Below are 71,614 nucleotides of genomic sequence, written 5' to 3'. Positions count from 1 at the left end.
GGAGAGCTCTCAGCGGTTGATATTACATGGGGCTGGGAGGTCTCTGGTGGTCCAGTGTCCTGAACTCAGCTCTCCCACCTCAGAGACTCAGGCCTGACACCAGGCCTGTCCAACCTGTCAGCCACATGGCTCAGAAGCAGAGGGAGAAAAACAGAAAGCAAAAAAAAGAATAATAATCAATTTTAAAAGTTATTAAAATAAAAAAAAAACTAATAATAATTTAAAAAGAAGAGAACAACCAAACGAGTAAACAAATCAACAAATGATAACAAGTGCTAAAATCTATACTAAGTTAAACATAAAAATCAGAAACAAATCAGTCGCAGACAGCACACCCCATGTCTACAGTTGCTCCTAAAGTCCACTGTGTCAATTTTAGGATGATTCATTGCATATTCAGGTATTCCACAGATGCAGGGTACATCAAGTTGATTGTGGGGATTTAATCTGCTGCTCCTGAGGCTGCACGGAGAAATTTCCCTTTCTCTTCTTTGTTTGCACAGCTCCTGGGTTTTAGCTTTGGTTTTGGCCCCGCCTCTGCATGTAGGTCGCCCTCAAGCATCTGTTCCTACCCAGACAGTACAGGGTTAAATCATCAGCTTATTAGTGGGCTCTGGCTCATTCATGGTGGGGGGGGGAGGCGGGTACAGCAGTTATAATTGGAATGCAGGGCAAGCATGCGGTGGCAGAGGCCAGCGTGACATTGCAACAGCCTGAGGCACACCGTGTGTTCTCCCAGGGAACTTGTCCCTGGATCATGGGACCTTGGCAGTGGAGGGCTGCACAGGCTCCTGCAGGGTGTGGATAGTGACCTGTGCTTGCACACAGGATTCTTGATGGCTGCAGCAGCAGCGTTAGCATTTCATGCCCATCTCTGTGATCTGAGCTGATAGTTGCAGCTCACGCCCATCTCTGGAGCTCATTTAGGTGGTGCTCTGAATCCCCTCTCCTCATGCACCCCCAAAACAATGATCTCTTGCCTCTTAGGCAGGTCGAGACTTTTTCCCAGACTCCGTCCCAGCTAGATGTGGTGCACTAGCCCCCTTCAGGCTGTGTTCACATAGGCAACCCCAGTCCTCTCCCTGGGATCTGACCTCCAAAGCCCAAGCCTTAGCTCCCAGCCCCACCTACCCCGGCAGGTGAGCAGACAAGCCTCGCAGTCTGGTGAGTGCCTGTCAGCTCCAATCCTCTGTGCAGGAATCTCTCCACTTTGCCCTCTGCACCCTTGTTGCTGCGCTCTCCTCTGTGGCTCTGAAGCTTCCCCCCAACCCACCCCCCCTTCTCTGCTAGTGAAGGGGCTCCCTAGTATGTGGAAACTTTTCCTCCTTCACAGTTCCCTCCCAGAGGTGCAGGTCCCATCCCTATCTTTTTGTCTCTGTTTATTCTTTTTTCTTTTGCCCTACCCAGGTATGTGGGGATTTTCTTGTCTTTTGGGAAGTCTGAGGTCTTCTGCCAGCATTCAGTATGTGTTCTGTAGAAGTTGTTCCACATGTAGATGTATTTTTGGTGTGTTTTTGTGGAGAAAGTGATTTCCACACCTTACTTCTCTACCATCTTGAAGGTCCTCCTGTGTCATATTTTAGATTCCACATATAAGTGATATCATAGGGTATTTGTCTTTCTCTTTCTGCCTTACTTCACTTAGTATGACAACCTCTAAATCCATTCATGTTACTGCAAATGGCATTATTTCATTCTTTTTAATGGCAGAGTAATATTCCATTGTATATAGGTACCACTTCTTCTTTATCCATTCATCTGTTGATGGACATTTAGATTGATTCCATGTCTTGGTTATTGTGAATAATGCTGCTATGAACACAGGGGTACATGCATCTTTTCAATGTGTGGTGTCCTTTGGATATTGCCCAGGAGTGGGATTGCTGAGTCATGTGGTAGTTCTATTTTTAGTTTTTTAAGGAAACTCCATACTGTTTCCATAGTGGCTGCACCAACTTACATCCCCACCAACAGTATAGGAGGGTTCCCTTTTCTCCACACCCTCTCCAGCATTTGCTATTTGTGGAATTTTTAATGGTTTTCCTTATGTGGCATATAAATTAATCTACAGACAATTTGCAAAGTTGAGATGATTTGGAAAAATCATTCCATGAAGAGCCATATCACTGAAATATAGTTCTAGCCTCTATACCTGGATTTTCCCCTATATAGTAGCTTTATATTATTTTCTGCTGATATTTAAAATGTACACAGACAAAAAGAAAATCCAGTTTAATCCTACTGCCAAAAGAAAGAAAAATGTCAGTTTTCAGTCTAATTGTTGCTCCTTTGAAGGTAACATGTCTTTTCCTCTAGCTGCCTTTAGGATTCTCTTTTGTTCTTACCAGTCTTTCTGTGATAGATTTAGACATACATTTATTTCTGCACTTATGTTACTTAAGTTTTATAGCACTTTTTGAAATTGTGACTTGATGTCTTTTGTCATTTGGGGAAAATTATCAGCCATGACTTTTCAAGCATATCTTCTTTACCATTTAATTCTCTTCTCTCTCTGGGACTCCAATTATAATTCTGTGCTCCATATTTTCACCATGCTCCACATGGCTCATATTCTTTTTCTGTATTTTGTATCTTTTTTTCTCTCCATGCTTCAGTCTCTTCATTTTCTACTGACCTGATTTCCAGCTTACTAATTCTGTTGTTTGTCCAGTTTGCTGTGAAACTCATCTGTTGGGTTCTTTAATATAGGTTGTTGTATTTTTATTTCTGTAATGTTCATATAATCTTCTTTGTAGTTTCCTGATAAAAATCTCCACTTTAGCTGATTCCTTGAACGTATAATTATAGAGTTCATGTCTAATAAGCCCAATACTTGAATTTTCTGTGTGTCTGTTTCTATTGTCTGATTTTCTATCTTTAAAGTGTTTGACTGGATTATAGCTAACATACAGTAAAGTGCACAAATCTTAAGAGCACATCCTTATGGGTGTTTACATGCGTATACCCTCATGTAATCCCCAGAACAAGATATAATCATTATTAACAATATATAAAGAGTTCTAACAAATCAATAAGAATAGAGAGAATCACCACCAAGGAGAAATGGACAAAGGATCTAAAAGATAATTCACAAAGAGACCACAAATACAAGAATATATCTGGAGATGTGCAGGCTTGTTTTTAGTCAAGGAAATGCAAAATTAAAATAGCAATAAAATGCTATTTTTTATACATTGCATTAAGTTACAAATTAATACATCATTGATCTATGATGGCAAAAATGGGACTTTCATATCCTAAGGACTTGGGAATGAAAATTGTTAATAAGCAGGTCTCTCTATGTGTTTCAGATTTATTTATTCTTTGATTCAGCAATCCCATGGTTAAGACTGTGTCATTCAGAAATTTTCATAAAAGCACACAAAGATATATTAGCTAAGTTTCTGTTCTTAGTGCTTTATGTGTATTAACTCATATAATTCTCCAAATGACATAGAGGTAATAGATATATCCCAGTCTGAATGATAGTTGAAGAAGGAAATTAAAGCTTAAAAAAAAAAAGGGATATAGTGCTTGTTTTGCCTCACATGCTACATAGAAGAGGCAAAATTTTTTTAAAAAAAGAATGACTGAATGAAGGAGACGAGGTATAAATCAGAATGTGTCGCCCAGGTGGGTCAAGGGTCATAACATGGAACCAGATGGCTAAAGCAACAGGTCTGTGATAGTCACATAAAATTTGTTACCTATGGGAGAAGATTCCACTACATTCACACCAAGTATCTTCAATCACCTTCCATCTCTGTGGGCTCCACAGTGCCAACTGCTATGGGGCTTGGGGAAGAACCACAAGACTTAATCTCAAAGAGTCTGGACATCATGTAGAAACACTGTCCACTCTGCTCCAGCCTCCCAAAGAAAGAGCCCTGCCCAGATATCTAGGAAGAATCTGGAGCACCATGTGGGAATTTCCGGTCAAGTGTTTCTCTCCACTGTTTGTCTCTGTTTTTTTTCGAGGCCCCTCTTTATCTGATTCCTCTCTGTATCCTCCACACCTATCAGTGTCTGGCACACAATGGACAGTCAGTGAATGGCTGTTGAATACATGAATTGTTGGACCCATGGATGGATAGATGAATAGGCAAGTAGATGGGTAGATGGCAGGGTCTACTATTAACCCTTTCCTTATTATATGTATATGAGAAGGTGTCACTAGATGATGTCTAAAGTTTACTGTTCTACAAATATTTCTATATTCTCATCTTGCTTATTTCCACCCTTTAAAATTCCAGTTTTGTGGAATTTATTTCTACTCTGTAAGCTTCACCAGTACAGAGAAAACTACAACTAAAACGGTGCCATTTACTTTAGCTGCTTTTTCTCTTCTCAAAACAGATCGTTTTTATCTATTGTTTTGTGTTTCTGAGAAAACAAGCACTAACAGCTTCGAGGATAAATATACTTATCAAGGAACATGATCTGTCCACTGTCATATTAATTTCTATCTGTAAGGCAAATCTATTCTGTTTATTTTTTTTTATTATTGCCATAGACAATGAAATCCTGATACATTTCAGATAGCCATCACAGCCAGCAATTCTCAACTATCGTACACAGCTGAATCAAGGCATCAAAATTGCACAGGAAGAGCCAGTGAGGCTTCCAGAAGCGCGGCTCAGACTGAAGAAGCAGCAGCTGCCTGGGGCATGCTCATTCATGGTGGAGGGCTGGAGGACCAGAGGCCAAGTCAAACTATGTGCACACATTCCAAGCCTCTGCTGGGATGTGGCTGAGGTCATGTCCACTTACATTCCATTGGCCAAAACAAATCTCACAGCCAGTCCAATACCCATAGGGCAGGGCAGCACACTGGGTTCACGCTGGGGAAGGGAAAAGTAAATATTTGTTGGATAATAGTACAAGCTCTCACAGGGGGTCATTCAAAACTTAACTCTCAAGGCCCCTGCTGCCTTCTCACAGCCCCCTGGAGCTCTTCCTGATTTTTTATGTTTTGGTGGTTTTTACCACCCAATGAGTAAAGATAATAAGAAAAAGCATCCTTATTTATTGAGTACTTAGTATTTCCCTGCCACTTTACATATGTATGTATTGTTTTTAATTCTCACTACAGATATGTCAGGTAGGAGTTGTTATGCCCACATTACATAGGAGAAAGCTACAGATCAAAGAGAGGAAGTATCTAATCCAATGTCACTAAGTCCATGCCAGAGATAGATGGCAAGCCCAGTTCCAGCAGCCCATCTAATTGCCCACGAGCCCTTTCCAGCTTCTTAGGGCACTCAGTTTTATTGATCGTCTTATCTGATTGATTGATTGACTGATGCCAATGAAGAACACAATGAAATAGTCCTACACACCAAACTGGAAAACTAAATTTAAAAGATTCAAAATACCAAGTGTTCAAGATGTAGAGTGTCAAGAACTCCACACACTGCTAGTGACAATGGAAATGGGCACTTTGGAAAGCCATCTTCCCAAGTATAGATGTGATCTATAGAGATATAGATGTAGATGATATAGATACAGATATAGGCATAGACATACACGTAGATATATAAGCAAACAATAGTAAAAAAAAATCTTGACTTGAGAGGACTAAAGAGGGAGAAATGTCCTTAAAGAAAGGCTGGATCCTGAAGAAGCAAGAAAATAAAGATAACATTTAACAAAAATTTACAGAATACAGGGAAATTGGCTGATAGGACTGTGAGTTTTGGAGCGCTGGTGGAAGGCTTTGGAGAATCACAAGGAATAGGCAACAGAGTCACATTAAGAGCTGGATGGGATGAAGACACTGGGAAGCTTGAACTTTGGGTGATGACTCAAGTAAAGCAGGAATGCACAATGGTATTCATCTGGATGGTCCATTGGGAGAAGGTGGGTTACCATTTCTACTTAGAGCCTCACTTGGAATTGCTTGGGGGGTGGGGAGGCTCAGGACCAGTCCTTCAAGGAGATCACAGAGATTGAGACCCACCCCCATGGCACTCCCCTCCCCAACAGTGAACCCCCCCCCGGTGACCCCTCCCCTTAAATCATGCAGAGGAGAAGCTGGGAGACTGAGCTGAGTTATGCCTCCTTGTGCATTTTACTGAAACAAGTTCAGAGACTCAGATTAACTGCTGCTAAATTTCATCTTGCTAAGTCAAGCCCATTTTCTCAGCCAGCTGAAGTTTTTTTGATATTTTAGGTTTTCCCAAGTGTTCTTCAAAAATTAAAATAATAATAATAATTCAAATACTGCTACAGAGGGCTTTTGTTTGAAAAGCAGCCCTCTCCCACCACATACTCCCCCACCCACAGGCCTGCTCTCAAAAGGCTCTTTCACCATCGCTAATAGGAGGTCTGCAGTGGGTGAGTTCATTTTCCTAGATAAAACATTAGTTATCTCAGTTTTTCACTCGCCAATTCAGACAATGCATATTGACTTTTCATGCCAGTTACTCTTTATTTACGCCCACCCCAGATCCATCCTCCCCTTACTCATGCCCAGAGGAAGGGCACTGCCTGTGAGGGCTTATCAGCAGAGTGTACATTTAGGTTCAGCCAGAGAAGGCACCCACATGAGGCAGGTGGAGTGAGGCCCTTAACCCAGTCCACGCTCAAAATTCTCTGTGAGCCCACGCCTTTCATCATTGTCCCTCCAGCGTCCTGAGAACAATGGTAGGTTAGCACTGTGGCACCACCCCCATTTCCTTTCCCCTCTTTCTCCAAAAATCGAATAGTTGTATCATTATGTTTGGTTTTCTCTTGGTTGATTGTCTTTGCAACTTTTAAGGAAATGTGTAGGGTGCACTCCTGTGTCATCAAATGCAATCCACACCCCCATGCCCTCTGTGTCAATCAAAAATACCAGCATCCTTCCCCTCTACCTCCATCACCGATTGACATGCACTTGCAAAATGTTATCAAAAACTGCAGTCTGTGCCCTGACCCCAATTGTTTTCTATGTTATTTTTTTCCTATAGGCTTACTCTGAACCTGAATACCAATGAACAATGCCTTCATGTGGAAGCCACAGAATCATTTCCACTGCAGAGCCCTATGGTGTGGGTGATCTATGCCTCCTGTGCTTGGGGTCCGACATCTTGGTCCCAGCATTTTTCAAAAGAGAATGTCCCCAGACTTGTGGCAAAATGAATGATTTTTTCTCATCTTCCATAAATGACCCCAAATGATGCCATATTTTAGTTGGCTTCATATTTGGACCATGACTTATTTGTACAGATTTTTGTTTGTTTCCCTGGGGTTTCAGCCAATATTTTTTTTTCCTTGTGGAGAAGCTATGTATGCATTTTCATGACATTTTAAGGTGTATCCAGCTATTCAGGCATCTTTTCTCCTACTGCGTTACCCCTCCTGAAGTTCGTGAACCCCCAGAAGGAAAGGAAAGCCTGGAACCTCCCTGCCCTCAAGCCACACCCACCATCGCCTGGATCCTAGGGCTCCTCTGTCGTGGCGTTCTCCTTTTTCTGGCAAATTTTATCTTCCAAGAACTTTCTTCTGTTTTTAAGAACTCAATGTTTTGAGTCTGTATGTATCCAGAGATGTCTTTATTCTTCTCTCATCGTCAATTGCTTTTTCAGCCAGGAGTAAGAGTAAAGGTTCAAGGACATCTCCACCCCCTGAACTTTGAAAGCACTGCTTTGTTGTCTTTTAGCATCCTGTACTATTGATGTGAGTTCTGATGCCTTTCTGATTTTACTCTTCTGTAGAAGGTGCCCCTATGGCTCACCCCACACCCACTGGTCTCTGAAAGCTTTTAAAAATGTTCTCTTCATCATTGTTGCTCTGAAATTATATAAAATAGAGATATATGCATTTTTTAAATTCAGCCCTTCCAGTCTGAAGGCCTATATTCCTTTTTTAGCTCTGGACTATTTCCTCTTTCTTTATCTCCTTCATGTAATTTACGTGTAATTTTCTCCCTTCCATCTTCCCTGTTCTGTCTTTGAGAAATTCACACTAGTTGGACCTCCTAAGTCATGGCTCATCTTTTCTCTCGTTTTGCCCTGAGTCTAGGAGAATTTCGTTAGCTTTAACTTTCAATTCTTTAACTAAATTTTCACTTCGGCCATTATACTGTTAATTTTTGAGAATTCTTGCTTATTATTTGTTTTTCCTTTTCATAGCACACTACTCTTATCTTATAGTTTTAATATTTTCCCAAGTCTCTGAACATATTAAGATTCTGCCTTGTTCCTTTGTTTTAAATTATTTTCTTATTTATTTCTGTTTCTTTAGCTGAGCTTAGATTTTTTCTTTTTTTCAACTTGGCCTTTTTCTTCCACGTTCTGGCTCTTATATATGACTTGGTTGTCATACACAGTTGTCTATCAACATTTAAAAATGAGAGACCAGGCTGATTATTCCAAAGGGTTGTTAAGAACTTCCTCTTCTATTGCTGAATCTATCTGCTTCCTGATCAGCTTTTCTTTGGGGAGGAAAAATCTGGCTGTAAGATCTGTGATTCTGAATTATGTGGTCTCTGTTTTAGGGTGTGTGGAAAAGGAGCTTCCTGACAGGCTATGGGTCCCCAAAATCCCAGAAAGAGGAGGGTTTGACTGAAAAAAAACTCCTTCCCACACTAGCAGCCTTGGTTCACTTACACGTTTTTTTTTTTTTTTTTTCGGTACGCGGGCCTCTCACTGCTGTGCCCTCTCCCGTTGCGGAGCACAGGTTCCGGACCCGCAGGCCCAGTGGCCATGGTTCACAGGCCCAGCCGCTCCTCGGCATGTGGGATCTTCCCAGACCGGGGCACGAACCCGCGTCCCCCTGCATCGGCAGGCAGACTCTCAACCACTGCACCACCAGGGAAGCCCTACACAGTTTCTTAATATTCCTAAATACAGCCACATGTTTTTTGTCCCTGGGACAAAGTTCTGTGGGGGTGATTGAGATCAGGAGGGGGAGGGGCTGCTCCTACCCCAAATAGACTTTCCACAAATCTCCGTGTCTCCACCCCACTTCTAACTCCCACCCTCCAGCCTGCTGACTCTGAGCCTAAACCTCTGTGTCTCTGGAAGACCTAGACATACCCTCTCCATCCTACCCACCCCACCATGGCCACCCCCCGCCAGCCTCCCCCTGAGCTTCTCTGGGCTGGAGCTTCCATCTCCCTATTTCCTCCCCTCAACATGCTTCACACCCCATCCAACTTCCTGGGATTCTTGAAATCTCATACATGCTGAAGGACCCCCTTAAAGCCTCTTCACTTTGGAAGCTAATTTCTTTTTTTTTTTTTTTTGGAGTATAGTTGGTTTACAGTGTTGTGTTAGTTTCTGCTGTGTAGCAAAGTGATTCAGTTATACCTATATATATATATATTCTTTTTCATATTCTTTTCACATTATAGTTTATTACAGGATATTTCATATAGTTCCCTGTGCTACACAGTAGGGCCTTGGTGTTTATCCATTCTATATAGAATAGTTTGCAAGGAAGCTAATTTCTTTTATTATTCCTTTCACATAATTGTAATGGGCTATCAAAAGTGAGAGAGTATAAAATATGCTAAATTGGTTGTCTTGAGCCATCCACCTGAAGAAACTTATAAAGGGGAGAAATAGATAAACCCATGTTTGCAGGGCCTTGCCATGACCATTCCCATCTGGAATTGGACCAATTATATCTAGCAGTGATCATGGCACATTTATGTCTATGTGTGTGTTTACTTCACATGATATTTAAATTTTTTTTCTACAGTCCTTTGTCTTTATTATCTTTTTTTTTTTTTTTTTTGCGGTACGCGGGCCTCTCACTGTTGCGGCCTCTCCCGTTGCGGAGCACAGGCTCCGGACGCGCAGGCTCAGCGGCCATGGCTCACGGGCCCAGCCGCTCTGCGGCATGTGGGATCTTCCCGGAACGGGCCACGAACCCGTGTTCCCTGCATCGGCAGGTGGACTCTCAACCACTGCGCCACCAGGGAAGCCCTGTCTTTATTATCTTAATGAATGTGTGAGCTTCCAAAGGGGACCTGCACCAACTCCCTAGAAGCACACCAGATGTAAGCATCACTGGCCCCATTTTGCACGTGAGAAAATTTGGAGGCACAGACACTTAGCAAAGTGGCAAGTGGTGAGGCACAAATGAGAAGTCATGTCGCCACCTTTCCAGCCCTGGTCCTTCCTTGCTCGTGAGATTGCTCTGGGGATGAAATGAGGTAAACTACACAGAGCTCACAGCAAACGTTTGCCAAGTAGCGTCACCACTCCAGTTCCCTCTTCCCAGCCACAGAGCTCCATGCCCAGAATTCCTCCCTCCTCTTGGCCCAAGACAATAAAAGCTACAACAATAGTCAAAGGAGGAAGCTGTCTCTTCCCTTATTGGGTCCAAGAGCTCAACTGGGAGCAACTGGAGAAGTCATTTTTTAGTTCAGTTCCATACCAACAACTTATATCTGGAGGGAAAGGGCTGTGACCCAAACAGGACTCCCTGGAAGTTTGTAATTCACTAAGTGCTGGAAGATTCTATTTCCCTATGTTCTGATGGGACCCACTGGAAAGTTGCCCAGCAACTCTCTTCCTCTTTCCTTGTGTCTTGGGGCCTCCGATACGAAGAGCCCCATCAGGCTGAGCAGGAAACCAGGGAGTCACCAGGACACAGGGCTGAGCAGGAGGGGTGCTGACGAGGGTGACCTGGCAGCCCTTCCACCACAGCAGAGCCGTCCCTGAGTAGCTGTGTGAGCATGAACAGTTTCTTCACCTCTCTGGTCTCCGGTTTCCTCTCCTGTAAAATGAAGACGATGGAAAAGGAAAAACAAACAAAAGCAAAGCGCCACCTGCCCTGTAAGGATGCTGTGACATGAGTGATAATCACATGTGAGAGGCCCTCACGTAGCATCAGGACTGGTACTTTCTAGGTGCTCAGGAAACTGTCCCTATCTGCCCCTGTGCCCGCTGGGATATGTTTCCCTGGAAATTCACACATTCCCTACAGTGTGGGAATCACCCAGGCTGACCTCCAGGCTGTGCCCTTTTCATGGACTCTTCTAAGATTCAAGCCAGCCCCTCACTCCCACATTTCTCTGTGCTCTTTCTTTCTGTCGTTTTTTTTGTTTGTTTGCTTGCTTTTGTTCCCAGCCTGAAGCTTCCTAGCATCTCAATCCTAGCCCATGACAGGTTGCCTTTAGATATGTCCCTGATGGATGAGATTTTGCCTAGGGTCACTTCAAACTATCCCAGACCACCTGGTATTCCTGCTGGGTTTCTGTGCTGCCCCTCTTCTCTAGGTATGGCTTGGAAACTTGCAGAGACAGGCCATTATGGATGCGTAAAGATCTGCCTTTGGATGAGGCCCTGTAAGTTAGGGGCATGGGCTGTAGCTCAGGGTCTTGCGGCCTCACCGACTTTGAACATGGGGTGCACTCCTCTCTGCCTGGCAAACCGAGAGCCAGCCTTTAGCAAAGTCTAGACCAAAGGGGGCTAGCAGCTCAGTGTTAGCGACCCACCTTAGGTGTCCTCCCTCTCAGCCTTCACACTGTCTCACTGAAGGATTCTCCTCAGAAAGACCTGTGTGCTGCTGAGAGTTTCCTGGGGGGCTGCAGATCCTGCCACCCTAGGTCTCTCTGTGCTTCTCTGCACCCCGCCTTCTCCACTCCGCTCCCCACACACATTACTCACAGTTTGTGACGGAATCAAACCCCTGTTTCTTCTCTCCACCCTTCTTAAAATACACAGAGCCGCAGTCTAGTTTTCTTAAAAGCTGCCAACTTGCCAATCAGATAAGTCAAACTATTTCTGTGCCAGTGAGAAAGAACCAGAAAGAGACCCAAAGGGAAAAAATACTGTATCTGCAATACAGTAAGTCCCCTACATAGGAACCTTCAAGTTGCGAACTTTCGAAGATGCAAACGTGCCCAGAGAAAGGATGAAGAGAGACAAGAGGAAGAAGTAACTGAAGAATCAAAGAGATTCATGACGCAGGAAATGGCAGGGGATTTTCTTGACTTAAGGAGGCACTGTTAGTTTTTCAGGCACAGGACCCGAACCTAGAATGGTACACAAAGTTTGCAGCCGCTGTTCAAAAGGCAATCCAGTGCTACCGTGTCATCTATGATGAGAAGAAAAGAGCTACTACCCAGACATCAGTGGATCATTTTTTCAAGAGGGTAGATAGAATTGAATCCAGCAAGGAACCAGAACCTGTGCCATACACGTCAGGCGTGAGTGACATGGCAGCTTGCCCTCCGTCTCCTATTGCTGACAACCCTTCTGCTCTACCATCTCCCACCTCCTCTCCCTCCTCCAGTCAGTAACTCTTCCTGCCTGTTCACTCGATGCCAGCCCCTGGATGCCAGTAGTTGTACTGTACTGCTGTACTTTTCAAGGTACTATACTGTCTCAATCCTGGCTCCACTGCCTTGGACAAGTTCTTGTCACTGCTCCCAACCTCAGTTTTCTCACCTTAAAAATGGATTCTTGGCAATATCCTCTTTGAAGGTATTTATGGGAATTAAGTGAGATAAGGACTGTTTTATTGTTACAAGATGTAGCTGAGTTCTTTACTCCATTAATAAACATCCTACACATGAAGACACACTAGTAGTGTGTTTCTGCGATTCAATGTCAGACTCTTGCCATATAATCTAACGTTTCATATAATTATTTTACGTTTTTAAAATAGCCCTCATTTCTTTAAAATTAGACACTTCCATGGTTAAATCTTCTAAAATATACCAAGTGTGTCCCTGCTAGCTGAACTACTCACTATTAAATACTACTTACCTTCTTTTCAGAATGGCCTGGGGCCCTTAACATAAACCAAGTGTTCCTGTGAAGGGGGCGGGGACCGATATCTTTAACTTCTATGTGCTAAGTAAGACATCGCACTATCCCATGAATGATTAATTGTCTAATGTATCACTCACAACAACTTTGCAGATCGCTTCAGTTTCATAGACGAGAAAAGTGAGGCTCAGAGAAGTTAAGTAAAATACTGATGGCTACTCAGCTAGAAGGCAATAAAGACTCAAACCCAGATGGAGTCCCAAAGCCTTAGCTGCTCGGTACCCCACGGTGAAGTCACATCCTCCACTTAAGGATGGAGCGAAGATGTTTTTAGTTGTATAACAAATGCTACTTTGTTCTTGTATCTGAGCTCTATAGTTTGTCTGGATTTCTACCTTTGCTGTTCAGTTGTTTAGTTAGTTACTTAGTTTTTGGCTTCCTGTCTATAAGGAATTCTCGTTACTTTTTGGTGCTTTTAACGTGTCCTACCCCAAGAAATTAATTAAACAAACCTCTTATGCTTATGTCTAAAGGCCAGTTAACTGTAAGTGAGCCTCTGAGAAGTTCTCCCATAAGTGAGGCAGGATGACCTAGAGACTCATTCTTCAGTTACCTGGCCGGTCTTTGGCTTCCTTTCAGCTCCCCAGGTGCATTTCGGATCATTGAAGTTGTTTTATTTATGAACTCTGAACACAGCGGATACTATTATCCAACATGGACCTATATCTATTACAAAACAAAATGTTACATGGTTACAGTAATCACTGCCAGCTTCTACTAAATGCCTTTTCTGCCCCACTGTTATTTTATAGACATTGTCTCTCTAAAACTCTGGAATGTAGGTGTTCTTGTCTCCATTTTACAGATGAGGAAACTGAGACTCAAACTTTCCACACCTGGCCAAAGACATTCTGTGAATAGTTCACTTCACGTCAACATGAACATGTTGAGCATGGAAGTCTGATTAAAGATCTATAAGCAATATCTAACTTAAGAGAATCAGGAATAGTTTCCCACTGTGTCAAACAGGCAGCTCTAATAAAGATGCCTGGAGTGGTCCAGCCTGGGAGGCACTGGGCAGAGCACCTGCATCGCACACCTCCAGGGGGCAGCCTTGAGTTGTGTTCAATCCAGAGGGTACTCCCAACAGCACACACGTTGTACAGACAGCTGGAATGGTGCCCTGGGATTGCAGCAGAGATGAGGACTCTCAGGTAAACAGCAATGAAAAGCACCACAGGAAAGATCAGACACGAGACAGGAGAAGGACAGGGTGTTTCCTGGGACTGGGATTTAAAACAAGGTTGACATGTTCTCAAGCTCCCTGCCTTTCTCTCTGCAGGGCGAGGAGAACTTAATGCTGCATATCACATACCATTCTTTTTGGCTGAGATGGGTAGACTGCCTTTAACTAACCAGTGTCAAAATCCAGGTCGAGTTTTTAATTGCCTAATAAAGTGAATTCTCCACAAACTCCACACTGTCTGGAAGCCTCAAACAAAGGTGGTCCCAATAAGCCACAGGCCTTTGTCCAGCAGTCCTTTTTTCCTAAGACTCTTTCTCAGACATTAGCCCATGGATTGGGACGGTGCGCCAGAAGGGGCCAGCAAGCCGGGAACTCTTCCCAGGCCACAAAGGCTCCGCGGATCTGAGAGGCCTCACGAGGACCAGCCAAGACTGAAACGCAGGTCTGGCTGTATTTGGTCACCGTCCCGGATGGTGGCGGGGCAGGCATTATGTCACATCTGGGAGTTTTTCAGCCCACACGTGGGGTAAATCTCAACCACAACCTCTGTATGTGGTAGCTTCAGATGGAAACAGAAACTAGTTAGAAAAATGTGATTCTTGCGCAGGGAAGTCGGAGCACAGAAGAGTTCAGAAGTGGGCGGGTGTCTGTGTTAAAAAAAAAAAAAAAAGGGGGTGGAAACCCCACCAGCCAAGTCTGCAGAAAAAAACTAAATGAAGTCTGCCTATCTCGGGGCCGGAGCCCCTCCCCTCGGGCCGCGCCGAGGAGTGTGACACAGGTGCCGCTTCCTCCCGGCTGCTGAGGGTCAACCACCGTCCCCCGGGCCGCGCCCCGCACTGGTCGGCGATGAGCAGCCCCCAGGTCACACCGCCGCCCCCGCCCCGCCAAGGTGAGTACTCGCCCGGGGACGGGTCCGCGGGCGCCGAGCCGGGGAGGGGGGGGCCAAGGAGCCCCGGGGTTCCGGCCGCGCCCGGCCTCCTGGGGGACTAGGGCCCCGCCCGGCCGCGTCCCCGGGCATCGCGGGGCCCCGGACATCACAGCGCCCCGGGCATCGCGGAGTCCCGGTCCGGAGCCCCGAGCCTGGTGCGCGGGTTCCGCGCGCCCTGGGCCTGGAGAGGCCACCACCGCCCCCGCGGCCATCCGCTGGCTTTCTGTTTCTTTGTGTGCTGTTGGGGATGTGCGTGTGGCCAGAACTTTTCCCCTAAGAGAATAAAGGGAGAGAGGCAGATCGGTAAGCAGCGCAGAGAGAAAACACAAGTTGTTTGCCGGAGCTGCCCGGGCAGGACGGTGGAGGCGCGTCCGCAGAAACTCTGAGTTAACTCCGCCAACTTCCCGACTCTCTCCCCGGGCCGGGCGGGAACCAGCCACACGCCCACGCCCATGTTGCAGGGATCCGCTCGCCGTGACCATTTGAGCGGTTGCAATTCTTCAGAGGCTGTTTTCTTTCTTTCTAAAACCAGCACATGCTTTCTTGCGGAAAGGAAATCGCCGTGAGATTCTCTGTGAATCTCAAAAGCAACGTTCCGAAACACTGCTGGGCCTCCCCCGCCACAGGGCTTTTGCAATTAAAGAAGTAAAATTTTATTTAAAAAAAAAAAAAGAATGGTGATCCCTCCTGTTCCTACCCTGGTTAGGTCTGATCGTATGGAACTGTCAGAGAGGAGACATTCTGAGTCTATCATGTAATCACGTTACGTAATTAATATGATCCTGGTATGGGTTTATACGTCTTTTAAAAAAAAGCAAGGTTGTGTGGCCTTAGGCGGCAAACTTGAGCCTGGGTGAGCGCGGCTGGGTCTGTATCTGCACGCTTGGCGCCTCTGTGTGTACACGGCCACGTGTGTACGGGTGGCTGAGGTGCTCAGCGCCATCTGGGTGTGCACAGAGCTCCTTGTGGAGTCAGGGCCTTGCTGCCTGCCTCGGGACCTGTTGTCACAAGGGGGCAAGCCCACCTCTCTTAGCTACAGTTTCATCATCCGCGAAGTGGGACTAACAGGATAGTGTGCCTCTTCGGGTCGTGAGAATTAAGTGCATGTCAGTGGCTCAGCGCAGAGATGAACACATGTTAAGTGCTTGAGAAATGTCGGGCATCCTTATTTTCGTTTTACGTCATACTGTGGATCCATGAGCTTGTGTGAGTCAGTGTTGACGCGTGTGTATGTGTGTGTGAGGGTGAGTCAGACACTAGTGTGTGTGTGTGTGTGTGTGTGTGTGTGTGTGTCGGGACCAGGGTTAAGGGGACAAGGCACTGTAATTATTCCAGTTCAGGGACCGAGGAAGTGCAGGCCTACAGCCATTCCTGTCTGGAGAGGACAGGCTTGCTCAGGGAGCCTTGCCCTGCCCCCGACCGCAGCCCCCGCCCGCCCCGTCCTCCCCCTACAGCAATTCTCTAGGATTCAAGTTTCAGACCTTGACCAATGACTGCAAATACTTCCCTTGCGGAACTGATGGGGATGCAGCCCTTACTTGCATACCATTCCAGATTACCCTTAGGATTTACTTTCTGGCAGGATCTCTGCCATGGGAGAACCATGGGGCCCTATTTCGTGCTGCTGACTCAGGCAGGATGTGTCTATATCCTGTCTCAGTTTACATCACTGCCCCTCAGAACCAGACGTTAGAACAGAGAGGACCCTCTGCTCCCTCCCGGCCAGGCCTCCCCTAGCCTAGCCTTTGGGCTTATGGGTTCAGCCAACTGCCATAAGCCCAGAGGCCACAGTTATTGCGGAGGAGTCCTGTGCAGAAATCCACTGCCTCACCCTTGGAGGGAAGGGGTCAGGCTCAGCAAGGAGATGGCCAGGTCTGGCAGCTTTATATAGAATGTGCCACCTCTGGGAAAAGCAAGGAGGGTTTCGTTCAGTGCCAGATGACATTCCATCACAGCCATTGCGCAACCCCTTCAGATATCCGTGGCTTTGGGAGTCACATGGCCTCGGCACAGCCAGCAACTGGACCTTCCAAGGTTGCCCAGAGTTGCGCAGTTATTTCTGGGGACTTGCAGTGCCCTCTGGGAAACAGGAGTGAGGGGTAAGAGGTGTTCTGTGTTTGGTGGGAGCGCATCCGCGCATTCACCATGGGGAGAGAGAGAGAGGCCCTTCACTAGCACAGAGAGCCTGGCAAGTAAAGTCAGTTTGCCTCTTTGGGTGGCAGGTATATAGTCCATCAAATACCCTTTGGAGACCCCAACCAAAACACCTTTCAAAGAGTGAGCAAACACAACAGGCCCAGTAAGCACAAGGTACAAACCAAAGTTAAACAATGCCTGAAGAGTTCATAATAGAAAAGAATAGCTTTCTTCCCACCTCCAGGGCAGTAACTTTATTTATTTATGAGACTCCTTCTAGAAGTATTATATGTAATACAATTAATTTTTCGTTGGCAAAATGAAACACATATGCGACTTCATCTTTTTTGTTCATAAGACCATATCCTACAGATTATACCTTATCACCATATATAGACTCATCCTTCTGGGGCTGCACAGCATGAATATTATAAATGAATTGGTTATTTTATTTAACCAATTCCTCCACAAATGGACATCTGGGTTGTGTACAGTCTTTAATTTCTCTTTTTAACCACAGTGTCATGACAACCCTTGTAAGTAGGGTTTTGCATGCATGTGTTTGTATACCTTTAGGATAAATTCCCCCAGGATTTAATTTCTGGGACCAAGAGTATGTACATTTACAATGTTAGTAGATACTGAAAAATTACCCTCCAAAAGGTCACATAAATTTCTAACCCTTACCGGTAGCCAATGAAAATCGTTATTTCCCCACATCCTCATTCACACTGTGTGGTTTTTATCTTGGCCAATCTGATGAGTAAACCATGTTGTCACCTTTGAGTGCGCCTCTGTAATTGCACGTGTTTTTGTACCTCTGTAAGACATTGTATTTGTTTTGCTGGGAAATACCTTGTATGGCCTTTGCCGACTTCCTACCAGGTCCCTAACCAGTGAGGAAACACACCCCAGAAGTTAAATGATGTGTCCTTTCTCTCATGATGAGTTAGAGAGTGGACCAGAGCCCCACACTGGGCTGTGCTGTGGAGTCAGACCAGATGTGATCTCATCCCCGACACTTACTGGCTTTGGGGAGGTGCACAGTACCTCGGAGCCTCAGTTTTCTCATCTGTTAGTGGGAAGGATAACAGTGACTTGGCAGGAGTCACGTGATGAACGAGAGCCTAAGGACCTGGCACCGCGCCCAGTGATAGTGTTATTTGCGACGGTTGTTAACAGAACTCATCAAAGCAAACCTAGCCTGCAGGTGCTAGTCATCTCCAAAGTCTCCGTAGCAGACGGCAGCTGGGTTTGCTTTGGATAATGTAAGAACAACGTCAGTACCTCTATGCCGAGGCCTGTGGTCCCACCTTGCATGGGTCACTCCTCTACAGCCTGGTCTCACAGGCATATTCTCCCCTGTTTTGCAGATGAAGCCCTGGAGGCTGGAGGAGGATGACCTTCCCCAGGGCTCCCAGGTCCTAAGGGCCCAGCCAGGCTGTGAACACAGGCTGTGAGGCCCCAGAGCCAACAGAGGCCAAACTAAGGGGGGTGTTAGGGTGCATGCGGGCCTGCTGGCCCTGTGTGCCAGGCGGGGCCTTCTGCTGCCCACATACTGTGAGAACTGTGCCCAGGAAAGCATGGCTGTGGCTTTGCACAGACACTCAGAGCCTGCTAACGACTCCACAGTTTTTCAGCCAGGCCTGTGGTCTAACCTTGGCCTGTGGCTGCCCGCCATCACTCCCATCTCTGTGGTCGGGCCTGACCCACACTGGGCCACCTGCTGCCCTCCACCCTGCCTTCCACAGCACGCTCAGGTTGACATCCCCTAGAGCCCCTCTCTGTGCCTGGATCACCCTGTCCCTCCAGCTTCACCCTCATGCCTGCCCGCTTCAGGCCCCTGGGCTCTCTGGGTACCGCCCCCTGCACACATACACCTACTGGTCAGTTAAGGCCTCCCTGGGCCCTCCTGACACTAGAAGACCACCCACCCTGGCCCTGGGGACACTTTGTAGCCCCGACAGATTTCTGAGTCTGTTGCCTTCCAGGAATTCTGACTTCCAAGAAGCTCTGTGACCCTACCTGTCCCCCCCACCACACAATGGGGCCTAGCTCAGAGAGGTGCTTAGCCAGCAACTTGGACACGAACAGGTGGCTGCACAGACAACACAAAGGTCAACACTTCCAGGCCCATGTCCGCTCCAAAGGCCAAAGGCACCTTTTATTTATTTTTTTTATTTTTATTTATTTTTGTGTGTGTGTGGTACGCGGGCCTCTCACTGTTGTGGCCTCTCCTGTTGCGGAGGCTCCGGACGCGCAGGCTCAGCAGCCATGGCTCACGGGCCCAGCGGCTCCGCGGCATGTGGGATCCTCCCAGACCGGGGCACGAACCCGCGTCCCCTGCGTCGGCAGGCGGACTCTCAACCACTGCGCCACCAGGGAAGCCCAAAGGCCCCCTTTTAAAAATCATCCGCTCAATAGCTCCTATTCCAGAACTTGGAGGGCAGAGTATAAAATGAATTGAAATGGACAAAGAGTCAAACCAAAACAGATTCTCAGAACACGCTGATGGGCCCCAGCCATCACAGCCTAGCTCTCCTTCCCGCTCAGCACTGATCGGGTATTTCATCTTCTCCCTCCTTCCTCCCTCCCCTCCCCCTCCCGCCCTCCCCCATCTTTGCTTAGGGCTTTCTTCAGATCATTATGTAATCTGAACCTCTGCAGGAGCGCCACTTCCTGCCCTTAGTCATTATAAATTTTAATCTGGGTACATCCTTTCAGAAGGAACGTTAGTGTGCAGCATCTTAGCCAAGGCAGATACTGTCAAGGGCCAGTTCTCTCTCACCCCAGCAAGAGCCTGAGCCCAAGGTGCTAGGTTCCTTCACAGACCCGGCCTCACACAGCTGCCCCCAACCCTCCCTCCAGCCACCGGAGAGCCTGTGTTCTGGTTCCCTGTGCTCACAGACAGCCACCCACCTGCCTCGCCTGGTGATTGGTGTCAGAGCATCATTGGCTGCCTGACTCTGCAGCCCTGCCCTTCCTCCTGGCCCAACATCTTCTGCAGCTCTCATTCATGACTCTTTAGGACTGACAGATTGCTGGAGGCTCAGCGTGGACTCCTCTGAGAGTTAAAAACTGCAAGGGGACCTAGTCATTGGGGGCCCCCCGCAATACTGTGAGATCCACCTCCTGGAGTTTGAGCAGGTGCCCACGGTAAATATCGGAGTAAAGTCTTCTTGAGTTTCCGGCAGGAAGGAGGGGACCAGTGCACCTGTTCTTAACAAATCCTGGCCTCAGGGAAGCTAGTTAACCAGAGCCGAACCCGATGGGATACTATCAGAGCATAACTGACCTGGGGGAAGGAAAATACCCAACTCCAGCTCACTGTAGCCATCTGGGCCCACCTGCAAGGAGAGAAAAACATGGAGGAACAGTTGTGAAGTTCACACTCCAGAGGGATGGACTACAGATCTCATCCTAGGACCATAGGGTGCTTCCCCTCCCCCACATCTCGCCGCCCTGTTACAATAGGTCCTTTTATCCAGTATATGACATCTGGCTGCCAAGAAAAATTACAAGACGTACTAGAAGGCAAAACACGCTGTTTGAAGAGACAGAGTCAGAACCAGAACCAGACGTGGCAGAGATGTGGGAATTATCAGACTGGGAATTTAAAACAACTGGGATGAATAACTCTTTCTGATGCTTTTATTATAGTCCCTGTCTTGTATCTGCCACATATCCCTTCTCTTATTGCCAAAACGTTGCGGTCGGCATACTCTCTGGGGCTCAGTGGATACACCTCTGACCCCTGCTAGGTCTCTGAGGGAAGGAGGCGCGCATTTGGGGGCCCTTGGGAGGGACAAGCTCTCGGCAAGGTTGCCCCATCGTCTCACTGCACCCACCACACCTGATGGAGGTATTTTAGCTCCACTGTGATGGACAGACTGGCATGCCACTTGCAGGGAGCACAGCTGGGACCCTACCCTCCTTCTCCTTCATACAACGCCCACTTTTATGAAGGTTCACGTATGTGGCTGCCAGCTGACCCTGGGCCCCAGCGCTCCCCCCTTGGACCCTGGATTGGAGAGTTGTCCTATTTTACCCATAGCTATGGGCAGATGTATTCTCAGCAGTGTCTTGAAGTGAAGGGAATTGTGGTTTGTCAGATCAAAACCAGGTAAACAATCCTGCCTGCCTGCCTTCTGCGTTGGGTTCCGGTCTGTGACCTCTGTGTTCACCAGGCAGCAAAGTCCACTGGCTATGAAAGGCCCTTTCACTTGAGATGCTCCCCAAGCACTCTCGCTGGAACCGGACACAATACACACAGCCTTTAGCAAGCAGGGGCTTCAAGCTCAGTTCCCCCTGCTGTACTCTTTGAAGACATTTAGTGCAAATACACTTGGCCTCAATTGGCTAGTGATGAGGAGGTTAGAATACCAGCTTTAGAGCTCAGGATTTGGTCTTGAATGAGGACCAGCTCTGACCTGGCCGTGGTCTTGAACATGGCGCCAGCCCCTTGGCGTCTCAGCTCATAGATAAAACTCCTAGTATAGGGCCTGGTCCGAGTTCACCACTGCCCCTGCCTGAGTGCTTGAGGGTGTCCTCAGTGAGTTCGGGCTCACTCCCCACTGCCCAGCTCCCTCCGCATGCCCTCCTCCTGTCCCTGTTTGCTCATTTGCCACTGAAAATAATACCAAGGACAGGAGGCACAGTCTGCCCTGGTCCTTGGGTTCCAGGTGGGCAAGGCCCTCAGACCCAGCAGAGGAGCTGCCTTTGCAATAGCCCTGGGATGCTGTTCCCTTCTGAGCTAGGACGGCTGCCTCCGAGGCTTCTGTTCCTTCCTGCATTTATCAGAGTGGGCAAGGTGATCGGAGAGCAGCAGAGAGCATGTGTCCTCTCCCACCAGCTATGTGACTTTGAGCAAACCTTTTACCCTTTGCAGTTCAGTCTCCTTACCAGCCCCACCTCCTCAGCCGCACCTGAACACCAGCCCCTTAACCGTAGGGGTCTCGGCTGTCTTGGGGAAGAGTAGCCTCCTTAAAAACACTCATGGATCAGCTCGGTGCTTTGTGACCACCTAGAGGGGTGGGATAGGGAGGGTGGGAGGGAATTGCAAGAGGGAGGGGATATGGAGATATATGTATATGTATAGCTGATTCACTTTGTTATACGGCAGAAACTAACACACCATTGTAAAGCAATTATACGCCAATAAAGATGTTAAAAAAAATGAATGAATGGATGGATAGATGGAGGAATGGATGGATGGATGGATGGAGGGAGGGAGGGAAGGATGGATGGATGGAGGGAGGGAGGGATGGAGGGATGTGAAGTTCCAACCAGTGTAGACAAGCCTGGTCTACACAGACAGTGCTGTCGGTCCCATATTCACCTGCGTCCTCTCCCAATCCTGTGTAAGCCGTGCCCCCTCGGTGGCCCACAGTGGCCTCTGGCTCAGCCCACTGACCTTTCCCCACCTGGCATGCCTTGTGCACCCCAACCTGTGTGCACATGGGGCCCCTTCCCTCCCATCTGGCCCGCAGACACTCCATCTTTCAGTGTCTTCTCTCACCAGCGTTTTTCTCTTTCCCTTGATGCTGCCATTGGATAGGTACAGAGCTGGGCCTCCCCTCTCTCCTGGGAGGGGCCCCTTCTCTCCCTTTCCAGCCTCTTCCCCGTGCTCGAACTCCTGCAAGGAAGCTGGGCCTTCTCTCCTTTGATCGTGCTGTGGGACTGACTTGTCATTTGAATGGCCCTCCTTCAGCTTCTGCCAAAGTTCTCATTTTAATGAATTCATTTCAGCTTTGGCTGAAAATCCCAAGCTGTCATTTTTTAAAACTTTTACAGTCTCTCTTTTTTTTTTTTTCTTTTCTACAAATTCTGTAAAGTATCCTGACCGACTGTCTCCCTGACTCAAAGCGTAGAAAGTCGGCTGCGCTCTGCTTAAGTTATCTCATTTCACCCTCTAGCAGCCCTACAGCAAGTATTTTTATCTCCATTTTGCATGTGATGATACAGAAACTCAAGAGGCAATGTGCGTTGCCGACAGCCGAGACCCCTCATTCGTGCACGGCAGGTGTTTCTAGGAGGGGCTTAGCCAGGGCCGCCTCACACATCAGGCACAACACTTAGAGCTTTCAGAGAACCACAACGAAGCTTTGGTTCTTTTAAAATCAAACGGGAAAAATGAACTTTTAAGACTAAACCTTGCATTTGTCTTTATATCAATGCCCCTCTAAAATACAGTTGTTAATATCTGGGGGGAGAAGAGACCAGGAAGGCAGACCACCTAGGCCCACGAAGGCCATCCTGTGGCCCTGGCTCAGCCCATCCAGGCCCTGGGGCTGGGTGCCCGCTGGTCCCTGCACGGCCCGGCCACTCTCCTTGCCCAGCGCCCAGAGCCCTGACCCTCCTCTGCGTGGCTTCCATCTCAAATCCGCACACTCCCCCACCCCCAGCAGTGCTGCCCAGCCCAACCACGGCAGGGCCCCTGGGCTGGGCAGCTGCAGTGTCTGCCCCGTGCCTGCTCTTTGCCTTTACCCTCAGGAGATTGGGAGAATCCAAAGGAAATGCGTGAGGATACCCAGGACTCTCTCTCTCTCTCTCTCTCTCTCTCTCTCTCTCTCTCTTTTTCTTGGCCACGCAGCATGCAGGATCTTAGTTCCCCAACCAGGGATCGAACCTGTGCCCCCTGCAAGTGGAAGTGCAGAGTCTTAACCACTGGACCACCAGGGAATTCCTATCTCTATCTCTATCTATCTCTGTCTCTATCTCTATGTCTATCTCTGTATTTCTCTTATCCTCTTGCTTTTTTAAGTGAGGAAGTTAAGCTATTCTTCACTTCAAAGTTTAAAAGTAAGTTTCCTTTGCCCTGTTTCATTATGAAAGAAGCAGTTCCTGTTCACTGTACGATTATATATACAAGACCAAGAAGAGGGATATAGGAAGATTCTCTCTAGAGCAGAGGTGACTTTCAGGTACCCGTGGGATAGCCAGGTGACAGCTGGAAAGCAGTTCAGAAAGAGACCCAGGCAGAGATGAAGACGGAGGACCTCAGTGTACAGAGGCCACACAGCGAGGGGCCCGGGGGGAGCCACGAAGAGCCTGCCGAGGTCGCACTGATCTCTCTGGATGGTGGATCTCAGCACAGGTGCAGAGGCGGTGTGGGGAGTGCTCTTGGCCACACCTGGGGAGGATACACATGGTACCTTGTTCAACCGGAAGATGTTACCTGGATGTAGCTATTATTACTCCAGAAATGGATATTATGAGCTCCATGGAAACATGAAAACTGGGGTTCAAAGAGATTCCTCCCCCAGGGCCTCACTGGGCATCACTTGCACTGTCCAGCCTCGAGCCAGGTGTGTCCTTCTGCCTCTGGGATGTGGCCGCCCACCGTGCTGGGAGGGGTTTGCCCACGACCCCCTGCCCCTCTGTGCAGCTCCACGCGGCCCTCAGGTCACTCTCCTGCCTCAGAAGAAAAGGCCATTCTTTATCCACCCCACCCCGGGCCACTTGTGCTGGCTCCCCTCTGCTCTGCCGGCCCCCACCTGGCGGCCCAGCAGCTGCTGATGAAAGGCTCACGAGGGCTGGGCTGTGACCGGGCAAGTGCAGCCAGCTGGGGCCAACCCACATACAGTTCCCACTCTTCCCCGGGGAGGCAGCGGGCAGCTGCCTCTCAGGGTCACTGCCAGGACACCAGGAGAGAATAACGCCTCCACCAATTCCTGGCCAATTTCTGGAATGCCTCCACCACAGGCCCACCCCTGGGCTGGCAGCACTGTCTTTTGTTGAAGTATCACCAGTCATGGGACCATTCCTGCACTGTATGTTCTCCTCTGCTAGGCACTTTCAGATCTAGTTCCTTTCTTCGTTCAAGAGTCACTACTGGCTGTTTATGCATTCTCTACATACAAGCTTACATCGGCTCACCCCAACCTCCCAGTCCATCCCTCCCCCAATCCCCTCCCCCTTGACAACCATCAGTCTGTTCTCCCACTGTATACCACAGAGAACTATATTCAGTATCCTATGGTAAACCATAATGGGAAAGAATATTAGAAAAGGAATACATGTATATGTATAACTAATTCACTTTGCTATACAGCAGTAATTAACACAACCTTGTAAATCAACTATACTTCAATAAAAAATAAAATGAAAAAGAAAGAGGCACCACTCGCCTCCTCTGATAGGTGAATAAAGCAAAGCTCAGAGAAGTTAGGAGAGTTTACACAGCCAGCTGTCGTGCGTGGAGTGCGGGTCTCTGCTTCCCTTGGGGGTGCACTGTTTCTGCCATGGAAACTCACTCAGCAGGTTCTTAAGTGGGGACAGGACGGGGTGGTGCAGAGGAGCTAATGCGGGACTGCAGAGTCACCAAAAGGAATGAAAGCCATACATCCCTCAATCTCCCAAATCAGTGGCTTCCCATCTGGGGTCCCCACCCCGAAAAACACACACGTTAAAAAACGATGTCACAGCTACAGATCTCCACTGCAGTTCTTTTCAGGAGTAATGACATTTCTACAAAATAAATTCTTAGATGAAGTCTGGAAACATGAAAGCAATAAAAACCCATCTGTTATAGTGGAGTGGGGGAGAAGAGGCCTGGTGACCCCACTCCAGGGCCCCCTTGTGATGGTCACCCTCAATCATCGCTGGACATTGAGGGCTTCACGTAACGCTGTTTGCAGCCTCCTAGCTGGTGCCTCCCAGGACGGCCGACTGATGTCCAGGCACTATTCATCGTCAGTGATGATGCTTTGGGGCTTGCATCTCAGAGGATCCTTCCGTATTAGACATTTCCATCACATGAAGCCATAAAATGCCTTCACTGTGGTTCAATTATTTGCCTACAGCCAGACTGCAGTGTACACCCAGCTGTCAATCACTTTACCAATTAATTCCCTGAGAGAGGTTCTTATCAAACTTCAAGAGTCCATGAAGAAAATCTGAAAAGTTAGAAACTAGATGGATAATTCCATTAGGGAAACAATTTATCCACAAATGTTTACTAACCACCGTGTACATCCGTGGTTCATCAGCAGAAATTCATAGGCTTACGATGTGTCCGTCTTGTCACCCGCCCTAGGGGTGCAGGAGGAGACAAAGAAAGTCTAAAGACAAGATCCCTGCCCTCAAAGCATCGTTGGGCTTCTTGGGGCAGCAAGACACACATCATGACAGGAATAAAAATAATCCCATCCTCCTAGTGAGAAATTTCTTATCACAGGAATTCAGGTTTCAGATCGAATTGCCTGTGTCTTTTCTATATTTAAAGAAGATATCTAGATATTTAAAGAATAACTTAAAGTAAGATAACTTCTCAAATATAAATTGCTATCTAAAACTAGCTAATATTGACAGCTGATATTAAATTATCCTTAACCAGATATAGGTTTATCTTGTTGAATTAAGACTTTGTACTTGAAGAAGTTGTCAGTGACCTGTTAACTGAAAAAAATGCACAACCGGGACTTCCCTGGTGGCACAATGGTTAAGAATCCGCCTGCTAATGCAGGGGACATGGGTTCGAGCCCTGGTCCGGGAAGATCCCACATGCCATGGAGCAACTAAGCCCATGCACCACAACTACTGAGCCTGCGCTCTAGAGCCTGCGAGCCACAACTACTGAGCCCGCATGCCACAACTACTGAAGCCCGCATGCCTAGAGCCCGTGCTCAGCAACAAGAGAGGCCACCAGGATGAGAAGCCCATGCACCACAACAAAGAGTAACCCCTGCTCGCCATAACTAGAGAAAGCCCATGCATAGCAACGAAGACCCAATGCAGCCAAAAAAATAGATTAAATAAAATCAATCAATTTATTAAAAAAATAAAATTAAAAAAAATGCACAGCCTAAAAGTTGAGAGTTATGTTTTATTCAATGGACAAATCTGAGGACTTAAGCCCAGGACACAGCATTCAGATAATTCTGAGAAACTTTTCCAAAGAGGCAAGGTGGGGAGCCAGGATATATAGGAGTTTTCGCAACAAAAGACCAGATAGTCAGAACATCAAAAGATTACCGTTAATCAAAGAAAACCAGACATCTCACGTTAATGAATTTAGCGCTTTTCTACGTATGGGAAGAGGCAAGAGTCCCGGCTCACTGAAATCATTCCTTTGATGTGCACCTCTGCTCCCTGGGGCCAGTGTCCTGTGCTTTCTCATCCTGAGTCTCCTCCGGGTGCATCGTTGCGGGTGGCCGCAGTGGCTGACTGCTGGATGGCGGGCATCCTGTTCCATCCTGAGTTCTCTCAGGGCTCACCGTCTGTAATGTGATGGCTTGATGGCGGCAGCGCCCTCTGTTTACTGATAAGACAGGCAATATTTAGTTCACAGACCAATGCCGATTGTTGAGAACATTCTAACTCTGGGAAATGACTTAAGTCAAGACAAGTGGCAAGGATGTAAAAATACAAAAAGTACTGCAAGGATACGGGGTACCTGCTGTGAGCAGGGATGGTCTGGTGTGTCATACACGCTGAGCAAATGTTGGTTCGAAGTGTTCGTTCCTCGTCATCCTCATCCCTCACTGTGAGTTGGGTCTGTGGATGCAGCCTCCATCTTCCAGGTGCAGGACAGGCTGGGAGTGGCAGGGCTGTTATTTGAACCCAGATGCTCCAACCCTGAGGCTGTCTTTTAAGCCCTGCTCACCATCACCATTTGTATGTGTAGGAAATGGGGAGTTTCAAAGGGGAACAAAATTCTCTTTCACAGGAGTGAAAGAAAGTTGGTTCCAATGCGCTTTTAAACTACTTATTTATATCAGGCTTTGGTCACCACCCCTAGGTCATTTCCTATTTAAGAATCATGGAGCTTCTGGAAAGATCTTCTGGAAGATGCTATTTTTAAAGAACTCAATTGAGTGAAATGATGTTTGTCACTCACTGAAAAAGCAAACAATGCTAGAGAAAGTCAGAACACATCTTTGAGGACAATGCAGTCAAAGGCAGATGAAATCCATGGTTTCCCTTCCAAGTTCAGACACCCTGGAAGGCTGTGTTTCCCACACAAGGGCACCTCAGGGCTGTTTATTTCCTGAGGCTCTGGCCTATGGCCAAATCTTCACCATCCTCTGTGCTTTTGGTAAAAGCCATGGGGTCACACTGCCCTGAAGGCACAATTATCTGAGTTCCTGCCCTCCTTGCCCTGGGGCTCTGGGAACAGAGGCCTGACTGTCTACACAGATAAAAAGGCTGACCTCTCCCTGCCCTGCCTCCTGCCCAGGGGCCCCATGGTTCTCCTTTGAGCTCCTTTGAGTGGGGCCCTCCCTGAGGAGAAATGAGCAGAGGGTGGGAGTTCTCCTCTGACTCGGCTTCTGACGTCTCCTGAGCCAACTAGCTCCGCTCAGGGACCCTTGTACCACAGCAGGACGCTGCCCAGACCTCCTCTGGCCTCCCTGGAGCAAGCCCTTGGTGTAGCCAGGCTGTGACCACTTGGATAGGCCATTTATCTTGTTCTGGGACCTGACATCTCAGGGCTCAGGATTCCCTGGTGAGACTCTCTATGACGGGGCCTTGCCAGTCAGTGGAGTCAGCCAGGGGAGGTACCCAGGGCCCAGTCGGAGAGGCCCGGGCCACATCCCTCACCAGCAGAGATGGCCTCAACCCCGTGCAAGGTTTAAAGCCCATGCCACCTCTCCAACCACTGTCTTAACCCCACCACTAACCAGTGCAGGTGAACTTGGGATGGTGACGTCACCCTCTTTGGCTTCCACTACCCTGGTGCCTGCATCCTCTCAAACGCATGGGGTGTTCAAGATGCAGCGAGCCCTGGGTGTGGCCAGACTCTGGAATCTATATAAAGTGGCCACAGTAGTGGACAGTGGCCTGCGTTCTAACAGCTAATGATCACACAAGTTGAAAGTATAGGCTGCGAGCGTGACAGACCTGGGTTCAAGGTGCAGGCCGGTCACTCAACGGCTCCATCCCCGTGGGCACCTTAAATGAGAAGATGTAGGTAATGGCCCAGGCCTAGCAGGGGGCAAGCACAATGCAAATGTTAGCCTGAGAGGGATGAGAGAGACTCAGTGACACAGGGACTTAAGCCAGGGGTCTGCAAACAAAGGCCCACAGGCCCAATCCGCTTGCCACCTGTTTTTATAAGTAAAGTTGTATTGCAACACAGCTGCACCCATTTGTTTGCACGTGTCCATGACTGCTTTCATGGGACAATGGCAGAGTTGTAGCAGAGACCACATGGCCCACAAAGCCTAAACTATTTACTATGTGGCCCTTTATTTAAAAAGTTTTCTGACCTCTGGCTTGAACCAACAGGAACATCTCCAATGGCTCGACTTCTAGGCCTAGAGCCTACCTGGCCCCATTGCACCTCTCTCTGGGGAAACCATAGCCTCATGGGTAGATGAGAAGCCACGGAAGAAAGACCTGCAGCTGAGGCCAGGGACCAGGCAGCAGCCAGGGAAGCCCATCAGGCCAGGCCCAGCTCTCACCTGGGTGCAGATGGAGTGTCTCATTCCCCCGACCTGATCCACCCAAGCTGCCAAAGGGAGGATCCCTCTCTTGGCCTTCACCTTCTCTTGACCTCTTGTCACCCCCTCTGTAGACACAGGCATTCGGGGCTCTCCTGCTGCCCTGCAGAAAATCCTCACCCCAACTAGGCAGGTGTAGGAAAAAGGGCCACACACCAGACAGGCTCTCCCGGGACCTGCCATCTCTCCCGCTTCCTTCAGAAAACAGGGCTTCTCACTAGGACCCAGACTGGTGTTGGGCCAGGAGCATTGTCCTGAATTTTTTTTTTAACTTTTTATTTTATATTGGAGTATAGTTGATTAACCATGTTGTGTTAGTTTTAGGTGTACAGCAGAGTGCTTCCGTTATACATGTATCTCTTCTTTTTCAAATTCTTTTCCCATTTAAGTTGTTACATAATATTGCGCAAAGTTCCCTGTACTATACAGTAGGTCCCTGTCGTTTATCCATTTTAAATACAGCAGTGTGTACATGTCAACCCCAAACTCCCAATCTATCCCTCCTCCCTACTCTTCCCTCCTGGTAACCGTAAGTTCATTCTCTAAGTCTGTGAGTCTGTTTCTGCTTCGTAAACAAGTTTATTTGTATCATTCGTTTTTTTAGATTCCTCATATAAGCGATATCATATGATGTTTGTCTTTCTCTGACTTACTTCGCTCAGTATAATAATCTCCAGGTCCATTCACGTTGCTGCAAATGGCATTATTTCATTCTTTCTATGGCTGAGTAGTATTCAATTGTGTGTGTGTGTGTGTGTGTGTGTGTGTGTGTGTGTGTATCACATCTTCTTTATTCATTCCTCTGTTGATGGACGTTTAGGTTGTTTCCATGTCTTGGTTATCGTGCAAAGTGCTGCTATGAACATTGGGGTGCATGTATCTTTTCAAATTAGAGATTTTGTCTTTTCTGGGTATATGCCCAGGAGTGGGATTGCTGCAAATGGCGTTATTTCATTCTTTTTTTATGGCTAATATTCCATTGTATATATGTACCACATCTTCTTTATCAAACTTATTGACATCTCTCCACATCTCAGGAGGTTATTATCCCTCTTTTCAGATTGTCTATGGAGTCTCAGGGGGGGAAAGTGTGTCCACACCTCACCAGTTATAAAACAGTGGATCCTGAGTTCAACAATAGTCTCCCTGAGTCTACACCCATGCTCTTTGCCTCTGCCACCGGCACCAGCAAGCTTTTAGCTCAGACGTCACAGTCCATGAGCCTGTTTTGAGCACCAACGGTGTGTCAGGCCCTGGGGATGTGACAGTGGACAAACCAACAGTCATCCCAAAAGGGAGTTTATGTTCTAGTGCGGATAGACAGATGGACACAAGACAAGTGGGTAGAATGCTCAGTAGGTGAGATGGTGCTAAGTGCAGGGAGGATGATCAAGCCAGGAAAGGACAGAGGGTGGAGGGACGAGAGGGGCTGCCATTTTAAAGAGAATCTCCACTGGGTAAGGTGATGTTTAGGAAAGACCTAAAGGAAGCCAGGGAGCCAAACGCAGGAATATCTGAGAGGAGGCAAGAGGCAGAGAGCACAACACGTGCAAAGGCCCTGCGGTAGGAGCAGGCTTGGCCTGCTCAAGGAACTGACAGAGGCCAGTGCCCTGAGGAGAGGAGAGTGGAAAGTGGTAACTAGGAGATGAAGTCAGACAGATAAGGCGGCAGAGGGACGATGGGACTGTGTCCCAGTACCCGCTGTAGCATCTTCCTGAGTCTCCCCTGCCAGAAGGCTTCTAACCCCGAGAGAGGAGCCCTTCAGCATCTCCGCTCTAGCAAGTCCCTGAGTGAGCCGTGACACGGGGTAGGAGCTGAGAGGGAGGGAAGAGGATGGCGGAGAACTCCCAAGGGGTGCCTGAGATGCAGGGGGAGATGGGGGCACTTCACCAAGCGCCCCGTTTGCTCTCAGCTGCCCTGAAAGACGCCTCAGATGCAGGCACACATGTGCACACACGCACGTACACACACACACAGAGGCCGGCTTTCAGAGCCTCTCTGGAACTGCTAGTTGCATCTTTCGTGTAGAGCTTTTCCACAGGACCGTGCCGGGCTCTACAGAGAATGAGTGTGGATGTGGGGTCCCCAGTACCTGCCGTCACAGGCCGTCCGGACCCTTGGGGACCAGCCGGGAGCGTGAAGAGATGGGACAGAGCCCCACCCAGGGCCAGAGGGGGAGTGTGTTTGTCCCTCCCCTGCAGCTTTGAGTCCACGGAAGCCCCGGGGACGCAGCCCAGCAGAGGGCACGGAGCAGCCCCCAGGGGTGGAGGGTCTGGCCAGCAGGGGTGGAGAAGAGAACCAGGAAAGGGTGTGGACAAGGGCGGTCTAGAGCCCCAGGCTCCTGGGGCCCATGCTGCCACCTGCCTGGGGAAGGACGTCCCCACAGACACCTCGGCCTCACCCAGAAGACACAACCGGCAATCCCAGAAAGGCTTCTGAAAGCTGGCCTCTGTCCGTGTGTGCACACGTGTGCCTGCATCCCCAGCGGTATGAAAGAACAGCCTAGAAACACAGGCTCTTTCTCCCTGAGATCGGAGAGGCGGCCAGCACAGGCTCCTACAGCTCAGATTGGACGCCGGGACTCTGCCGCCTCAGTCTCTCTGCAACCCCTATGTCAGAGCACAAATTAATACAACCCTCTGCAGAGGCAGGTCCCTCCAGCAGCCGGGTTCATACGGCAGGAACGGAGGTTGAGAGCTTATTCTCCTCTGCTTTATATTTACACACTGCTGTGTTTAGTCTTCTGAGCAGCCCCAGGAGCCATCCAGTTAAGTGACCAGGGCCACGTAAACACGACCCAGGAGCTCATCCTGGGCGCCTCCTGTCCTCGGATAACGTGATTCCAGCGCGGGAATCCAGGCGCTACTCAGTGACTGGCTTCTCACCTCCATGAACAGCGGTGCTGGAAGTCGGGCCGCCGGGCACCCGTTTGTACTCGGAACTGCTCACACATACCAAGGCAGGAGCACATTTCTTATCTCGCCAGGTCCTCACTGCAGCCTGATACAGGCCGGAGGGTGTGGAGAGGGCGTGGAGAGGGCGTCAGCATCTCCTGAGTCTCTCTAAGCCAAGGTGCCAGGGCGGGCTGTCCATGTGCCCACTGGGGAGGGGAGTGCTCTTATACACCGCTTAAAAGAGGGGTCGGGGTATCACACAACCCCTGAGTGTTCCTGGAAAGGGGATAAAGTGACTGTCCCGAGGCCACACCAACAGCAAATGGCAGAGGCAGGCTCACATCCAGGTGTCATTCGATTCCAAACTCTGCACCTGACAGGCTCACCTACAGGCAGGCAGTAGCCTCCCCCCAATGATGCCATGCACTTTATGTGCTACAAACCTAAGGGGCTTTTGTACCCAGCCCTAAAAGGGAATGAAATACTGCCATTTACAGCAACACGGACGGACCTAGAGATTATCACACTAAGTGAAGTCAAATATCGTATGATATTGCTTATATGTGGAATCTAAAAAAAAAAAAAAAAAAGATGCAAGTGAACTTATTTACAAAACAGAAATAGACCCACAGACAGAAAACAAACTTATGGTCACCAAATGGGAAAGGGAGGAGGGATAAATTAGGAGTCTGGGATTAACACGTACACACTCCTATATATAAAATAGATAATCAGTAAGGACCTACTGTATAGCACGGGGAACTCTACTCAACATTTCACACACACACACACACACGTATATACGTATAATAACTGAATCGCTGTTCTATACACCTGAAACCAACACAACATTGTAAATCAACTCTGCTTCAATAAAAATATAAAATCTAAGGGGATAAATGCTTCATGCTTAAGCATGGCCTGCCCCCCTCAACACACACAGGTGGGGAGACCTGGCCGGCAGCACCCTCAGGGAGCCCACCTCTTTGCTTTCAGCTCAGGTCCCGCCTCGCTCCTGAGCGGGGTCGCCCGTGGTGCTGCCCTGTAGCAGCAGTGCACATAGCTTGGCTGTGTCTGCGTGCAAAGGCGTTGTATTTCTTCCGGCTTTTTTTTTCCTTCCCTTTATTCACGCTGATGGAAATGGCTCCTTCACTCAAGGTCTGCCTCCGATAAGGCTCCGGCGGTTTCAAGAAAGCAGAGCTGAGCTTCTTATCAGGCAGCAGCAGGGGATCTGGTGCCAGCACTGGCTGGCCTGGTGCTGATAAAATGGTCCTGGGCCCAGCGCTCACCAGATGCTTTCTCAACCTGCCCCCCGGGCCCAACCCGTCAGAAGTGTGGGCAGTGAGACCCAGGAAGCTTCTTTGCTTTCTTAGACATGAGAGCCGACTTCCAGTGACCACAGGCCACAGGACCTGATGGGGACAAAGTTTTGGCGTGGAGGCTGATGGAGAGAAAGGGCCTCAGGAGGCCTTAGGGCTCCGGACATGGCAGTGGGAGCCGGCTCCTCCCAGGGGCGTATCGGGATCAAGTGTGTGGTTTGAGCCCTTCCCTGTGAGGCACTACTGTTCCCAATAAGACACTGAGACTAGGAAAGGGGTGTGGGGTATGGGGGGGACTAAGGCATTTGGTCTAATGTGGTGTGATCGGGTTTGAAGCAGGTTTGCAGCCCCCAAAGCCCAGGCTGCCCAGCCTGCTCCTGGAAACTCTGATTTGAAGGAGATCAAGGAGCTCATCGCTCCTCCGACCCTGCACACACACCACTGGAAGACAGAAATTCTACCCTCAAACCTTAACTTCTTTTCCTTTAAGCTTGGGTCACTGTTAAACTTCCTTGTCCTTAGAGTAGGACAGACTGGGCTAGCTGATTGTTTTGTGAAAAGTGACTTGGGCTTTCTGACCTTAGTTGTCCCATCTATAAAATGGGTTGGTCATCCCTGTGTCCAGTGCCCTGCTGGGAGCACCCAGGATTTCACAGGTGGAGGGCATCTCGCCACGACTGGCCACCAGGGTCCGCCCTACATTGGAAGTTTGGGCCAGGGCCTGGTGGCAGGGTCAGCAGTAGAGCCTTAGTCTGGGTTTGAATCCTGGCTCTGTCCTTGGCTACTGTCTCTGAGCTTCAGTCTTTTCGTGTTGAAAGGATGGAAATGTTCGGGGGAGTTCAGCTCATGAGAGGTACTTGTGATTTGTGGCTGTCCCATGAGAGCGGGTTTTGAGTGAGAAGCATCTTGAGCGTGAGATGATGTGAGTGAAGCCCCAGCACAGAGCAGACCCATAAAAAGCAGCGGCAGGAGCCCAGCCGACCTCCTGGCTGTCCTCTGCTCCAGGCCGTTATGCACGTGGATGCACACAGGGCTAAAGGTCCCTCCAAGACCCGGTGGAGACAGTAGCCTTCCGTGCAGGGTGGTCAGGCAGGGACACCTGGCGCTATGGTCCAGTGATTGGAGGTGCAGCCACCGAGGGGGCCCGCAGGATGGGTGCAGAGGGGTGCAGCTGCCTTCAGATGGTTTGCAGGAGTGCTGTCAAAGCAAACGTCATGGAAAGGATTGGCAGCATAGCTGGGCAGAGCAGCTCCTGCCTTTTCAGTCCCTGAAGCAGGACCCTGTGGGTGGTTGGCCCTGAGATGGACAGGGCCTGAAAGGCCTGAGATTAGAGCTGAAATATCGAAAAACCAGACTTCCCAGACAGCAAGGCTGACAAACGCTGAAGGCCAGAGAAAGGGCAGGCTGAGGAGCAGGCCAGGAGGACCAGCCAGGTTGGCTGCTCACGTGAGCTGGTGTCTGGGGAAGAAGGAGTGGGGCCCCTCCAATCTCTCTCCTGAAATCAGTCAAAGCATCCATGGGTAATCATGAGAACCAGAGGACCAGCATGTGTAAATGTTCTCTGCAGTGTGGGGAGATAAAGGCAAGCCCCTGACCCCTAGTAGGTGCTCACTTCAGTTTGGTTGGTTTAGCGATCCCTGCACGCTTCTGCTTTTGTCACTACTCACCTGGATGATTTTTCCTGCTGCATTTCACTGGACTGCTGGGAGGAACTTTTACTTAGTAAGCTTTTGATGACCACCTTCTATGTGCTGGTCACCTTGCAAAATGCCAGACACCCACAGGAAGATGCCACAGCCCTCCCGGTACCCCAGAGTTATTTTGATGTGTTTGATGAGCTTGTCCATAGAAACAGGAGGTCACTTCCTCCCGGAAGGTCAGAACAGACACCCTCCATGGGTGGTGTTGGACCAGAGTGGATTGACGTGTGGACATTCACCAGATAAGCCAGGTGGAAGATTTCTAGTAGATGGGGCATTTCCAGTCTTAAAAACATCTTCGGGGAACCTTTTGAGATTTCCCCTTTATCCTTTCCATCTATCTCATGGATGCCACCCACAGTAGTGAAAAACTTATTTTTTGTGTAAATGTGAAAATCTGAAACCCATCTTAATTTTGTAATGCTTTAAATGATGTAATTGTAGAAACGATTCAATAATTGGATATATTTAAATGCAAAACAATAAATCCTTATTCATAATGCTCCAACACACTGATGTCTCCTTCATTAACTGCTAACCACACTCCTTCCAGAACCTCAAACTCTCTAACCCTCAAGACTCCCAGCCTCGTCAGGTGTGCCTTCCTGGAGCCCCCACTTCACAACCATACCACCTTCTCCACGTCCACTACTCTCAGCCCTGTTGATTGCTCGTTGTGTCATGCTGATCCTCTCTTGATAGCTCCCAATGACTCTTCTAGACTTAGAAGAAAGTTCTCCTCCTTTCCATCCCTGTGCTACAAAATTTCTAGAGATTCCCTTTTTCTATAATCTCTCACCTGTCCATTGCCTACAAGAGAAGACTCAGCTTCTCTAACCTGACCTTTAAGACTGTTCATTGCTCATTACTCACCAAGCAGATGAATGATAAAGTTTATTAATGATATTGGATGGGATAGTGATGTTAGAAGAAGCAATAAGACAAGGAAAAGGAGGAGAGGAAAATAAACTCAAGACATGTACTGCATTTAGTCATTCATATTTTCCTTCCTTCTTCTATTCCAAATAGTTACCTGAAAGGTGTAAAATTAAAAATAACATTTGTTTCAATGTAAAATCATCCATAGTAATAAGGATAAAGTTATTTGAAATCTATATTGTCTTAGACCATCTGGCTTATCTTGGAGTCCTGATCACTCAAATAGATCCAACCATGTAACTGGCTAATGTATTTTCGGGTAACTGTTTTTGCTCTCTTACTTGGTTTGTTTAAGAAATTAGTACACCAGTCCAATAGAATAATAAATTGTGTTTGTATTTACCCTTCTCCCCATAATACGTGTTAGATTTCAAACCCAATTTTGAGGTGTCAAGATCCCTGATGGGGCAAGATGGGTAATGAATCCTGTTTATATTGGCTGCATTAAAACAGTAGGAGGGTGCAACTCACCATTCCCATCAGTCATTAGATGTTAACCAGTTGTTGGACTTTAAACAAACCACCTACAAAATTCTGAAATGAAACAAACTCTAAGTTTGTTGGCTTTCTTTGATTAGTCTCCAGGGCATTTATCACTTTCTGTGAAAGAAACATTTAATTTAGATGGCATTGCACTTGTGTCATGGGATTTCAACTGACAGGAGGAAGAGTTATGTGTGTGTTTATGGCTTCTTTGCTTTTAAAAGATTAATGTAGGCGAAACATAAATCACAAGACCTTTAGGGGAGAGAGATGCTGGGAAAATGGAGCAGGAGTGTTCCACGGTGATGGATTGAGACATATTATAGAGTGTCTTCATCAGCCAGGAAAACAGTGGGAGGATGGGACAGAGGGGTGGTGGGGCAGGAACAGTGAAGAGAAATGGCTTTTCCTTCCCGAGCACTGAGACAGCACAGGGGCTTGAGCCAGGGGTGAGCAACTTCCTAGCTCCATTGCCTGATGCAAAATGAGGAGGTGAACCGGTGACTTCCTGAAGCCCATTTCCTGCCCTGATAGCCAGAGGACAGAAGAGGGCTAACAGCACAGAGGAAGTACTCAGGAAGCCCAACTCTTCCAGGAGATAAACAAGCACTCCCTGACCCCCAAGCCACAGGAACTGTTCCCCTGTGCTTCCCCCGCTAGGGACCCTGCATCCAGAGGCCAAGTGTGTGTGTATGTGTATTTGTGTGGGTGTGTGTGAGAAGGAGCTATTCTCACATAAATGTGGATAATAAGAAGAGCTGTCATGTGTTGGGTACCACCCCCCTGGGAGCCAGGCAGGTGTGTCCTACTCTACAGATCAGTGAGCTGAGGGTTGGAGAGGGTCACATGCAACAGGGTTGCACATCATAGTGGAGGAGCCTGGACTCACAGCCATATCTCTCTGGCACTGCAACCCATGCTCCCTTCACCCACAACAAGAGGCCCCCTTGAAGCACTTTCAGACAATTTTTGTAAAGAGCAGTTTGCTGACGTACATTCGCCCTTCTCTTTACCACCACCCCAAGCCACACACTCCCAGTATTTAGATCAGAATGCACCCTCTCTTTCCTAGCGCCCTTTTTAAACACTATCTCAGCAGAAAAAACAAATCACAGTGGTATTACTCAGTATCAGCTCATGTGTATGGCGCACAGACTCATCCCACACCATCATACACATCATCTCATGTCATCCTCACAACCGCCCCCGGCGGCAGGCTCACTCATGGCCCCATTGCACCCATAGGAACGCTGAGGCTCAGGACCCTTCCACCCAGAGTGGGGAGAACGCAGCAACTCTTAGTGCAGCCCCTACCCTGGCTTGAGGGGAGGAGAAGAATTCCAGGGAGTGGAGGAGGAACACGCTTTCCTTCCGCTGAGGATCCTTTGCTCCATCTTCACCTTTTGGGCCCATGAACTGAAGGTCCTGTGTCTCTAGGTCACTGTGGCCTCCCGTTAGCACATGCTGGAGGGGAGGGGAGCGCTAGTGTCTGTCTGTAGACCGCGAGTACTCCATACCTTCATCTGACAGGCTCTCCTGAGGCTTTAACCGAGATCCCAGGGCAGCACAAGTCCCCAGCCACCTCCCACCACTCTCACTGTCCTGCTCATTTTCCTGCCTGTCAAACCCCATGAAGGGAAGAGAAAAACATTTTCTACCTCCTATTTACCAACTGATGAGCCTCCTGGAAACCTCATAACAAAACGTGGCTAACTACATCCTCATTCTTTACACATGCAGCCTGACTGAGGACATTTAGTCATGTAATTAGGTACCTAATTATGCTGAAAATGCAATTATATGATTTTTTAAGTGAATTAAGTCCTTGGAGAAGTGGTAAGGATTAGCGTACTTGATCCAGCTGGAGAGCTGGGACCATGGAGGGCACGTCAGCGTGACCGTGGGATGCACAGAGGCCCAGTGGTCTGTACTTGAATCACACGGGTGAGCACGTGTGCGTATGCACACATGCACAGGCACGCACGCTCGCGCGCATGCACACACACACACACGCAATGTTGGCTTCACCTCTACAACAGTCTGCAGCCAGCAAAGAACTTAATAAATGACAGCCATTTATATCACTGGGAGCTTTGCGTACATCTGCGGAGTGACTGTTTAATAGCTGACTTGCAGACTCTGAAGGAGGTTATTTATTTAACATGTGAGAGGCAGGTATGTAGAAAAAATAATGATAAAAGGGTCAGTCGGGAAATGTCGGAGGATATTTTACGCAACATCACTTATTCATTCACCTAGCATTGTGTCAGATGGTGAGGGGTCAGATACAAGCCTCGCCCTCTAGTAGCTCAAAAATGAGTGCGAAGACAGACGACAGCAAAGCACTTTAATGATGATTTGAACGAGTTGTTCGGCAAACTACAGCCTGTGGGCTAAACCCAGCCTGTGGCCTATCTCAGTACAGTCAACTAGCTAAGAAGGGTTTGTACATTTTTAAAGGGTTGTAAAAAAAAACCAGACAAACAAACGAACTGATAAAACAAAGAAGGATGTGGAACAGAGACCATATGTGGGCTGCAAAGCCTAAAACATACGCGAAAACGACTGCTGCCCCTGCAGGAATAGAGGAAGGAGCACACAAGCCCCATGCAGAAATCCGGGACGGCTTCTCAGAGGAGGTGACGTGACCTGAATGCCATGACAAAGCAGGAGCATCTATAGCATGGTGCAGCACCTCCACCTCTCAGGAGCTTCCTTCTGGCCAGCTGGCTCACTACACACAAGAAACAATGATAAAAGACAAATTTAGAGGATTTTTACCTGAAATGAGGGCTGGGAGAGTCCAGAGATTCTGAAATGTTGGGCAGTGGGGCGTGGACTTGATGTGGCTGGCTGGTCCCCAACACCGAGGCAATGGGAAGGAACAGACAACCCAGATTCTCAGGCCCCATGGACCTGACACCAGTGCTATTAGCCCTTGAATCCCCAGACGGTCCGTCCTGGGGACTGAATGATGTGGAAGAGAAAAGCTACAGGGAAGGGAGAAGGGCACACAGATGCCAAGGACGCCTGGACCCCCAGGCCTTTCGGTCACCCCCATCCCCAGACCTGCCATCTCCCTGCCATCTCAGCCCACGGGGACCACAGGCTGCACCACCCAGCCTCCCACCCCAGCCCCACTGAGCACACCTTCCCTCTCCTGCAGCAGACGCCTGGCTCCTCAGGACACTGCTGGCCCTCTTAGGTGGTGACCATTTCCCTCCCGCTCTTTGCCACCAGGCGCAGCGTGGAGATGGGCCACTTGGAGACAACTGTTATTCCTTTCTCCCTGATGCGCGTATCATGCTCTCCACCGCCAGGCAATCATCCTCCATCTCTCTCAGATACCACCTCCAGCATCCCGCCCCCCTACACACTCCACTTACCTCAATTCCCCGCTTTGGGCATCAGCTCTTGCTCCTGCAGTCGTAAGCAGAACGAGACATGCCCGGAGACTTCCAACGTCTTCACTTCAACCACCCTGCTCCCCGACAGCTCCTGGCACTTCTAGCTCGGGCCCCTGCTGACTTCACATCTCCACTCTGGCAATTCCTCAGCCGCGTGGGCACCGCGAATCCAGTACCTGACCGCTTCCTGCCGTCCACCACCCTCCATCGCCTCACTTCTTCCCCTGAGCATCTTAGACTCCACAGCCCGTCATCAGAGCCCCTAGAAAAGACATTCCAAACCCACCACCTCTCATCTCTCCCACTGAAGTCCGAGCCACCATCCTCTCTCCTCTGGATGGTACCGTGGCCCCCAGCTGGTCCCCTTCCCCTGCACAGCGGCCAGAGCACCTGACAGCATGACGGTCAGTTCATGTCACTCTTCTGCTCAGAATCCTTCCATGGCCCCCGTCTATTCTAGAATAAGAGCTAAAGCTCGTCCAGTGCTCTCAAGGCCCATGATCCAGCCGCATTTAAGTCTCTGACTGCATCTTCTACAGCTCACCCCGGGCTCACTTCACTCCAGCCACACTGGCCTGCTGGCTGGTCCTTAAATACACTGGGGCTGCTCCCACCCCAGGGCCTTTGCACCTGCTGTTCCCGCCGTGGGGGACACTCTTCTCCAGATATTCCCTCCCTCACCCACTTCAGGGCTAAGTCAAATACCACCTTCCCAGGCCACAGTATTTAAATTTGCGACTCCCACTCACAGCCCCCTCCTCTCTGCTGCTTTGTTTTCTGTCTTTGCACTATCTAGTATACTGCATAGCTTGTTTATTTCTCCTGTTTCTTGTCTGTATCCTTCTCCTTGAATGTAAACTCCAGAGAGACAAGAACTTTCAGCTATTTTGTTTACTGCTGTATCCCCAGGCGGTTTCTGTTGAATGTCCAATGAACTCTCTTAACCTTTTCTCTTTTTCTCCTACTGGCCCAGGCTTGGATCAATAAATACAGCTCTTCCGCCTCTTGCGTACCTGAATTCAAACAGCTGACCATGGCCGGGAGCACACCCCACTCTCTCTCTCTCACACACACGCACATCCTCACACTGACTGGTCCCACCTGTTGGTGTGATCCCAAACCTGAATTCTCTGTCCAATTGCTTCCCCCACTCACCCCTCCAAGCACCAACATTATCAAGGCAGCTTATTTCATTGAAAAAATAAGTACCTGAAACATGGAAAGAAGGTATAGAAATCCTTTTGAGGAGCTTTGCTGTACAGGGGGGCAGAGAAGGGGACCAGGAGTGGGAGAGAGACAGGGTGTGAAGAAGGGAGTTTTGTCTTTTCTTCAGTTTGGAGAACAGCGTGCTCAGGGGGGATCTGCTGGGGGGGCCGATTTGATGATGCAGGAGAGAGGGGCGAGGTCTCAGCGGTGATGTATATAGTGTGTGACGAGGTGGAGTCTAGTACATACACAGGCCCCGGGGAGAACCGGGCAGCTGTAGACAGAGCAGGAGGAAAGCTGTGATGGGGCCGCCCAGCCTCTGCAGGGGTGGGTGGCCCTGTTTCCCAGGTACCGCTCCCCCTGGGCTCCTCCTGGCTCGCTGCCTGCTTCGTCCTGGGCTCCACGTGTCCAAGCTCCAGGGCTCAGCTCTGGGTCCTCTCCTTCATTCACACTCGCGGGGGGTCTATGAATACCATCAAGATGCTGGAGACTGCCTCCGCCCAGCCCCTCCCTCAGCCCTCACCTCTCCCTGAACTCTCCCCAAGCAAGGGAGGAAAAGTCCCTTGATCTACAAAGCTTCAGTCATTCATACACATTAGGGGAATCCACAGTGTTCAAGGAACTTAACTATAATATATCATACCAACCCAAGTAAGCCAAGCACAAAAAATATTCATATATAAAGTTGTTCACACGTAGGTCCTAGATTACCAGCTTCTGTGCAAAGAAAAAGAAAATAGATTTATTAACTAGTCTTCGAAACTAACCTTTGTGCCTTTCTCATCTAACAGGCTCCCTGAGCATAACACACCCTCAGCCAGCACTGATGTCACCCCCCCACCAGACCTTGCCCCCGGGCCCCCCTTCTAGTGAACCACAACTCCATCCTTCCTGCTCAGGCCCAAACTTTGACTCTTCTATTTTTTTTTTTCTTTATTTGCACACTCCACATCTAATTCGTCAGCAAGCCCAAGTTGCCCCACAGTCCCGATATATCCAAAATCTCCCTGTCCCTCATCACCTGTACCACCATGGTTCTGGTCCAAGCACTTGCCTGGACCATGGTCGTAACCTCTCCCATCCTCACCCAGGGTCTGTCCTCACTCAGCACAGCAGCCAGAGTGACAGGCCTCAAGCACACACAGTTCATACAGTTCCCTCTGGACCCCCGCCCTGGCCTCCCATCCCTCGCAGAGGCCCGTAGGGTCCAGCCTGTCGTGCCATCACTGCCCCTTCTACTCTCTGCCCCTCACTCACTGCAGCAACCACACAGTCCCTGGGTCACCCAGGAACACATCGCCTGGCTGGTGTCTGCTTGGGACACTCCTCATTCCGATGTCTACAGGGCTCCCTTATTTCAGCCCTTAGTAGTCCTTTCTGGATGATATAATGAATACCACAGACTGGGGGCTAAAACAACAGATGTGTATTTCTCACAGTTCTGGAGGCTGGGAAGTCCAAGATCAAAGCACCAGCAGACGTGGTGTCTGGTGGGGGGCCCACCTGCTGGTTCATAGCCGGCCGTCTTCTCTTTGGGTCAGACCCCATCCCAGTCTCTCCTGTCACCATTGTGTGACCTTGGGCAAGTTCCAGTTTCCTCCACTGTAAAGCGATAGGCATTATAGCATCCACCTCGGGGGTTCTTGTAAGAAATCGCACCAATACATGCACTTATAAAGCAAGCCCCCAAATGGGGGCAATTACATCATTATCCATATCCAGAAAGGAGGGTTTCCAGTGGGAAGAGAGCCCCAGGCAATGTGGTCCCTGGAGAAGTGGAGGCCAGGGGAGCGCCGAGCCTTGGGGTGTGAGTGGGAGAACAAACAAAGGCACAAACACAGATCTAGCAGGGGGCTGGTCCTGCTTTCACAGGGCTGTGGAGGAGGTGACATTCTCTTCAGATAAAGCGTCATAGCAGCCAGATGTCCAGGGTGCTCCCAGGGAGAGGCTTTATAACCCTGGCCTCTGCCGTTCCCTAAGCTGGAGAGGTCAAGTTCTTGGTCGCCACGCTGGTCCCCCAGCCTGAAATGAGGACTGAAAAGAGCATTGCTGGCCCATTTCCTGGGCTTCCGAATCTCACTGGGAGGCATAGCTTCTCCTTACAGAACTGTCTTCTCCATCATACCTGGATCCTACCCACCAGCCACATACTTGGCCCTGGCTGGGACATAACTGTCACCAACCAGAGATGCTCACAGGCCCGCCAGTGAAGGCTGGGGACCGTGCCTTAGAGGAGCCCCTGCGTCAGCCCAGGGGGGTCACTGGCAGGGCTGCGGGTCACGGGAGGCCATGTGTGTGCATGAATGTATATGTGGGTGTGGATGTGTGTGAAAACTGTATATCAGAAGAAAACAATACCCCCATAACCTAGCCCCCACCCATAACCACCCAAAAGCCACCATCTCAGGAAAGTATATTTCCTTTCATTCCTTTTACTAAGCCTTTTTTTTTTGTATATTTAACATAGCTTATATTTAGAGTCCTGTTCCTTTCCACTAAATCATACTGTAAGCATTTCCTCCTGTCGCTCAGAATTCCCACCCATGCCTTCAGTAACTGCAGAACATTCTGTCCTGTGTGTGTATCGTAATTGACAGAACGAGTTTCTCGACGTGGAGCATTTAGACTGTCCTCTTTTATTTTCCAGTTTAAACCCAATGGCAATACACTTTGCCAAGGATGAATTTTTGTTCCTGTTTCAGATGATTTCTCTGGATCAATGACTAGAAATGGAGTGTTTGAGGCTCAGGGTGATACATTGGCCATAGAGCGTATGAGAGAATGGAAGTTGCCCATTTGTGAGAATCCCACTTTGACCAAAGCTGTGTCAACACTGTGGACAAGGATAATAAGTGACAGTCAAATGGCCAGTCTACGCCAGGCGCTGTCCTAGGTGCTCACCACGTACTAGCTCACAAGGACCCTACAGAGGAGCGCCACCACATTGGACACAAGAGGAGACTGGGGTTGGTACTTCCCAAGGTGGTCTAGGTGTGGGGCGGGGATTCAGTCGCCCTGCAGGACGGCCCCTCGTGCTGCCCCCGTCCACTCTGTGCCTGGCCGCCGTGCTCAGCTCACCAGTAGGCAGGGGAGCTTTCTGTGTACTCTCGGTCTTCCCACATCCGGATGGAGCTGGGGCTGGAAAAAGCATGTCCAGAGTCTTCTGAGCTTCAGCCGGTTCTGGTGGAGCTGAGATCTGGGAAGCCAGGCGATGCTGACTGAGATACACAGTGCCTTTTCTGGTGCCTCAACATATTGGGCTGGCCAAAAAGTTCATTTGGGTTTTTCCCGTACCATCTTACGGGAAACCTCGAACAAACTTTTTGGCCAGCCCCATATCTCCAAGAATCCACTTCCTTCCTTTGCCATTTTGGTGCCCCAGACACCTTCCTTTGGAGAAGCGCTTTCCTGCCGCATCATGGGAGCCCAGGTGTACTTCGCTGAATCAGCAGTGGCTCTTTTTCCTTCCCTGGGTCTCAGTGCATTAAGTGCACACGTGGGCATCCAGGGCAGCTGAGGGCCCTTTCAAAATTTCCAGAGAGCAAGGCTGCAGTCTCCTGACAGGTCATTGGTCAGAGGGTGCGGGCAGCTACCAGACCCTGCCACAGTGTCCCTGTGCCCTCGCCCAGCCAGGCAGGGGAGCCAGCAGAGGTGACAAATTCTCAGAGTGTGTTACTGTGCCAGGTCTCCAGCTACGTCATCTGGTCCTGAAAGAAAGGGTGCTGAGCTCAGGCCGTGACCAGATCAGCTGTGACGGTGGCTGCTTGTTTGCGTTGCTGAGGGGGTACCAGGCCCCCCCCCAGTTCTAGTTGCTGAAGCCTAATATCACACCCTTGCAAAGGGAGGTGTGTAACAGTGTTTGAATGGAACCTCGTGCTCTATAAGCAGCACTTACGGTCATGAGCTCAGCGGTTCTCAGAGGGAGGCTCCTGCACCAGCAGCATTGCCTGGGAACGTGTGAGAAATGCAGAATCTCGCGTTCAACCCAGACCTGCTGACTCAGAATCTGGGCGGCGGGGGCAGTGACCCAGGAAGCTGGGATGGAACAGATCCCATGCCCCAGGCACTTCTGATGCACAATCAAGTTTGAGGACCAGGGCCTCAGCTGTCAGTCCTGTTAGGCTGGGGGTTTACTATCTCTGTGTAACAGAGACAGGAAAGGAGGCTCCAAGACGTGGGGTAACTTGCCTGTGAAAGTCTGCCCTGTGCCATAGGTGTCATCCTACCTCGAGATGGGAAGCATGGGTAACGTGCCATTTGAGAAGACAAGTAAGACTCCTAAGGGTGTTTAATTCCTTCCCTCCTTAGGGCCTTGCGTCTTGTACGCAGTGGATGGTGAGTCATTTATCTGTTCCTTCTTTATCCATAATTTAGCAAATTCCTCCCAAATGCTGCCAGGCTCCCAGTCTCCCTTTAGCCCTGAAAGAGAAACAGAGACGTGAAGGATGTTGTTTCCCTGGAGGACCCGCCATACTGAACCCTCGTTCCGTGCCAGGCTTGCCATGTGTGTCCGCCCTGGGGATCAGGCATTCTTTTCCTCTAGGGATCAGAGGTCAGAGAGTCACCCCTGTGTGAGCTGCTGAAGCACATGTAAGAGTCCAGAGGGGAGTCGAGGAGTGAGTTCTGAGTAGGCAGAGCCCCTCTCAGGAGGATGGAGAAACATGGGGCCTTGGGAATGGACTGTGTCTGGGGACCTCTGAGCCCAGCCCAGCCTGGGGAGCCTGAGGCTTAGAATATGGGCTGGATCTGGGTAGGGATCGGGGACAGAGCTGCAGAACTGCCCATGATGACAAATCCCACCTCCGAGGTGCCGCTCGACCTAGCTGGACAGAGTAAGATGAAGGAGAGGGCCATCAGCTGGGAACGGCCACAGCATAAAAGGCCTTGACACCAGCTCCACACACTGACCCGGACATCACACAAACCCCAGAGGCTGAGCGCAGTCCTGTGCACACACGGATAGGAGGGCTCCAGTCCGTCCCTCTCCCGGTGGGGTGTGAGGGCCTCCAGAGCCTGGACCCCGACCTTGGTCAGAGCAGGGACGCTATCTCACTCTCGGGTAACACCCGCCTCCTCTCCTCCTCAGCTTCCGTTTCCTCTTAAACTTGTTCTCCTTTCAACGTGAAGATCAGTGGGCTTGATAAAGGGACAGGTGCAAATCAGAAGTTAAATAGTTGGGTCTCCTCTCCCAGTGAGCTGAAGCCACACCAGCTGCTTCCAGGGCAGGCTTTCTCCTCCTCCCGGGAGGAGCAAACCTGCTGAGCTCCTTTCCGTGGTCTTGGCATTGTCTCAAGTCTGAGCTTCTGTTGATGCATGCTGAACCAGACACCTCTCCAGCACCCCCGCTACCCCAGCCTGGGAAGCGGACGGATACCGAGCACCAGCATCCTCCCCAGAACCAGGCACAGCAGCCGGACTGGATCTTCTCCTCCCCTTCTTCCTGTCTCTTTTGAATTCCATTCTCTTAGAAACCCTCAGGTCCTCAGGAGGCGGTGGGCACAGGGTGTGGGGAGGGAGCGGTGGTTCCCTTTCCTCACTCTGTGCCGTGGGGATATTTGCTGCTTCCTGAACAAGCCCCAAACCCCACACAGCCCAAGCTGACAAGGTTCCCGCTCTCAGAGGAGCGTCCGCATGTGGGCAGTGGCGACTTCATGTTGCTCAGCAGACCCTTGTCTCCCCAGATGCGCCCTCCCCCCACCCCTTTAGGGCTTCTTGCTGACTCCCACTGCTGTCACCATCCTGGGCTGGGGAGACAGGGGCTCCATTTTTTATACTCTGGCCCCAGGAACACAGACAAAGCAGCGTTTCCTTTTACTTAGACTGTAGCTCAACTGAGGCAGACTGGTCATTGTATCGGAATAAGGCTCTATTTAAAAAAAAACAAAAAGCTCAGGGGTAATAGCAGGGAAATATAAGTGGAGGAAAGCCTGGACACTCTGGGTTGTGAGTTACAGCATCCTCAGCTTTCAGTTCCCCTCCCCTGAGCACATCCCCCAAACGACAATGCCTGAGTATGAAAACTCCCTGAGCAAAGGATCCAGAGGCAGGAAGATCCCCTCTCCTGCCTCGGCCCCCAGGCTGCATCTTCCCCAGTTTACTGATGCCGGGAATGGCTCTGATCTCCAGAGCAGGGAGTCTACCTCTCCTTGCCCCCTCGCAGGCCCCAGTACTTCACCCACCAGTGTTTTGATGTGGCTGGCGTGTTGCAGCCTGCAAGGCTCCGGTACCCGCCAGACATCTGTGCCTGTTTTTATATAGCAGCATCAGGCACCAGGGCAACAGGGAAGGCAGCATCACAGCCAGGAGGAGGAAAGCGTGGCTGGATCATTGGATGGGGTTTCAGAGCAGTGTAATAACATTGCACAGCACTTTGGCAGCCCTGGGCCCGGGGAGACTGTTTATAAGGTGACACACAGGGACCATGAGGGCAATAGTTTTGACCTTGAGAACGGCAGGCACATTCTGATAAAAGGCAGGTCAAATTCACATTGGCCTCGCCTGGCCGGGTACTTTGTCTGGAGAATTTGGTCTGCAAGCCCGGGGAAGGCGACACAGGCTCTCTGCACAGATAGGAAGGGTGACCTGCTGGAAGCTGCAGGCAGGTAACGCCCCTCCCCAGCATACAACCTGCAGCTGCCGGGAGCCCAGACCCCGACACCCGATGACCCACCGTGAGCTTTCCCTCCACGTCCTTCTCTTACCACTGCTGCTGGCATCACCCACTCAGCATCTCAGCAGGCCAGCCTTGGGGACCACCCCCTCCAGGAAGTCTTCGGGAGAACCCAGAAACCTACCCTTTCCAAAGTTACCCACAGACGTCCTAGTCTCTGCTGTACGGTCTGCTCCTTGAAGGCAGGGGCCTTGCCTTAACTATCCACCACGTTGCTGGGATGTAGTAGGTGCTAAAGAAAGTTTATTTTCAGTTAATTTTTATTGGAGTATAGTTGAGTTACAGTGTTATGTTAGTTTCATGTGTACGGCAAAGTGAATTTGTTATGCATATACATGTATCCACTCTCTTTTAGATTCTTTTCCCATATGCACCATTACAGAGTATTGAGTAGAGTTCCCTGTGCTACACAGTAGGTCCTTATTAGTTATCTATTTTACATATAGTGGTGTGTATATGTCAATCCCAATCTCCCATTTATCCCTCCCCCTGTTCCCCCTTGGTAACCATAAGTTTGGTTTCTCCATCTGTGACTCTGTTTCCCGGGCACGTCTTTCTTGCTCATTTTGACACTTAAAACACACAGAGTCTAACTTTTCACGTAAATGTGTCGTGTCTCCTCAACCAAGTCCTAAACCTTCTGGGGACAGACCTCATCCTATCTGCATCCGGTGAAGCCTGGGGCTGGGCAAATGCTAACCGCTCAGCCAACCTTGGCTGTCTTGCAAGAGAGATGGACAGTGGATACTGAGCTATCCGTTTCTTTCCTTGGGGCTCTTATATTCTGAGACCCATTCTTCCCCTGTTGTAGCTTGAATGCTACACCCTTTCAGTGTGAGATAACAACAGACCATCAAAGAAAAGTAAATGTCTTTGACCTTTTTCTTACCACAAAGGAAAGTCAGTTAGTAAACGTCAATCGTCAGCTGATTTCTATTTCACTTGCATCAGGCCTTTGAGGCCAGAATCTAGAAAAGGAAGGAGAAACTCCAGTGTGAGCCAAGGAGAGCTATCTAGGGCCACAAACGTTCCTGCCCTTCCTCTGAACCCAAGTCAGCCTCACGCAAAGCCATCACCCACTAAGCCCCCTGAAAAAGAAGGCCCTCAGTGTGAGTAGCACAGAGCAAACCATCAAGCGAGAGATGTGGTTGCCACGTCTGCTCATTGCTGGCATTGACACCGTTGTCATGGCGTGAATTCTTCAAGGACTTGATGACAAACCTTTGGGCCAACAAGCGTTTCCCTTCGTGCTACTAAGGCTTAAATAATCTTACTCTTCCCAGAGTCTTCTGCCCCGCGCCTGAATTCTTCCTCTTGGCTGGACCAGGTGGGAGATGGGAAACAGGAATGGGGTGCTTCCTCCAGGACCCCTGAGGCAATAGGAAAAACCATTAGAGGTGGGTCAGGAGGTGCTGAAGACAAACCCTTGCAGGAAAAAGAAGTGCCCTGCACAGCTTCATCAGAAAACACAAGAGAAGCAAGGCTTTTGGTGGCAACAGGAGGGTCGACTTGTGTCCCTGGAGCCAGTGCCTGAGCACTGCTCTCTGTTGACATCTGAGAAGCACCGCTGGAGCCCCGAGGATCCAGCTGCTGCTAAAGTGCTGCATCCTATTAGCGGTGCCCAAGCTGCCAGCTGGAGAGGAGATTGTCGCCTGCACGGAGGGGCAGCACCTCTGCACCCTGCTACCTCCCAGGGGTGCTGCCTTTGACCAGGAAACACGCAGCGGACCACCCTGCAGACCTAGAGAGTCAGCAGGGCTCTGGCTGCTGCCACGTTGCAGATGGCACAGGAAAGAAGCCGTTCCCAACCATGGCAGCTTGCACTCTGGAGAGAGCACACATTTTAGAGCCGGGGATCGCGGGTTACAACACAGACTCTGCCTCTTTGGGCTGTGAGATGTCGACCACTTGCTCAAGCTCTTTGGAGATAAACACTTCCCTCTGGCTCGCTTGCTGTGAGGAATGTAAGTGGCAACTTACTTCACCCAGAGCCTGCTGCCTAGTAAGTCCTCCCCCTGCTTCCCCCCCTGAGGCTGAGCCCCCAGGACTTGTGTCAGAGCTTCCCTAGTCCTGGAACATTCTTCCCACCCCTGAAATTTCCCAAGGCCTCTAGGAGAGCGTCAGCCTCCCCCCCGATCCCTGCCCTCACTCCCCACCATGCCTCCATGGGAGGTGGTGACTTCCCCGCATGTGAGTTGGGGGCAGGAACAGCCCCTCCCTTCCTCTCCCTCTCTGGATCCGCAGCTACGGGAAACATCTGTTGTCCCTGCCCTTGGCCCTGGCCTGTGGCAAGGCCTGCAGCTGGGTGGCCACACGGGGCTGTTCAGAAGCCCAGAGGTATCGGGCTGTTTGGCCATTCGGCCGCCATCGCCTCGACCAGCTTTCACTGGTATGAGGCCGTGCCTTGTTCTCCATCTGCCTGCTCCTTGCTTGACCTCTTAGACGGGCTACCCTTGAACCCGACACTATAGGACACAAAGGGTTTCGTGTGTTCCCTCTTGTCGTGTTGTTGTCTAAATCACAGTCTCCAAAAATCGTGATAAATGCCGCCCTCAGTAAGAAACCCCCTTTACACTGTGACTCAGATCCACACGCTTGTGGTGTGTGTGCACAAAAGAAATCAGAGCTCCCTAAACAGTATCCCGACTGCCCATGATGGACCTCGTGGTTTCTATGCTATTTTCTCCGTCTCCTCTCTCTTTTCCTGTTTTGGTTTCTTTCTTTATTTCTCCTTCCCTTTTTCTCTCTTTGCCTCTTTCTCTCTCTAGCTGGTTGTCACCCACCAGTGACTTGGGGCTTCCTGTGTGACACACTGCCCTAAATAATTCATCCATCACAATCACACCACCCAGGGAAACTGTAAGCACCCTGAGGTCAGAGACTCACTTTTTGTTTCTTGGAAGCTCTCCTGGTCCCTGCAGTGAAACGGGAAAGAGAGACACTGAGTATCCGGTGCTTTCTGACTGGCAGCCAGACGATGCTGGGAATTCACGACCAGCATCCAGCTTCTGCCCGGACCCACGGCATCTGGGAACTGGTCCCTTAGGTGAATGGCATTGAATTCCATGCAAACCAGAGTAATAATGACTCACAATCAAAGCAGTGGCTACAACTGAAAAACACCTATGCTGAGCTACATACCACATAGTAACTGTCTATATAACATATATGCAGTATTTATCACGTGTGTATCATTTCCAACACTTACCACAAAGTGGGTTTGTTATCCCTGTTTACACACACAGAAACTAAAGCCAGTCTGTATTAAGCATTTTACCGAATACGCTGCCATTAAGTCAGTCAAGCCAGGATTTGAACCCAAGGGTCATCAGACTGATGTGGACAGTGCAGGGCGCAGTTTCATCCTCTGTTCCCCAGAGAGGACTAGGCTTTCAAATAACTCTCAACAACTGTTACTCCGTGCCAGCCACGCAGGACTGTGAGTAAGACAGATGCGGTCCTGGGACTCGAAGAGCTTTCTCTCTGGCGGGGGCGTTGCAATCTTGAGGAGAGCTAGGACGGAAACGCACAGGGCACTTTGGGTCTCTACAAAAAGGGTGGAGGCCATTCATGCTTGTCCAATCTCAGGAGTAGACCGCTGTCTGTTCTGATCTCAGATGCACACTTGGCCATAAATAACACCTTTCTTTGCCATAAAATCCACCCGCCTCAAGCTGCTCATCAGCCCCCAATCCCAGTTCCTGAACTCAGAGTGATTCTAATCCCAAGCTCCTACTTACCCTTGAAACTCAGCAAGGGGTGGACTCTCATTCCAGGCTCGTAATCCAATCGCACAGTAACCCATCAACTTCCTGGGAGGGATTCGAGCTCACTCCAACTAGCCTTCTGCAAATATCCCATATCATTGATGCTGGCTGAAACAGCATGAGGTGGTGTAGCCAGTGAGGACTCTCACTGCAGCATCTCCAGAAGCAAGAGATCAAAGCCCAAGTTTCAGGACCCTAGGTGCCATGGATGGCAAGCAGTCATTTGGGGGAGAAAACTGAGAACTAGAGAAAGGTGAGGGGCTGTTGTAGGGGCTAAGCTCTCTGCCTGAAATGCTTATACTCTTTTTTTTTTTTTTTTTTTTTTTTTTGCGGTACGCGGACCTCTAACTGTTGTGGCCTCTCCCGCTGCGGAGCACAGGCTCCAGATGCGCAGGCTCAGAGGCCATGGCTCATGGACCCAGCCGCTCCGCGGCATGTGGGATCTTCCTGGACCGGGGCACGAATGCATGTCCCCTGCATCGGCAGGCGGACTCTCAACCACTGCGCCACCAGGGAAGCCCAATGTTTTTACTCTTGTTTGTGCCACAAACTCCTATTCATCCTTCAAGGGCCCATCCTGATAAACCCTCTCTGGGAAGCCTTCTCTTACACCAGCAGTTCTCAACCCTGAGCGTTCATCAGAATCACCTGCAGGACTGTTACCACAGATTACTGGGCCCCAGCCCCAGCGCTTCTGGTACAGTAGGTCTGGGGTGGAGCCCAGGAATGTGCATTTCTAACAGGCTCCCAGGAAATGCTGCTGTTCCAGAGACCACACTTTGACAACCACTGTCTTATACCATCCCCACCTTCCCAGACATGCCCAAGCTTCGTCCTCTGTGCCAGTTCTGACCTAGGTGGCAGGTCTGGCCAGGCTGAAGTGTCACTACCCTGGAGTCCGGTCACATGGTGCAACTTGACCAAATTCAGCTCTGGTCCCTACACCCAAGCCAAGAAATTCACCCCAAGTGATCCAAGCCAAATACCTCTGGTCCTCACCCAGCTCACCCAGGCTCACCACTGAGCAGGGCCCTGCAAGGTTAGGCATGCCATCTTGAGGCTGCTCAGGCTCAAACAGGAGAGATTCTGACCCAGGGAAATCAATTACACGTTTCTGGAACTCAGCTTCCAACTCTGTAAAAAGGGGACAATAATAACTGCTACTGAATGGCATTGTCATAGGGACTATTTGAGTTAAAACACATTAAGTGCTAAGAACAGTACCTGGCGCATGGTAAGCAATTGCTAATTGTTTTTAAAAGAAGAAATAGCAGGGCTGCCCTGGTGGCGCAGTGGTTGAGAGTCCGCCTGCCGACGCAGGGGACATGCATTCGTGCCCCGGTCCGGGAGGATCCCACATGCCGCGGAGCAGCTAAGCCCGTGAGCCATGGCCGCTGAGCCTGTGTGTCCGGAGCCTGTGCTCCGCAACGGGAGAGGCCACAACGGTGAGAGGCCCGCGTACCGCAAAAAAAAAAAAAAAAAAAAAAAAAAAAGAAGAAGAAATAGCAGTCCTTTCTAATCCTGGCTGCCTTGGACAAACTGACTTAAGAAAGGCTTGCTTTCACCTGGAAAATTCCTAACAGCAATCCTGGGTATTTGAGCTTCTACAACCATCCATGCCAACTTAAGGAAGGGGCTATTCTTCTTGCTGAAATGGGAGGTGCATAGTGATGGAGTAAGCTCTAGAACTCTGGCCTCTGCATGCACTCATTTATTGTGTGCGTTTATCCCCTCGATCATGCATTCCGTAAATGTTTAGAGTACCTACTGTGTGCTAGATACTAAGTCCCAGGCTGCACTTGACCACCCTGGATTGCAAAGTCCACCATCCATTTGACCTTCTCCTGTCTGTACTTCCCTCCCCCTGCCCTGATACCTGCTCTGTCTCTTTGCTGACTTGAGGCCTTGTTTTCTCCTCTCCGCCACCTCTAGGCTCTGTGCTGGCCTCAGAGCCCCCAGCCTGGCTCTCCTCCTCCGGGTCTCAAGCCTGGAGCCCCCACTTCCCTCCACCACCAGCCAGCTTCTTATCAGAAAGAGGCATCTGGCAGCTGTGCTGGGGAGAATGACCTCATCACGCTATAATTAAAATGATTATCTGAGCGGAAATGACTATTATGAAGCAGCCTTCTCTGTTTTAATACGTGGAGCCCTTGTAATGGGAACATGCGATTTCCATGTGAACACTGATATTTCCGTGCTCTAATAAATCCTTCCTCTCACACATATCCCAGAGGAGAGGTTCCTGCTCTCCTGGACATCATAGCCTTCTGGCTAGACCACTGAGCTCCTGAAAAACGCACTTAGTAACTTGGATAGTACCACAGAGTGGCCCTACCCTCAGAAGAAGCATGCAGAGGCCTGTGGAGGGTCTTAGGGAGAGATCTCTGGATAGGAGCCCTCCTGGGAGGGGCGTCTTCAAGTGAGAAGAGAGAAAGTGTCCCCCAGAGAGCACAGCCTTAAGTCCCGGCCTCAAGCTCGCCCACCAGACCAGCTGTGTGACGGTGGGCACATCAGTCTCTGAGCCTCGGTGTCCCACCTGTGAAATGGATTAATAATACCATGTACCTGGTATACTAGATGGATGGCAACTAAACCAACACCTGACATGTGTAGACACCCCACAGGTGGTCTGTTTTTACCATCATCATGAGAAAAGCTGAAGCCTGAAGAGGCAGGTGACAACTGCACTAAACACAGTCGTGCCTGCCCTCACACCCCCACAGGTGTCTGGTGAGCACCTGCAGGTGCGGGCAGGGCTCTGGGTCAGGGATGCAGCAGGGATACAGCAGAGGTCCCTCACATATGGCTGGCTCAGTCCTGGAGATGCCATAATGGTGTCTGATAGCCCTGGGAGTGACACGATGCTCTCCAGCAATGGTCAGCGGACATGGAGAGCCTGGGCTCGGCCCTGTGCGCACCCGGCCAGAGGCCTGTCTGCGTGCCACGCAGTTTCCCATGCACCCTGGGCCACTGCATCTGTGAGCAGAGGGTGCAAGCTCGGCGGAGACACTGCAGGGCATGGGCAGCCGTCCTCTCTCACCTCAGGCTCTTCTGTTCTGTCCACAGAGCCCGACCCCGGGATGGCCTCGAGGGAGATGGACATCGCCGTCATTGCAGGTACGCTGTCCAGGGGCCCCTCAAACAGCCAGGAGGGTCAGAGGAAACACTAAGGGCAGGACCTGCCATGGCCCTGCTTTCCTTCCCTCAAAGGTGGTTTGAAGGTGGACCGGGGGACTCTGGCTCTGTAAGAAAATGTCCAACACAGCATCCTGGTGGTTGAGGTGCCAAGGCATCTGCATCAGGGCCTGTCAGGGCCCTAGATGCACAGGGAAGCGGGGCTGGAGGGAGAGCCGCTCTGGTGAGGGAGGGGTGGGGTTGGGGGCTGACCAGGGTTCCCTGACTTCTCTCCCGGCTCCCTCAAGCCACACTGCTTCTTGTCGTAGGTCTCACGCCCCTGTCTCTCCATCCTAACCCTGCCCTAGGCTTGCTCTGAAACCCATACTGGCCCCCACTGGTCACAGCTGTGACCCCAAACTGTGTTTCAGGACAGACTAAGTCTGTGAGCTATAGCTTGCGGTGTCCTTCTGACCTTCACACTTCTCCCTAGCTCATTCCTAGCTCAGGGACCTTCACGTTTCGACATAAATAAATAAAAGCAGGCAATCACCCTGATGTTCTTCTACTCACTGAACGGCCGGACCTTCTTATTCTTAGACAATGCCATTAACATCATGCAGAACAGAAGTGTCCCCTGAAGGCCGCGGGGAGCTGAGGAAATTGTCCCACAAAGCTGGGACTTGGGAACGGTTGTAGCCTCTACGTATTCTCCAAAGACCCCTCCCCCAGTAAACCCACCTTCTAAGTCAAGGCAGAGGGTTTGTTCTGGGGTTTCAAAGCAAACACCTGCACTTGAACCTCCCCACGTGAGAGCGCCACCCGTTAGTCCTACCCAAACTCTTTGGTCCTGCCCTCTCACCCCATCACTCCAAAGGCCTGAGTGACCTCTTCCTTCTGACCAGCCCTCTAGCCACACCTCCCAGCCCCTCCTGCAGACCCCACCTCCCGGAGCACAGAGGAGCTGTGGGCTAAGGGGCACACACACCACACTTCTCCAGGGGCAGCCCTCGCCCCCGCCCGCTCCTGGCACTTTCCCGGTTTTCGCACTTCAATCCCATGCCCAGGAAACCCCTCAGCTGGGATTGTTCTGCTTCTAAAACTCAGTTATCAGATTTACAAAGTACAGCAGAAATGCTAAGGGGTGGAGTGATTTGCTCTGCAGGGCCAGGAGAGTAAGGCAAAGGCGTCTTCTTAGAGGAGGTGGGAGAGGCTGGATTCTGAAGGCAGCATCCAAGTTTACCAGAAAGGCAAGGGGAGGGGAAAATATTTTCAGCAGAGAGAACATGTGCAAAGACATGGAAAATTGGTCAAATAAAAAGTGTTTGGAGAATCGTAAATCGGCCAGAGGGACTCCAGTAAGAAGAGTTTGAAAATGATTGCAAGTTCTAAATACTAAAGTGTTACAAAGGTTTAGAGAGGGCCATTCATTTGAAGATTGAAGGAGAACTTCGATTAAACATGAATGCTTCTTGGGAGGGAGAGATATCAGATTGTTAACTGCGGTGATTCTGAGCCAAAGGATTAAGGACATGTTAACGTCCATTTGTGTTTCTCTGTATTTGCCAGGTTTTAAAAAATGATTGTGTCTTTATAAAATAATTTTTCCACCTTTTTAATAGCTATATATAAAATGCCTAATTCTTTGAATTAAACTTATCTCAAAAAAAAAAAAAAAATCCCTGAAAGTTGCAAGTCCCGTGAACCTATCAGTTTTAGGCAAACCCGCGAGCTGTGTTCCATGGATGGCGCACTCAGGTCTGCCTCCCTCAGCGGCCGGGGAGCGCCTCGGAGCAGGGTCAGTTCTGGGATAAGATTCCAGCCTCAGTCTGAGGATGCTGCCCGGAGGGAGAGGGGAGGTCAGGGGTAGCTTAGATGGGCACCGGGGAGGGGCACGTGCCCTGGGCAGGGCAAGAGAGAGGCAGGAAGGAGCCAGCCTGTCTGGGCTTGGTGTCTGGCCGGCAGCGTGTCTGTCCCAGCACAACCCTGTGGGTCCCGCCTGCGTCCTCCCCTATCCCAGCCCGGCCTCTCCCCCCGACACAGAGCCCTGTGCTTCCGCTCCTGCAGGCGTGATCGCGGCCGTGGCCTTCGTGCTGGTCTGCCTCCTCTTTCTCATGCTGCACTACATGTACCGGCACAAGGGCACGTACCACACCAACGAGGCCAAGGGCACGGAGTTTGCCGAGAGCGCCGACGCGGCCCTGCAGGACGACCCGTCCCTCCAGGACAACGGTGACAGCAGCAGAAAGGAGTACTTCATCTGAAGGACTTTACCAGGACTCACCTCCCGCCAACGCCTCCCCGTCCAGGAGAGAAAGCCCACCCCCCACCTGCAGCACCAGGCAGCCCGCGAGCGCCCCCCGCACCCCAAGACACGCACCTCGCCTGGGACACTGGGTGCCGCCCAGTGGGGGAGGGAGCGAAGGAGGAACCCAGCTGCAGAGGCCTCTCCCAGGGACCCAGGCAGGCTCTGCCAGAGGGAAGAGAGGGAGGAGGTCGGCTCCCCCTGGGCCGCGCACGCTGCCGCCTGCGTGTGGGGCATGGAAGTCCTCGCTGGGTGTGAATGGGGCTGTGGGCCTAGGAGTGGGGAGCAAGGAGTGAGTCATGATCACGCGACTGCGGACAAAGACATCAAACGTCAGCCCTTGACATCTGAGGGGAACAGCAGGTGCCGGAGCTCAAAGGCACCTTTGTCTCCCATGGATGCAGCTCTCAATGATTGGAAATAAATCTGAAACGTAATGGAGCATTCAGAGTCAAATGACGTGACTGTGATTGTTTAGGGAAAGATAAAGGCTGCCCAGGGCTTACCTGTTATCCATGCAGTTTTGTGTTCTCTGATCGACTCCGCCCGCTGATACTGGGACGGCCACTTCAGGCTCCACGGGGCGGTTGTCAGAGAACACAGTCTGTACAGATGGCTCCTGGCCCCCACCAGGGAGGGAGAGAGGCAGGGCCCAGTGACCAGCATGCGTCTTCCCCACCTGGGCACAGCTTCAGGAAACAGATGCACGAGTGCAGTGTCCCTCTAGAAATAGGTTGCCCCAGCCCGCAGGGCACTAGCTGAAGCATTGGTTCCGGAATGCCTGGTATTAGAAAGAATGGACCTGCTAAAAATACGAGTGAACCCCATCGGAAAAGGGTTCCCAAGCCCAATTCTAATGTGCAAAGGAGGCTTCCCTACAGCAACAAGCAGTTCAACTCAATGCTGACACTGTCTCCCTGGAGACAGAATCAGCTTCCACAGGTAGAGGGCTCAGTCCTACAGGATCACCCTCACCACAGATGTCAGTGACAGACCCACCAGCTACAAACTGAGGTTCCAACGACCCCCTCCAGAGGTTCGATTGATTTGCTAGAAGGGCTTGCAGAACTCAGAAAAACCAGTTTACTCACAGATTACCGATTTATTATCAAAAGTTATTGAACCCCAAACTGCAAACTATTACGTATACAATGCGTAAACAACAAGGTCCTACTGTATAGCACAGGGAACTATATTCAGTATCCTGCAATAAACCATAACATAAAAGCATACGAAAAAGCATGTGTGTGTAACTGAGGAAAAGAATATATGTGTGTAACTGAGTCACTTTGCTGTACAACAGAAATTAACACAACATTTTAAATCAACTATACGTCAATTAAAAATATATATATATATATGTAAGGTTATTAAAGGTTAGGGATCTACAACCAGGTAAAGCGATAGTGTAGGGTGAGGTCCTGAACAGGGCCCCAGCACAGTGGCACAGAAGCATTCTGGCTCCCCCAACAAGAAGCTCTCTGAAAAAGGGCTGTACAACAGAAATTAACACAACATTTTAAATCAACTATACTTCAATTAAAAATATATATATATGTAAGGTTATTAAAGGTTATGAATCTACAACCAGGTAAAGCAGATAGTGTAGGGTGAGGTCCTGAACAGGGCCCCAGCACAGTGGCACAGAAGCATTCTGGCTCCCCCAACAAGAAGCTTTCTGAAAAAGGGCCAAAAAGCTGCCCTTTTGGGTTTTTATGGAGGCTTCATTACATAATCATAATTAACTAAATCACTGGTCAATGATGATTGACCATCAACCTCCAGCCCTACTCCGGCCTGGAAGTCAAGGGGGTGAGACTGAAAGTTACAAACCTCTAGTCAGGTGGTTGGTTCCCCTGACAACCAGCCCCCAACCTTAGGGGCTTCCAAAAATCACCTCATTCAAATAACAAAAGACACCTTTATCACTCTCAGCACTTAGGAAATTCCAAGGGTTTTGGAAGCTATGAGCCAGGAACAGTGTACAAAGACCAAATAAATATATATGAGAAATATATTTTGGTCATCTGAATGACCAAATATATATTTCTTATGAATCACAGCATCACCCCATCCTTCCCATGATAACATTAGTGATAATGGCTCCCAGAGACTGGAGTGCAGACTGCAGGGCCCTGCTCCCTGGGCTTGGGCCCTGGCTCCCCATGTCCTGGTCCTGGAATCTTGGGCAACTCGCTTGACCTCCCTGGCCAACTCCCAGGGTTGATGGCAGGAACAAATATGTCGTGTGCTCCACACTAATTGTCTTCGGATGTCAATAACTGGTGTTGGATGTATAGTGGGTATGTATCAGTCAATGAAATTTCCTCAGTGCATCATATTTAAACACTTCCTCAGGAGTAACCGTGAGTTAAAGTGAACTTACTAACCATCCTCTTGCATGAGAATCTTTCTAAGACTCCCAGCAGCTCAGCGATCCCTCACCTGGAGACCAGCAGTTCCAAGATTAAAGACTGCAGCCCAGGTAGCCAGGAACTTCTCAGGGCTCAGGTTTCTTGAGGCGGAGCCATCTATACAAGGAGTCAGGAAAAAGGTCTCCTATGACTCTCCTTAGAGAACTAATGGGATCCAAGCTCAGGCAGGGATGGCTGCCAACTAAGGGAGCCGGAAGTCGCAGGGAGAGAAGCAGAGGGAAGGAAAGAAGCAGAGATGGAAGAGACGTATTCAGAAGCTGAGGCCTTTCCCTGGGGTGGGGGTGAGAGGACCAAGCTCGCTGGCCCTCCGCTTTCTCATCTATAAAATAAAAGGTTTGGCTGTATCTGTGTCCCAAAATGCTATAGAACACCAGTTTGGCAAAGTGGCAATAAACAGCCCAAACCAAAAGGGTGTTCCATGTGCAAATAAGTTTGGAAAACGGCCTATTAAGGGAAGTTAAACTAATGCCAAGTCTCCTCAGCATCTCCGGTATCCCAGTGTGTGTATGGCAGGGCAGGGAGAGTCAGACAGCGCTACCGAAATGTATTTGGCCAAGACTCCATTTCTTCCCAGAATACCTATTGCAAGCTGTGGGCCGAGAGTCCCCCACATTTAGGAAACACTAAATGACGTCTAACATTCCTTTCTGTTGTGACGTCACTTTAGGTTTTTGAGAATACGTGGGCACGTGGCCTCGTCTGCAAGGAGTTTGAACACAGATCACTGTCCAGGGGGCACAGAGGGAGCACCCAGAGCCCACACACAGAAGTGGTCCTGGAAACCCGGCCTCTGTACACCAGTGCCATGTCAAATCTCGGAGACAGAGTTCTGGGTGAGGTAGAAAAGAATAGCTGTATTGCTTTGCCAGGCAGAGAGGGACACAGAGGGCTCCTGCCCTCAAAAATTGTGTGCCCCAACCTGGGGGGGGTGGCAGGATTTGGTGAGGAGGTTTATAGCAATGGTTCAAGGCCAGGGTTGCTGATCAGGATCAGGGTGTGTACAGGGCCTGCGCTCCTTTAATCTGGCCTCAGGTGGTCTCCTGATGGGCTTCTGTGGTTCTCAAGGATATCAAACTGTGACCTTCTCTCTGGAATGAAGAATGCTTCATCAAGTTGTTAGCATCTTCCATTTGTTGGGGGTTTTAGTTCTGCAGAACAGCTCAAAGATATTGTTGTGTGTATCCCATGAGGCAGAACCAGGACCCTGCCCCAAGGCTGCACTGTTGTTTCTTGCCTGCTCCTCCCTTGTCTCTGCATCCCCTCCCTTCCCTGATTAGCAGCTGTTTGAAACTGCCCTTTGGAACTCAGGGAAGGTCATGGAGGCTGGAGTCTATTCCCTACCAACAAGAAATGGGGGACACAGAAAGGCTTCCATGCCCAGGAGCCCCACAGGTTCCTGCTCAGTTTCAGAAGTGCCTTCCTTTAAAAAGGCTCCAGGGAGAGGATGAGCCCCTGGGCCTCCCTGAGGGCTGGTACCTGTGTGGGAAGAGGAATACTGGTCACCCCTCCCTCCCTCCCTCCCTCCACAGCCCCAGGTCTGACTGTACTGACTGCAGTCTGAGAACTGGCCCACAGACGCTGGGCTCCCTGGCACCTCACTTCTTCCCTCCCCTCCCCTCAGCCTCATCCCCCTGGCCTACCCAGTGTCCTGGAAAACTGTATGGAAACACAGCCTGCTCCCCAGCCCACCGGGTCCCAGGCCCAGCCAGAATAAGATGCAGTGGTGATGAAACTGCACAGCTCAGATTGGGACTTACACCCACTGTCTTTTAATTGAAATCACACACCTGGTCTCAGGACTTAATGAAGCTCAGGTTCTTTATGTCTCATCACAGAAAGAATTCAGTGAGAGACAAAATGATAAGTAAGAAGTAGATTTATTTAGAGAGATATACATTCCACATACAGAATGTGATTCATCTCAAAAGGCAAGAACAGCCTTGGAAGAAACACACTCCACAGACAGAGTGAAGTCTGTCTCAGAAGGCAAGAGGCCCCAAAATATGGGGGGGGGGGGTTAGTTTTTATGGGCTGGGTAATTTCATAGGCTAATAAGTGGGAGGAGTATTCCAACTATTTTGGAGAAGGGGCGGAGATTTTCAGGAACTGGGCCACCATCCACTTTTTGGCCCTTTATGGTCGGCATCAGAACTGTCATGGCTTCTGTGGGTGTGTCATTTAGCTAATGTATTACAATGAGCGTAAAATGAGTCTCAAGGTCCGCTGGAAGTCAAATCTTCTGCCATCTTGGACCTAATTGGTTCTAACCAGTTTAGGTCGTGTCCTCAAGGCTATGTCATTCTTTTAGAGGTTGTGCCCTTCCCCCTTCCCTCCTGTTTCAGTGACATGGAAGCTGCAAGGCTGGGTTGGCCAAGGAGGCTCAGTGCAGATGCCACCCAGGAGGGAGAGGTCACAGGCCGACTGCATAGGTGAGGCTGCCGTACCAAGAAGCAGAGCAGCTTAGTGAGCGCATGGACACGGACACGTGCACGCAGCAACCAGTACACACGGATGTGCAAATAATGTTCCCACTGGGCAGGGAGAATGCTTGCTTTATTTCTGATCCATCCCCCAACAAGGCACTGGAGCTTCCATGCAGCGGGCCTGCAACAGATGGTAATCAGGACAAATAAGAACAAGTATGCACACCCCGAGTCTCCAAGGGCTGTTCAGGAAGAAGGAGGGAAGTAGAGGGGGAAGGAAGAGAGGGGGGATAGAAGGAGGGAGGGCTGGAAGAAGAGGGGACACTCTTATGTGAACCCCAGCTTCTTTGCACATGGTCCTCCGTCATCCTCACCATAACCTCCCAGGAGGACTGCCTCATTCTCCCTTTAGACCTGTAGAAACTGAGGTTCAGAAAGATGGAAGGACTTGCTGGAGGTCACACAGCTTCTAAAGGCCAAGGGAGCATCTGAACGCAGGCCTGTCTGGCCAGCAGACTGGGGAAGGGAGCCTCCTGCCCTCCACAGGCTGAGGTGAATCAGCGGGAGTTCTTCCTGGTGGCAGAGCAGGTGGCAACAGGACTCAGGGATGCCACGAGGCCAGGGCACCCAGGCCGGCTCTCTGCTGTCCAGCAGGCCCGGCCAGCCACGGCCTGGGCTCCCGTGCCAGCATCCCCATTCCCACTGAGGACTGGCCAAGGACAGAGGCAGCTCAGAGCCATGGGAGCTGGCCCTGGGCAGGACGATTAGCAAGACAGAGACAGTAAGTGTTTTCAGGTCCATCATACCTCACCCACACCTCAAGCACCCCCGAAGTTTGCCACCCAGGTCACTCTTATCAAGAGGAAAATGACCAACTAGATGACATCATGTCATTCATACATGCCCTTATTGGGTGATCTGTGCTTTTAAAAAGTATTCAATTAAAAAATAAGCATATTTCATGATGACATTTCAGACCCAGAAACAGATGGATCATATATGTCTGTATGTGTCAGAGTGTATAGCTGCAACCCACAAACAGGTACCTATCTAAGTGTGAGGGTGACACAGCTGAATATAACAGGCCCTGACTCTAAGGGTGCGTGGCTTTGTGGAGGAGATAAGCACATAAGTGTACGTGGAAAAGTGTTACTGATGCTGTAAGAGAAATGATATAGATAATGTGGACACCAAGTGGGGAGGGGCCAGTTCCACTTGGGGGATGCCATGGACTTAGGAAAGGCTTCAGAGGGAAAGCAAGGCTTGAGTCAGACCAGACTCAAGTAGACCAGAGATGGACCGTGGCCTTTGTCCCATGGGCAACAAGGAGCCACTGAAGGAACAGGTCAGTCTCCATCGTAAGGATGTGGCAATGCACCGTGGAAATGTACAAGGGTCCTAAGGGCATATCAAGGTCTGGATGCGGCCCAGGGTCCAAGATGTCCGTCACCCTGAGCACACCCTTCACTCCAGCTACGCTGTTGTTTAGTCTGAATTTCACATGACTCAACCCATCCTGCTGGGTGGGAAATGGATCTCATCCTCTCACCAGAAGAAAGGGCAGTAGGTCAGGGCTTCGAGCCAATTGTTATGTAAATATTAGAGGAGAACTTTTTCTGCCATGGAAGGAAATCATGATGATTTTATCTTGTTTACGTTCCTTTGGAGGAGAGGCTGCTCAACTGTTTGCCGTTCCTCTCTGAGTATTTTTTATCATCATGGCAACAGGGATGCTTTAAGGGACCAAGAGGATTTTAACTGGCCCAGGGCCACAATGAACCTACAGGCACTTTAATGTTTTCAGTGTAACAGCTCCACATGTTATGGAGAGAGAATGGTTCTGGAATCAGAGAGAGTTGAACAAAAATCTCCCCTGTGACACAAACTAGCTCTGCGACCCAGGAAGAGTTACTTAACTTCTCTGTTTCAGTTCGAAAGAACAAAGTGAAGATAAAAATATTTTAATTTTACAGTGTTTTGAATATAAAATTCAATACGGCAATAAGCTTGTCGGGAACGGTGAAGGCACTGAGATTCTACCTGCTTTCGAGTTAACAGGTCCTTCTGTAACACTTCCAGGGGTGTGGACAGAAGGCACAGGAGTCCTTGTTCAGAGACCGAGGGCTTCATCACTCATGGCACAACCGGGACATGAATACCAGCATCTTTTCATCAGTTCTCTTTGTCCCCAAATCCCACATGGCAATGTGAATGGTCCCAGATGGCTGCATGTCCACATGAGTGGCTTAAGTTCTGGAAGCAAGTGCTGGCCAGGAGAAGTTGAGTCCATTACAATGGGAAGTAAGCATGCCCACCCTCCGCTCTGGAAGGAAGCACTGTCTCCATCCTCCAAGGCCACTTGTTCCACAAACATCCTGGCAAAGATGGTCCGGAACAAAGGACAGCCTGTGCCTCACTGACACGAGGTGAGGAATGAGAGAGACCCATGGAGAACTGTCTCTCAACATGGTAAGCACTGCCTAACCCCGTGCCTGGGACTGAGGGTGCTCCGTAAACACCTCTTGAATAAGTGTGCACATCCATGACCCCCTAGCAACGAGCTAAATAACCGCTGGACTGCCGCCTTCTCAGCAGCAAATCAGAAAGCAACTTCCGCTTCTTTTTCTTTCCCCCTCAAGCCGTGCTGCGTGGCTGGTGGGATCTTAGTTCCCCAACCAGGGATCAAAGCCGGGTCACAGCAGTGAAAGCATGATGGAGTCCCAACCACCAGACCACCAGGGGATTCCCAGAAAGCATCTTCTGCTTCTTGAGACACATGAGGGAGTTTAAAGTAGAAGACTTTTCTGCCCCTCTTTGTTAGTGTATGAGGGAGACGGCTGAGAGTGTGATTGCTTTTGCTGCTTTGCTATCACAAATAGAGGCAGACACGGTGGGAAGTCTTAGTTCATGGGTGAATTCATAAATCCAGAGCCCTGGCAATGAACCTGGATGAAATTTGCCAGCTTCTATTTCTGAGGTCGTCCTGTGATGGAGAGGTCTCTCTTGCCAACATGCTAGATCTCCAAGGATGCTTAAGATATACAGACCTTCCCGTCTCTAACTTCGAGCCAAACACTTCAGCCAACTCTTATTTTTCAACTAGCTGGAATTCTTCTTTTTCTCTCAAAAGGACTTAGGGAAGAGTTCTGCATTCACCCTGTCAAGAGAATGCACCCTGTGAGCCCCTTCGATGCCTCAGAGGCAAATACACTGTGATCTAGGGAAGGACCGTTTAGTCCACGGCTGTTGTTCATCAGATACTGTTTTCTAAGGGTGACAAGTGGAGATGTTAGGACAAAATGATGGTGAGCACCCAGACCCCACCATCCAGGGAGTGAAACACCTTCATTCATTCCACAAATGTTCTCTGAGTTTATACTACGCTGCAGGTACAATGCCAGAGATTTTGAGGCTATCAGGACTCCACGGCTCTGGAGGACGCCCACCACCACAGGAAGCGTGTTGAATTGGCTCAAGTTGTGAAGGGCCCACAGTGGAAGGCTACCAAAAGAAATAGACCCACAGACCTAGAAAACAAATTTATGGTTACCAAAGGGGAAAGGGGAGATGGGATAAATTAGGAGTTTGGGATTAACATATACACACTACTATATATAAAATAGATAAACTACAAGGACCTACTGTATAGCACAGGGAACTATATTCAGTATCTTGTAATAACCTATAAGGGAAAAATATCTGAAAAAGAAAAAAAAAAAATATATATATATATATAACTAAATCACTTCTCTATACACCTGAAACTAACAAAACGTTGTAAATCAACTATACTTCAATAAGAAAATAAAAGGCCTGTGGGAGGTCAGAGAAGGATTCTTTTTTTTTTTTGGCTCACCACGCAGCTTGCGTGATCTTACTTCCCCAAAAGGGATCGAACCCATGCCCCCTGCAGTGGAAGCTCAGAGTCCTAACCACTGGACCACCAGGGAAGTCCCTGAGAGAAGGATTCTTGAAGGAGGACTTCTGGGCCTGCTTCTGAAGGAGTCAGCCAAATGCAGAGATGAAAGATACAGAGAAATAGAGGTGAGTTCCGGAAACTTCAAGTGAGCTGTTGTTTTTGGAGCCTTAGGCATGTGTGGAAGTGACCAGGGATGAGGCTGGACCCAGAGACTGCAAAGAACCATGTAATGAGGGTCCTGGCTGCCGTACTATGGAGTCTGGTTATTGCCCCAAAGGTGGTGGAAAGCCCTCGGAGGTACTTACGGGAGGGAACAGGGTGTGGATATGGTCTGGTTTGCAGAACACTTTGGTGGCCAATGTTGAGGTAAATGAGAGGTGTACTGTGAGGAGAAAGATGGCCTAGAAATTGTCGAGGCTTGAATAAGGAGAAGCACATTATAACAGATCCCTCAGGATGGAAGCAAAATCCTCTTTGGACACAACTATGAATCTACCTGTCTCTGCATTGCTTTGTAGGTTGCCACGTGTACAGAACACTATGGACCCAGAACAAAAGTTCAAAAGATATGCGTTGGGTTTATGGATGAAGACTCTTCATCCACCTTTGTCACTAAAATCTGCACAGAAAGAACCAAGGTCTTCAGCTTCCTAAAGACATGTTTGCAATTCCGCTGGGACAAAAGATACCTGGCTAGAACCCCAGAGGGGAAATAAAAACAAAGGATTCAGAAGGGCTACCTCTTAAAGCCTGTCTATACAGCATTGGAGATGCCCACAGAAGGCCTTCTACCCAAACTTTCAATCCCAAGGAAGTCAGAAATGCCATAATTCAAGTTTTATTCTTTAGGAAGAAACATTGCAAATCTCTCTGCCACACATACCCTTTCTGGCATGGGGGAAACAGGAAAGCGAGGCTGTACACATCCCCTCTTCCCTGTGTGGGGGACTCAGGGCACCAGGGCCTGGAGGCAGGAGAGCAGCACAAGGTGATGAGGTATATTTGTGCGGTGGAGGGCACGGTGTAGACAAGAGGGCACAGAAGGGAGATGTCTCTCATTTCATTAATTTGCAAAGGCTCAGCTCTTACATCCTTCTCAGTTCAGAACACCATCTTGCCCACATAGGACTAGGATACAGAAAAGAGGCTGTGCTTGAAGTCAGGCAAAATGACCGGACATGGTCCAGATAAGGTCACAGAAACCAATAGGTGTACTTATGTCCAACCTTCTAATTTCTCTGCTAGAAGAAAAAATGGGATCCTAGAGACACCAGAGGGGCAGGCTCCACCTATGTTGTAAATACCAGCACCTGGGCGGCCCTGGGCACCTGGGTGGTACTGGGCATCTAGGCGGCACTGGGTACTTGTGAAAGTCCTCCCACACCTGTGTCCCTGGCAGGCATTGCCAGTTGAGGATGACACTCTCCCACTGAAGCCAGACTGGGCTTCCCCACCCTGCCCCGCTCCCTACATCCAGCCATGGTCTGACAATGGAAGGGACCCGTTGGGTCTTTCAGTTGATTGTTACTAACTGCAGAAGAGGAGCTGGTTCCTGGGAGACGACATGGGGCAGATTCAGGAGGCTCCCCTTTTGGAGCCTTGATTTCCTCATTAGTTAAAAGGGGATGAAGAGTCCTACCATCCCTTCTTCATGAAACTGTTAGAAGGAGCCAGTGCCCTGGGACATGGAGATGCTCAGGATGAAGAGAAGGTCTTTTCACCCCTGTCAACAGCCTGTTGAAATGTGCCATCACAAAGTTATTTTTGGTTGCTTATACAGAGGGATTTTCCCCCTACAGACAAGTTTGATTAAAAAAAAAAAAAAAACAAGCTGGAGAGTTTAAACAGCCAAGCTGAGTTGGAATTCTTGGTAGCTAACAGCAGCTACCCCCCAGGGAATGAGAAGTAAGCTCTCTAACTTGTTTATTCTACCCACTACTAATCACCTGCCATTAAAAAATGACTGTAAGAGGGAAAAAAAATGTGCAGCTGCATTACTAATCAAAGATTATATATATATATATATATATAAAATATACACACACATTTACATATATATCACATTTTATCTTATTAATTAAGACAGATTATCTAAAAGAAGCTTACCCAAAGCCACTAAGCATCCAATGGGCACATGCTGGTGAGTGCAGACCTGCCCATCGCTTCTCTGGCAATGCCTTTGGCAGTGCACCAAGAATCTTGTAAACGTTCACATTCTTTGTCCCAGAAACTCTACCTCTAAAAGTCTGTTCTGAGAAAATACCCTGAAATACAGGCCAAGATTTCAGTTTAAAAAGGTCCATAATAGCTCTATTTACAGTAAGGAAAAAATAGAACAGTTTAAGTGTTTATCATTAGGGGAATGTTAAGATAATTACGATGCAGACTTGCAATTAGATATTCTGCAGTGATGATATGGTGTTGCAGAGAATGTTTAATAAGTTGGGGAAATGTTCCTGATGTAACATTATGTGAAAAACATTAAAATACACAACATACCCAGTGCAAACACAAGCACACTAAAAAGGCACAGAAAAGATGGGAAAACTCACCTGCCCATTAACAGTAACTGCTCGGGGTTAAGACCAATGAGAGAAGTTTCCAAAGGACTCAAGGAAGCTCTTCTGAGACACCTCTCCCTTTGGAATGTGGATCTTCCCTGTGACCTCTCGTCTCTTTGCCCTCAGGATGGACCCCTCCACTTGCTGTCTACCTGCTGTCAAAGGGGTCACATGCAGTACTTCAAGGCCCATACGGTCCCTGGGAGTCTGCACACCAGGCAACTCCCTCCATCCCGGAGCTCTGCAAGGACCTCGGCTTCTGAAGCAGAGCTTCTTCACAAACAGGAATAAGTAGGAATCACTGTTTTTGGATATTTCCCTCCTATCACATAAACTTTCTAAGTCTTCTACCAAAAATATATAATCAGAAAAAAAAGCAGCATAAGCTAAATGAACTTCATCCAAGAAGCGGCATTTTCATAGATGCAGAGTATTTTACAGCCCACCCCTCCCGCTGAGTCCTCCCTGTGAGTCCCTGTGTGAATCCCCCCAGTGAAGATTGTCCACCCAGGAGGGGTCTTTAGAACCAAGCAGAGAAACGGTACATGAGTATCACCCAAACTATAATCAAGACCAGGCGAAAGTGATCTAGTCCTCGGTAGGGAGACCGAGGGAGATGGGATAAAGGCTTGTCTGATACAACACAATGCACTGAAGGTGAGTGACGACATACCTACATACTAGGTATTACCTATTCACTCACTGAATGCTCACAACGATCCTTTGAGGTAAGTGTTATTATTTTCTCTCCACTTTATAGATGAGGAAACTGAGACAGAGACACATGAAGAACCTCATCCAGATTGCATAGCATAATGTGGCAGAGCCAGGATTGGAACCCAGGCTTCAGCCCATGCACTGCATGGTTTTTTAGAAACTGATGATCTGATATGGAAGAGCTCCAGTGAGTTTCTGGGAAGCTGGGGTTTGTGGGTTTGCAGGAGAATTGCTCTAAGAGTACCCAGAGACCTTCCCTGTCTAACATGAGGTGAGTGAGCTCATCTGCACCCCAAGGCAGCCACGTCAGCCTTCCTATCTGCTGAGCTGGCTTCCTATCTGCTGAGCTGGTATTTATTCTGACTGATGTAAGTGCCTTCCCAAGTAAACTCGCAGAGGCCAGGCAAGTACATTCTCAGGTACCATAAGACATCTTTTCCTTTACAGTTTCCCTGCTTTCCCAGGGGTATTTGTATGGGAGGAGGCAAAGGAGGAGGGGAAGGCACTGCTTTCCAGAAACATCCTACCTAGATGCAGACACTCAGTTCTCAGGGTAGTGGGAAACCCTGAGGGATGGTGTTGCCCAGGAGGCAAGTCAGAGATCTTTGTTCATTGGCCTTGGCAAAGCAGGACCTGTGGGGCTCTGAGAGGGCAGAGTGCCACCTGCCACCATGGTAGGAGTAACAGAGCATGTGCAGAGAACCTCCTATGTGCCTGGCCTTGTGTGTGCACTGGGTCTACAGAGACGAAGGTCTGCTCTCAAGCAGATCACACAGACAGAGACATTGATAGAAAGGAACCCCAAAGCAACACATATTGCTAAATAGAGAGAGGGGACCACAGGATGTTTCCTTACATGTCCAGCGGGATGGGGAGGAGAAAATAGAAGGAAAGGGAAAGAAAGCGTGGTGTGGGCAGAAAGGAAGAGAGGGATTGGTCAAGTAAAGCTTCTTGGAGGAAGAATTCTGCTTGTCAGTCTGAAAAGGTAAGTAGGAATTACTGAGTTACTGGTTAATTGAATTAAGAAAAAGAAATTTCAGATAGAGACGGGTGAGTAGACATAAATGGGTCTGGCATGCCCAGGGTCCTGGAGAATGCAAGGAGAAACCTCACTAATAGCCTTGAATATCAAGCTATGAAGGGTGCTTTTCACTCTGCCACCAATGGGACTTGCTTGAGAATTCTGAGCAGGGACGGGCCTAATCTGATTTGGGGAGATGGACTAGATGGAATCATCCCCCTCCTCAGGCCAAAGTGATGGAAATCCCCACCACTTTATAAAGTCTCTAACTGAGAAGAATACACTATCTCTGGAAAAGGAGTTAACAGCATGCAAATACCTTCCCTGGGTATATCACCTTATCTCCCTGGGTAATTCCTTAACACTCACCTACTAATACTTTAGCTCCCACCAACACAAAAACACCTATAGCACATGAGCCTGCATCCCTTTCTCAGATTAGGTGACAAGGAAAATCCTGGCCCCAAGCTCACAAAGCATAGGAAAGGTCATTTATTTTATTTTATTTTATTTTTTATTTATTTATTTATTTTAGATGTTGGGGGTAGGAGTTTATTAATTAATTTATTTATTTTTGGCTGTGTTGGGTCTTCGTTTCTGTGCAAGGGCTTTCTCCAGTTGCAGCAAGCGGGGGCCACTCTTCATCGCGGTGCACGGGCCTCTCACTATCGCGGCCTCTTGTTGCCGAGCACAGGTTCCAGACGCGCAGGCTCAGTGGTTGTGGCTCACGGGCCTAGTTGCTCCGCAGCATGTGGGATCCTCCCAGACCAGGGCTCGAACCCGTGTCCCCTGCATTAGCAGGCAGATTCTCAACCACTGTGCCACCAGGGAAGCCTCTTATTTTATTTTTAATATCATTTTTATATGCTTTTAGATAGATAATTTTAGAAGTAATGCTCCAGTTGAGATGGTACAATTTCCCTCTTTAGATGCATAAACTATTCTAAACATATGGTAATAAGAGATAAAGCACAAAAGGGAGAAAGCAAGGGAAACATTTCTGTGGCGTCAGAAAAAAATCAGAGATTCAGAGAGGGACTGGCTTGTTTGCTAGGAAATAGCTCTGGCTGGGTAAGAGAAAGTAAAGGTATTCACCTGGGAAGGGAGACCCATAGTTCAGAAAGCAAGACCTTTGGAGAACACCGGCCCTCTGAGCACCATGAAGCACGAGCAAAATTAAGTTCACATTTTGACATATCCTAGCAAAGCCACAGAAAAATCAGAGAAAAGAGAGATTGCCTCCAAAGGGGTAACAACTGGGCTAGTGGTTG

General features: G+C 49.4%; 1 protein-coding gene across 1 annotated transcript; it reads left to right on the top strand.

Moving 5' to 3' along the window:
• The first annotated feature begins 14,358 nt into the window (after nt 1-14,358).
• On the top strand, nt 14,359-57,708 carry GYPC (glycophorin C (Gerbich blood group)). Its single transcript, XM_082841083.1, has 3 exons — nt 14,359-14,845; nt 54,915-54,965; nt 57,030-57,708. The coding sequence occupies exons 1-3, from the start codon at nt 14,803-14,805 to the stop codon at nt 57,224-57,226; spliced, it is 291 nt and encodes a 96-aa protein (XP_082697209.1). The 5' UTR covers nt 14,359-14,802; the 3' UTR covers nt 57,227-57,708.
• Nucleotides 57,709-71,614: the final 13,906 nt, after the last annotated feature.

The sequence above is a fragment of the Leucopleurus acutus genome, assembly GCF_964270905.1.
Source record: "Leucopleurus acutus genome assembly, chromosome: 6".
In the NCBI taxonomy this organism is placed as follows: domain Eukaryota; kingdom Metazoa; phylum Chordata; class Mammalia; order Artiodactyla; family Delphinidae; genus Leucopleurus; species Leucopleurus acutus.
Note: the sequence above shows the minus strand (reverse complement) of the source record. Positions and strands in the feature narration are given on the sequence as shown.

Coding starts and splice junctions, on each gene's coding strand:
- GYPC (XM_082841083.1), top strand. CDS start 14,803: ATGAGCAGCCCCCAGGTCACACCGCCGCCCCCGCCCCGCCAAG. Junction 14,846..54,914: donor GCCGCCCCCGCCCCGCCAAG/GTGAGTACTCGC, acceptor TTCTGTCCACAG/AGCCCGACCCCGGGATGGCC. Junction 54,966..57,029: donor GGACATCGCCGTCATTGCAG/GTACGCTGTCCA, acceptor CCGCTCCTGCAG/GCGTGATCGCGGCCGTGGCC.